We start from the raw sequence: 72,089 nt of genomic DNA, 5'->3' as shown, positions 1-72,089 counted from the left end.
TGAAGTAGGTTTTCAAATAAAGCACTCTCAGGGATGTCAGTGGCAACTAAGACATTTCTGATGCTCTGATGTTCTTTTGGCAATTGCTGGAGTGTGATATAGTCAGGAGGGCTCTTCTTGGTGCATCTTTTGCTAGAACTGGTTCTGTTTATGTAAGTTACTGTCTCAGTCTCTGGCCTGACCCTTGTTAAAGGAGGCCCTCTAAAGGCAGGTACTACTCTCCTCTGCTTCTTAATACATCGAATTGAATTGTACATATGTGTTGAATTGTTTGATAATAGAACAAAGTGCATTTGATGGCACTCTGGTCAAATTATAGATTTCAGATTTCCCTAAAATAGATCGTATCAGGCTTTTTTTCTAAAAAACTAATTTCAATTTTAATTTTAGATTCAGTGGGTACATCTTCAGGTTTGCTACATGGGTGTATTGCATGATGCTGAGGTTTGGGGCACAGGTAATCCTGTGTCCCAGGTAGTGAGCATAGTATCCAAAAGGTAGTTTTGCAGCCCATGACCCACTCCCTCCGTCTTTCCCTGGTAGTCCTTAGTGTCTATTGTTCCCTCTTCACATCTATATGTACTCAATGTTTAGCTTCCACTTATAACGGAGAACATGTGGTATTTGGTTTGTTTTCTGTTCCTGTATTAATTCACTGAGGATAATGGTCTCCGGCTGCATCCATGTTGCTGCAAAGAATATGATTTCATTTTGTTTTCATGTTTGCATAGTATTCCATGGTGTACATGTACCACATTTTTCTTTATCTAATCCACTGTTGATGGGCACCTAGATTGATTCTATGTCATTGCTATCAGATGTCAGTGAAGACTCTCCATAGATCTCTTTTCAAATATAGACTATATAAGTGACCTGTGAGTCTAGTGTATCAGATCACTAACAGGATTGCTTAGGGATGTAACTGGCAGCTTAGTTTTATGTGTAAGTGATGTTTGTGCTTTGCTGCAGCTAAACTATTTTTCTACATGAAGCCACACAATTATTGCAATCTGGGGAGCAACAATTTTGGTATATAAAAGTAGTACTAACAGAATCCAAAAATGCTGTGTTAACAGTTCACTGATCATTTAATGGGAGCCACATCTATTAAATGTCTTCATGCTGTTATGAGGAATATTTTATCACTGGAAATAAAGCTAAACTCATCAGGAAGTCAGGGAAAGAACCCTACAAAAACAGAATAACAAAGACTTTGTAGTCAGCTGATCTTCAATCTGATAATTTACCATTATATTAGTCAAAATTCACTTATCACTTTTTACTATATTCCAGGCTATGTTCTATGTGCTTAAAATGTGTTTTCATTGACAATTCACAACAACTATATTAAGTAAGAAAGTGCTGTTACTCCTCTTGAATATGAAGCACTCTGAATGGACATGGAATTTGACCAAGGTCACACAGATGGTAAATGATAGCAAAAGGATAAGAACCCAGACAATCTGGGTTGAAACCAGCAGCCTCAGTGTGGTTTCTATTACTCGTCATTAAAAAGTAATATTTGTGGCCAGGCGTGGTGGATCACACCTGTAATCCCAGCACTTTGGGAGGCCAAGGCGGGCAGATCACAAGGTCAGGAGATCCAGACCATCCTGGCTAACACAGTGAAATCCAGTCTCTACTAAAAATACAAAAAATTAGCTGGGTGTGGTGGCGGTTGCCTGTAGTCCCAGCTACTCGGGAGGCTGAGGCACGAGAATGGCATCAACCCGGGAAGTGGAGCTTGCAGTGAGCTGAGATCACACCAGTGCACTCCAGCCTGGGCGGCAGAGTGAGACTCCATCTCAAAAGATAAAATAAAATAAAATAAAATAAAATAAAATAAAATAAAATAAAATAAAATAAAATAAATAAATAAAATTTCTTTCTCTTGTACCAAAACAAATACTGCTAGTAACATTAGCTAAAAAAATTCCTTGAAAACAAAATTATTTGATGTATTCGATGATCTGTTTCTTCACATCTAATGAAATTCTTTTGGAAAAATGCTAAAACTATGAAACCCAGGTAAAAGCCTTTATTTTTTGACATATCTTTTACAGTCATATCCAGTTTCACATGACCTGGCCCATCATGCAGTTTTTATGCCCTACCTAACTTGCACTGAATCTACAAGTTCACAGATTATTTGAAAATCAATCTACAAAATACTATATAATGTTTTAAAATATTCTTAAACCAGAAATTTTTCAGCTTTTGGGAGATTTCATGTCACTGGTCCTCTGCAAAGACCATAGTCAAATAATCAAAGCCCTTTCCTATACATCTTTAATTTTCCCTTCTCTGTCATCTTTGGTAGAACACATGCAAACTCATATACCCAAAAGATTTTCTATTTTAATGTGAAACTTAGAGAATAAATTTTGCATGGTGTCCTTATTTTGTACATAGGTTCTGGTGAAACAGTTGTTATAAAGCTTATAATAAGACTACCTTTCCTCATGGAAATAATTTCATAAATGAGAGTAATGTTCTTGAACTAGGCCATACAAGACTCCTTAACCTCTATTATCTTCTGAGGTTTCTTACTAATAGCAAACTCTATTCACAAAATTGACTTTTGTAGTATCCCATGGAAAATGCGTTTTTTTTTTTTTTTTTGCATGCAGAAGACATATCTTCCTTCATTGGTGATGTCAGAAGTACTTTCAAAGTTAAGCATTCAAATTTCCTCTAGCTACAGAAAAGGAGTCCATAGATCTGACACTTTTAGATTTGAATAGTTCTCAGAATCACCCAGATGTTCATCTTATAACCCACATTTTTTTTCTCAGAATTTCTGTAAATATAATCCCCTTTTTCTATTTGTGCACTGAGAAGTTTCAAGAGATCTGAAAACCTCTGAGGGCACATACACGTCCCTAAGAAAATGATCACTAGCTTTAAACTGAACATTTTTAAAAACCAGGGTGGTTTCAAGACCTTATCATCTGAAGATTTCATGACCAATGTGTTTTGATAAACGGTGATTAACGTTTGTAGTCACCATAACTGAAGATAAGGAGGAAAGTAGAGTATTTGTAAGTAATTCCATTTAGCGGTGTGTTGTCAGTAAGCAGCAGGTATCCATAAACCCTCTAGACTATTTTCCCAAATTATGTTCTATGGAGCACTTGTATTCCTTAAGATATTTTACATATTCTACATTCTGTCTCTCTCTCTCTCTCACACACACACAGAGACAGACACACAAACCCATACAGACATATAGTTCTGTAATAAAATCAACAGAGGAGGAATTGCCTACTATATTATCTCTTCAGAGATCCACAACTAAAGCTCTGAAAAACTTTTTGCAGTAGAAAGCAATTTAACTATTTGATTTAGCATTCCCCCAAAGTATTTAATCTATAGAGTACTTTTTAAAAATAATTTGAAAAATTATCTTTTCAGGAAGGATTACATGAGGATGTGACATATATATTTTTGCCATATATATTTTATTTTAAAATTATTAGCATATTTCAAATATTGTTCACTTTATTTTTGTCATGGTGGCAAAATTTGAACCAAGAAAGAGGAACATAGATCTCTACAGTTATGGAATTTGAAAGATATCTCCGAATATATAATCAGTAGGAAGAAGGTGGCATTTTCTTTTACCTATATTTAATTGCTGATCTGGCAGTAGTGGGCACTTTTCAAAATTCTGCTCTATGCAACAGCTGTGCAGTTTTTCATCATAATTAAATCACTCCTAAAAGGCATCCTTAGAAAAATCATATAACGCCCACTTCAATATTTTCTGTAGCTCAAATCTATTGTGATGAAAGATGTGCTCATATATTCACTTGCTCCTTATCTAGTTGAACAGGATAACAAAATTCAACTATCATCACAAAAATTATGTAGGAGAGCAAACTGGGCTGAAAAAATGAAACTTTTATCATCTTTACATTATTTCTAGAAGTTGGATGTTGGTTATTTTTCCCCCAGCATATTTTTACCGTTACACTTTTTGCATCTATCTATACTCAGAAGGATTTTAAGAAAGCCAAGCAGTATCATAAAACCTTGTTGCCTATTTCTCTCCTGGCTTGCAGACTCTGTGGGGAAAAAGCCTCCCTTCACACCTCCCTACAATCTGTTCCATTTGAATGGATAATCATTCAGCAGTAGTCAGCAGCTGCTGCCTAATGCCTAAGCCTAATGCAGAATCTGGAGACTCACAAAGTCATTAAAAATCTGTCTTGGTGAAGCATGTGAAAGTTGCTCAGGAGGCTAGGGTGTTTACTAAGGCAGCACTGCCTCTTCCTTACTCATTCATGGTGATACCCTGGAAACACTGCATGTATTTTTGTATTCAGAGGAAGCTGCTTTATGTTGGCTTTCAGCATCAGTTAATGGAGGGTAGAAGCAGGCCACAATTTTGCTTCTATTTTTCCTCTTGTGCATCAAAGAGTATCTAGCACAGTAATATTCAGTTGACCTATGTTTTAGATAGATTCATTATTTTTCTCAAATAAAGTCATTAGTGGAGTATAAACCTGATTATAAGCAGAAAAGTTCTGATTGAAAGAAGGCTTGGACATTGGAACCAACCTGTTCGCCTTCCCTTATTTACCCATGACTAAGGTATTTCCATGGAATTCCAAAAATCTGAGAAAGAAAAGAGTTTAGAAAGTAGACATCTAGATAATTTCACTGACTGAAAACAAAATTCCATTATATTCTTTTATAAATAAAATTTTATTCTTGCAGAGTATGACAGAATGGACATTTATATGAAAGATATTAACCAAATTGTTTTTATTTAATCAACTTTATGACGCTCCTTTTTTTTCAATTATTGATTTTGGACATTTTATTTTTTTAAGAGAGGGGGTCTTGCTATATTGCTCAGGCTGGTCTTAAACTCTCAGCCTCAAGAGATCTTCCCAGCTCGTCCTCCCAGTATTGGGATTACAATTGAGAGCTTCCACATCTGCCTGATTTTGAAGATTTTTTTTGGTTTATACTTTAAGTTCTAGGGTACATGTGCACAACGTTCAGGTTTGATACATTGGTACACGTGTGCCATGTTGGTTTGCTGCACACATCAACTCATCATTTATATGAGATATTTCTCCTAATGCTCTCTCTCCCCCAGCCCCCTATCCCCTGACACGCCCCAGTGTGTGATGTTCCCTGCCCTGTGTCCAAGTTATCTCATTGTTCAATTACTACCTGTGAGTGAGAACATGCGGTGTTTGGTTTTCTGTCCTTGTGATAGTTTGCTGAGAATGATGGTTTCCAGCTTCATCCATGTCCCTACAAAGGACATGAATTCATCCTTTTTTATGGCACATAGTATTCCATGGTGTATATGTGCCACATTTTCTTAATTCAGTCTATCATTAATGGACATTTGGGTTGGTTCCAAGTCTTTGCTATTGTGCATAGAGCCGAAATAAACATACGTGTGCATGTGTCTTTATAGTAGCATGATTTATAATCCTTTGGGTATATACCCAGTAATGGGATTACTGTGTCAAATGGTAATCCTAGTTCTAGATCCTTGAGGAATCGCCACACTGTCTTCCACAATGGTTGAATCCATTTACACTCTCACCAACAGTGTAAAAGCGTTCCTATTTCTCCACATACTCTCCAGCATCTGTTGTTTCCTGACTTTTTAATTATTGCCCCATTCTAGCTGGCATGAGATGCTATCTCATTGTGGTTTTGATTTGCATTTCTCTGATGACCAGTGATGATGACCATTTTTTCACGTGTCTGTTGGCTGCATAGATGTCTTCTTTTAGGAAGTGTCTGTTCATATCCTTTGCCCACTTTTTGATGGGGTTGTTTGATTTTTTTCTTGTAAATCTGTTTGAGTTATTTGTAGATTCTGGATATTAGCCCTGTGTCAGATGGGTAGATTGCAAAAATTTTCTCCCATTCTGTAGGCTGCCTGTTCACTCTGGTGGTAGTTTCTTTTGCCATGCAGAAGATCTTTAGCTTAATTAGATCCCATTTGTCTGTTTTGGCTTTTGTTGCCATTGTTTTTGGTGTTTTAGTCATGAAGTCTTTGCCCATACCTATGTCCAGAATGGTATTGCCTAGGTTTTCTTCTAGGGTTTTTATGGTTTTAGGTCCAACATTTAAGACTTTAATCCATCTTGGATTAATTTTTGTATAAGTTGTAAGGAAGGGATCCAGTTTCAGCTTTCTACATATGGCTAGCCAATTTTCCCAGCACCATTTATTAAATAGGGAATCCTTTCCCCATTTCTTGTTTTTGTCTGGTTTGTCAAAGATTAGATGGTTGTAGATGTGTGGCATTATTTCTGAGGGCTCTGTTCTGTTCCATTTGTCTATATATCTGTTTTGGTACCAGTACCATGCTGTTTTTTTTTACTCTAGCCTTGTAGTATAGTTTGAAGTCAGGTAGCGTGATGCCTCCAGCTTTGTTCTTTTGGCTTAGGATTGTCTTGGCAACAAGGGCTCTTTTTTTCATTCCATATGAACTTAAAAGTAGTTTTTCCAATTCTATGACAAAAGTCATTGGTAGCTTGATGGGGATGGCATTGAATCTATAAATTACTTTGGGCAGTATGAGTATTTTCACGATATTGATTCTTCCTATCCATAAGCATGGAATGTTCTTCCATTTGTTTTTGTCCTCTTTTATTTCTTTGAGCAGTGGTTTGTAGTTCTCCTTGAAGAGGTCCTTCACATCCCTTGTAAGTTGGATTCCTAGGTATTTTATTCTCTTTGTAGCAATTGTGAATGGGAGTTCACTCATGATTTGGCTCTCTGTCTATTATTTGTGTAGAAATGCTTGTGGTTTTGGCACATTGATTTTGTATCCTGAGACTTTGCTGAAGTTGCTTATCAGCTTAAGGAGACTTTGGGCTGAGACGACAGGGTTTCTAAATATACAGTCATGTCATCTGCAAACAGGGACAATTTGACTTCCTCACTGAATACCCTTTATTTCTTTCTTTTGCCTGATTGCCCTGGCCAGAACTTCCAACACTGTGTTGAATAGGAATGGTGAGAGAGGGCATCCTTGTCTTGTGCTGATTTTCAAAGCGAGGGTTTCCAGTTTCTGCCCATTCAGTATGATATTGGCTGTGGGTGTGTCATAAATAGCTCTTATTATTTTGAGATATGTTCCATCAATACCTAGTTTATTGAGAGTTTTTAGCATGAAGTGCTGTTGAATTTTGTCAAAGGCCTTTTCTGCACTATTGAGATAATCATGTGATTTTTGTCGTTGGTTGTGTTTATGTGATTGGTTACATTTATTGATTTGCGTATGTTGAACCACGCTTGCATCCCAGGGATGAAGCCGACTTGATCATGTTGGATAAATTTTTTGATGTGCTGCTGGATTTGGTTTGCCAGTATTTTATTGAGGATTTTCGCATCGATATTTCTCAGGGATATTGGTCTAAAATTCTCTTTTTTTGTTGTGTCTCTGCCAGGCTTTGGTATCAGGATGATGTTGGTCTCATAAAATGAGTTAGGGAGGATTCCTTCTTTTTCTTTTCTTTTGTTTTTTTTTTTTTTAGGGTTAATTGATGTTTTACTAATTGGCAAGGTAATTTAATGAGGAAAGGATAATTCTTTCAATAAACAGTGTTACAATGACTGGATACTTGTATAGGGGAAAAAAGAACCCCGATCCATAATTCACAACACACATATCAATTCAAGATAGATCACAAATATAAAAGTTTATGTAATAAAGCAGAATATCTGAAATCTTGGGGTTAAATTGAATAAGACAGAAAAAATATCAAACACAAAAGAAAAAAATAAATTTGACCTTGTCAAAATTTAAAATTTCTATTCATCAAAAGACATAAATAGTCAAGCCACAGACTAGGTGTAATATTCTCAATACACATATCTGACGAGAGACTTGCATCTAGAATGTATAAAGAATTTCTATGACCCAATTATAGCTATCAGGGATATACAAATTAAAACCAAAATGAAACATCACTACACACCCATTGGAATGGTAAAAAAGGAAAAATACTGACAACACCAATATTTGTAAAGATCGGAGGTACCAGAACTCTCATTCATTATATTCATAAATTGACAAATATAATTCCTTCTTTTTCTATTGATTGGAATAGTTTCAGAAAGAATGGTATCAGCTCCTCTTTATACCTCTGGTAAAATTCGGCTGTGAATGCATCTGGTCCTGGACTCTTTTTTTGGTTGGTAGGCTATTAATTATTGCCTCAACTTCAGAGCCTGTTATTGTTCTATTCAGATTCAACTTATTCTTGGTTTGATCTTGGGAGAGTGTACGTGTCCAGGAATGTATCAGTTTCTTCTAGATTTTCTAGTTTATTTGCGTAGAGGTGTTTATAGTATTCTCTGATAGTAGGCTGTATTTCTGTGAGATCGGTGGTGATATCCCCTTTATCATTTTTTATTGCGTCTATTTGATTCTTCTCTCTTTTTTTCTTTATTAGTCTTGCTAGCGGTCTATCAGTTTTGTTCATCTTTTCAAAAAACCAGCTCCTGGATTCATTGATTTTTTGAAGGGTTTTTTGCCTCTATATCTTTCAGTTCTGCTCTGATCTTAGTTATTTCTTGCCTTCTGCTAGCTTTTGAATTTGTTTGCTCTTCCTTCTCTAGTTCTTTTACTTGTGATGTTAGGGTGTCGGTTTTAGATCTTTCCTGCTCTCTCTTGTGGGCATTTAGTGCTATAAATTTCCCTCTACACACTGCTTTAAATGTATGACACTTCTTTTATAAGAGTAGGTTGAAATTGCCAAGTAACTGGAAGCTAGAAATCATCTGAATATGTTTAAATGTTTTCCCTCAGTTCTTCCAGTGACTCTAAACTGTAAAATATTGCTGGTGCACATCAGTTAATTTCAAGACCTTGTTTAGTTTTTATGTTACGTGTTTACCCTTTGATTGAAATGTCTTCGATTTCTGCATTTGGTAAACAATGACTTTTCCTTAAGACCTAACATAAGTTTCATCTGGATAAAGTGGATAAAGAGGCCTTTTTATCCACGAGGCAGCTCAGTCATTGTACTCATTAGTATTATTATTATTACCGTCTCTTTAAAAAAAATGATGATGATGGGATGAGATTATTAAAAATTATAAACAGAAATTTATTAATATTACATATTCTATTATACCTTGAAATTCCTATTTTGATATCTTAAACACGTGCTTTCAATATTTTTTAATTTAAAGTATTTTTGTTTTATAAAAACAACTAAGTTTACTAACCCACATTTGTTCCTCCTCTGGTATCTGGTGTCTGGAGAGCTTGTGGGCCACGGGATCTGGTCTGGTATTTCTTTCTTTCTTTTTTTTTTTTTTTTTCTGATATGGTGTCTCTCTCTGCTGCCCAGGCTGGAGTGCAGTGGCACGATCTCGGCTCACTGCAACCTCTGCCTCCCGGGTTCAAATGATTCTCCTGCCTCAGACTCCTGACAGCTGGGACTTCAGGTGCCCGCCACCACACCCGGCTAATTTCTGTATTTTTGTAGAGACGCGGTTTCACCATGTTGGCCAGGCTGGTCTCTAACTCCTGATCTCAGTTGATCTGCCTACCTCGGCCTCTCAAAGTGCTGGGATTACAGGCATGAGCCACCTCACGTGGCCCTGCCCTGGTATTTCTACAGAGACATAAGCTTGTATGTTTTTAAACATCAAAGGAATACATTACTTGATAACTTTGTTGAATTTTATTATTTAACTGAGGATATTTGACCCAATTCACCACATAGTTGATACATGACAAAGGTGGAAGGCATTTGAGTTTTTAGACTCTCTACAAAAAGACACACTGCCATCATCGACTATACAGTTTAGTCTTCTTTATAAATATTGATAACTTGTAAATTTCTTTTTACTGTGACTAACTGACCTTGCATATTTGATAGTAATCTTCATAATAGATTGTGATTCATATGTAGTAATAAATTTCAATTGCTATAATGAACAGATAGCCTGTTTTCATAAGAGAAAAGAAGGAATATAGCTGGCTAAAGAAAAACATACTTGTGTATACCTGTTTTCTAAGTGAAAACATACATATGAAAATTGTCTGCGGATGTTCACATCCTCGGTACAGTTTCCTGCTCCATGATGTTGAGCTTAGCCATATGACTTGCATTGGCCAAATGAATGTATACCAACTGACAGATTTCCAAGCAAAGACAAGCTAAAGACATTGCAAGCTTCTGTAAATTCTCTCCTTTCATCACAAGGAGGCCACACTCGAAAGAATCACATTGTAGATTTCCATAGTAAGATGATGTTTGGAGAAGGCTGAGAGCTAACATACTAAAGCGAAGCCTCAGCACACAACTACACAGATAAGGGCTCCAAAAATGACAGAAATGGTTGTTGCTTTATTATTATTATTATTATTATGCTTTAAGTTCTGGGGTACATGTGCAGAACATGCAGTTTTGGTACATAGCTATACACTTGCCATGGTGGTTTGCTGCACCCATCGACCCATCACCTACATTAGGTATTTCTCCTAATGCTATCCCTCCCCTAGCCCCCCAACCCCCAACAGGCCCTGGTGTGTGATGTTCCCCTCTCTGTGTCCATGCATTCTCATTTTTCAACTCCCACTTATGAGTGAGAACATGCGGTGTTTGGTTTTCTGTTCTTGTTTTAGTTTGCTGAGAATGATGGTTTCCAGTTTCATCCATGTCCCTGCAAAGGACATGAACTCATCCTTTTTATGGCTGCATAGTATTCCATGGTGTATATGTGCCACATTTCCTTTATCTAGTCTGTTATTGATGGACGTTTGGGTTGGTTCCAAGTCTTTGCTATTGTGAATAGTGCCGCAAAAAAACGTACGTGTCCATGTGTCTTTGTAGTAGCATGATTTATAATCCTTTGGGTATATGCCCAGTAATGGGATTTCTGGGTCAAATGGTAAGAAATAGTTGTTGCTTTAAAGCCACTTACATTTGGGGATATTTGTTACAATGCATTATCACAATAAAAGCTAAACTATGAGTGAGAATAGCAAAACAAAACAAAACAAAACAACTGAGATTTAGATATCCAAAGATTGCATTGCTACAAATACTAGAATTGTTAGAGACAGAATATATACTAGCTATGTACAGAAAGTATAAGTAAATAAGGATACAGTCGTTGAAATGTAAAAAGAAGGGGCTGTAAGGTATAAGTAGGGAAAATTGACAAAAATTAAAAGCTAGAAAAAATAATAAAGTTGTTATAAAAGAAGCAGTGGAAGTGACAGTGAGTTAGACGCAGCTGAGTAGAAAATTAGTGAACAGAGTTTTATCTGAACATTCTACAAGGAAAGAAACACGAGTTTGAATCTACAAAAGAGAAATTAAGAGATGAACAGGTTTGCATGAGATGTTTGGCATATATCTGATCAGTCCTGGAAAGAGAAAATAGATTACTGAAAGAACATATGTAAAGAGATAATGGCTGCTAGTTTTCTGAGCTGGTGAAAAGGATGGATCCACAGATGAGGAAGCATGGTATATCCCAAGCAATGTAAATAAAATGTTTAGAAATCCCTAGATGTATAATAAACCAATATAGCAGCCAGAAAAAAAAAATCTTAAGAAGAAGCCAACCACTAATAAAGGAATAAATAGAATGATAGCAGGATTCTTACAGATAATAGAAGCCAGAAGATTATGGCATAATATCTGTAAGGATTTAATAGAAAATAGTTGTTGACTGAAAATTGGGATCTACTCTGTGTCCAAGATCGTAAAGACATTAATAGGTACATAAAATTAAACAACTTACACAAGGAGATATAAATTACTGGAACTTTTACTCATTTGTGTACTTCAGAAGTTGGAAAAATGATCCAAGAATCATCTAAAATGTGAGAAAATGAATATGGACACAAAAGGGCAAATAAGCATTTTAATACAAATACATAACAAATTATGCTGCTTTGTGGGGTTAATTTGGGCTTTGATGAAGAGTTAAGATATTGCATATTGCATATTTATATTTACAATAAAGAAAATAGCAAAGCTAATATTATTAGAAATAATGCCTGTATTCTTAGTGAGTAAATAATAAGAAAGAATAGAAAAAAATATAAGGTAAATTTTAAAAATGAAGAATTTTTTTAAAAAGCAAGAAGGAGGACACCCTGAGTTCACTAGTATAATATAAAAATCCTAAAAATATGAATTATAATAATAATACTCAAAAATTGACTGAACTTTTCAGTCAAAGATAGAGACTGTCAGATTGGATGTTTTAAAAAATCTAGCAATATGTTGATTTCAAGGCCTAAACTTAAAACAAGATAGCAAGGATTTATTGTAAGTAAAAATATAAAAAGATAAATTGGGCTAATATTTACCATGAAAACGAACTTGGTTAACTATGTCAATAGCATACAAAATTTAACTTATAAGACAATACTACCAAGAGTAGGTCATTAGATAATAATGAAGGTTTAATCCCTTGAGGAAAAAAGTCACTCTAATGTATATAACCAGTAAAGTTAGATTTGTATGCTTAGCTGAATTACTAACATATACTAAGAGCTCAAGAAACTTCAACTACTATTATCACTATTTAAATGAAAAATAATCTAAAAATAGAAGATCCATAATATAGACAATTATGGTCTGTATAGATCAATGAGACAATAGAAAACACAGAATTAGACCTTATTACAAAGAAGACTTTAGTATTTGATGAATGAAATACTTTTTCCACAGATTAGTGGAAAAAGTAGGAGGAATATACATAAATACAATAAAAGAAAACTTTTTTTTTTACTAAAAAGCCAGCAAAATGTAGAAATGAAAGCAAAATATATATCTCTCATGAATACATATTAAAATAATACTTTTATGTATATACAAGGTGGGTAGAAAATGGGTATAAATTTCTAGACAGCAGTTTATCAATATGAATCAGTAGTCTAGTCATTCAATAACACATACAGTGGGAATAACATTCATGTGACTAAAAAGGGGAAATAATTGCTTTTACTAGCACCTTAGCAAAAAAAAGTGTCTACATAAGGCAGTGATTCAGTAAATTTCTCTTTAACAGCAATTACTATAAAACTAGTAAAATATATTTTCTAAGAATATACGAGAAAAGAAAATCACTCCTAATGACAAAAAAATCCAGAATATAAAGTTGTGTATAATGTATGATGTAAATTTTATAAAACCCTAGACAGATATAGCCATGGATATAATATAGACAGACCAAACAACTGGCTCCAAATATTGAGTGAGATCAAAAACTTCTGAGTGAATAAATTCATATATGGCTTTCTTTTCTTCTTCTTCCTCTTGTTTGTTTTTTTTTTGTTTTTTTTTTTTTTGAGATGGAGTTTCATGCTGTCACCCAGGCTGGAGTGCAGTGGTGCGATCTTGACTCACTGCAACCTCCGCCTCTCAAGTTCAAGTGATTCTCCTGCCTCAGCCTCCCAAGTAGCTGGGATTACAGGCATCTGCCACCTATCCGGCTAATTTTTATATTGTTTAGTAGAGACAGGGTTTTACCATGTTGGTCAGGCTGGTTTTGAACTCCTGACCTCGAGTGTTCCCCCGCCTTGGCCCCCTAAAGTGCTGGGATTACAGGCGTGAGCCACCACACCCAGCCTTCTTTTTTGCTTTACATTTCAAATTATCTCCACTTATTTATATAATAAGAAAAAAGCTTTAAATTCAAAAACATAATGCATTTTTCTCAGTATTATACATATTTTTCCAACGAAAGAGTAATCTTGAAGATATTACTGAGTAAAGCTTTAATTACTTTTACCGAATACTTTTCTTCAAATTACAATTTTAATTTTACATATATCTATTTGAATGTTATAACATTGAACTCTGCCTGTCTCTGATCTTTTATTCAGTAACTGCTTGATATTCAAAATTTATACTTTTGCAAAACTTAGATTTTTATACATTGCTAGGAAAGAAAATGCACTTGAAATCAGAATACTTAAATTGTACTCTCTTATTTGTTAGCCTTAATCATGGATACTTTCTATGCTAAGTCATTCTTGAAGGAAAAACATCTTGCAGCTCATTTTTTTCGATAAATAAGAAATTATTTCTTAAAAATTTCAAGATGGTTAAAGATTGCTCAATGTTTCCCAGATCTTCAGAACATCATCTGAAAATCATCACAGCCATCTGTTCTCAAACACAAGAGATATGAGAGAACAGTTAGTAAAGATACATTGAACACCCCAGGCTGTAACAAGAAAACATGTCTACATCATTAGAAGACACTCCTTTGACCTGAAAACCATTCTATTTTTATCATTGCCATATCCCACATACTCCATATATCAATAAATTTTGGCTAGGTTGGGCTGTGTTAACATACAGTCCCCAAATATCAGCACTTTACAGTAACAAAGCTTATTTCTCTTTCTTGTAATATCTCTAAAATGAATCTCTTCAGTCAGGTTTTCCCTCTAGGACCCAAGACGGTGAAGTAATTCCTGTTCTGGACACTGCAGGTATAATGGTAAAGGGAAGAGAATGTATTAGTGAACGAAGAAGTGACTCCCAAAGTTTCTGCTAAAAAATCTGCATTTAGTAGTTTTACCCACTTTTCATTTGCCACCTCAAGACAAATGGCCTTTCTGAGTTCAACAGCAGTAGCATTGGGGAAAAAGATATTTACTGTAGTAGCCCATTATCACACTGCTATAAGGACATACTTGAGATTGGGTAATCCATAAAGGAAAGAGGTTTAATTGACTCAGTTCCACAGGGCTGGGGAGGCCTCAGGAACCTTATAATCATGGCAGAAGGGGAAGTAAACATGTCCTTCTTCACAAGGTGGCAGGAGAGAGAAGAATGAGTGCTCAGCGAAGGGAGATCCCCTTATAAAACCTTCAGATCTCACTAGAACTAACTCAATATCAAGAGACCAGGACGGGGGGAAATTGCTCCCATGATTCAATTATCTCCACTTGGTCCCTCCCACAGCACGTGGGGATTATGGGAACTACAACTCAACATGAGATTTTCGTGGAGACACAGCCAAACCGTATCAGATCTAATCCTTCCCCAGAGGGCACAACACAAGTCATATGGCCAGGCATGGTTTTGCTGAAGTACAAAACTGCCTTCACCTAGAAAGAAGCAGCCAGTATTTTGAATAATGTTGCAACCAACCTTAGTCGTCTGAAAATCTAAATCTTTTCTAATATTGTAGATTCAAGATTCAAAAGATACTGATTTAAAATCTGCTATGTTTCTGGAAATGTGCCCTACACTGGGGATTAAGACTCAAATAAGACAGAAAATTCTCTGCTCTGATAAAACTCACAGTGAACAAGCACATATGAATATAACATACTGTCAGATTGTGTTCAGAGTTGTGGCATAAAGCACCGGTTGGCAAATGTTTTCTTAAAGCGCCCAGTAGCAAATATTTTAGTCTTTGTGGTCCATATGATCTCTGTCAAAATTATTTCACTCCGATGTAGAACTAAAGCAGCCACACACCGATTGCAAAGTTGCATTCTAATGAAACTATATTTACTAAAACAAGCAGCTGAACCGGGCGTCATGGTTTGCCAGTCCCTGGACTACAGAATAAATGAGGATGTGGGCTTCTTGAGATAGAATTGTCAGGAGAGACCTCTCAGAGATTGTGAGTGTGCTGAGCTCTGAATGCTAAAGTGACCAGGCATGTGAATACATGGGAGTGGAGTTGGTGAGCTACGGGTACAACCTGTGTAAGAGCCCTCTGATGGGAAAGAACTTGGTGTTGTTGAAGAACAGACAAAAGGCCACTGTTGCTAGAGCACAGTGTGCTAGAGTTTGCAGTTATGAGCGAAGTATAGATTATATAAAGTTTTATCGACCATGTAAAGAGTTGGATTTTATTCTAGGTGGGATTGAAAGTCACTGAACTCTTTGAAGTAGAGGGATGGCATAATTGTATTGACTCTGAAAAACATGATCCTTCAAGCTGCTGTTTGGAGAAGAGGTGGGGTGGGCAAGAGCAGAAGCAGGGTGGTTATTGCAGTTATCTTGGAAAAATATTGGTGGTTTGGACTAGCAGTGGAGATGAAAAGAATTGAGCATGATCAACATATTTTCAAGGTGAAATTGGTTGAACTAATTGAGGGCATCGGAAGGAAAGCAGACATGTAGAACTTCACATTTGGGGGTTTAAGCACATGAGTTGGGGATGAACTCTTTCAGCTTTACCTACATATACAAAATCAATTTGAAAGTTGAGCCAATTATCTGAAGAATTTAAGCAAAAAGAGCACTTTTATGCAAAACATAATTATAATATATCCTATAATTGTTTCATTACTCCATTTGTGTTTTACATTTTTAAATTACAGATTAAATTTATCCAGCCAATGGTAAAATGCACTCAATTAAGAGAACTGGCAATTGCATCAGTTTTAGCTGAGTGAGGCTTTTCCAGTTAGCAAGTTTAGCTTTCTGATTTCAGAATCAAATAGGTTCCCAAGACAAATAAGACTATTTTTTAACATACATACCCATCAATATATATGGAGATGTAACCCCAAATTCAAAAAGTTAGTCTTTTTATTTTTTTCTAAAAGTAGGCATGTGTATATTTATTAAACAGATTTTTTATTGAATACATTGGATATGCTGAGAATACAGGGACACAACAAAATCAAAGCCCATATATGGACTTTATATTGGGAGCATTAGATAATGTTTAAGTAAATGAATAAAGCAATATGTATAAATTGTGATTAATATTTACTGAGTAAATATTTTTTATTTTACTCTTTCATATCTACCTCCTCTTTCAAATTCATTACAGATTTTCTAAATGCATTTACTTTTTATTTCATTCTTTATAATCTATATACTGTCTAAGATTCTAGTAAAAATAGTAAGGGTAAAATCAGTAAAACATTTCAGCATGATCACATCGCCTCAAATTGAGAAAAATCTTTGGCCCTGGTTGACAAGACTATATTCATTAAAAAACCTCATGATTCAAGAAGAATTCGCAGCATACAAAGTATATATGTTTAAGTCAATTCATTATACTGTCATGGTTAGTGAATTTGTTTTTCCATTTTAATAACATTTTTGTGTGGAGAATAGGTAATGGAACAATTTTTCCATTGAAGTGACCACTTTATCAGTTTAATAATTTCTCTCCAAAGTAATTTGTTGTCACCAATTACTGAACAAAGGTGTAATAAGCAAACAGATACTCAAATTATTTTCATTACAACTGTCATATGATAGTGATAAAAAATAAAAGAGAACCATATGAAAATTGATTTTCAGGACTAAATGTATAGTGATTAATAGAAAGCCTTTCAGAGAGGAGAGATTTTTTTTCCTATTATAGGTAAAAAGAGTCGAATAGAGAATATTGAGGAGGTTGAAATTTGAACTGGTACAAATGAGATTGAGCAGAATAAAAATGGAAACTTCAGGCCATTTCTTGAATTGACGTGCAAACAATCAGTAAATATGAAATTCAGATGAGTAACATCTAAAAACTTTTCTTTATTTCTCCATTTATTTCTTATTGCCTCTTTCTCAACCTTTCTATCAACACACACTTATTGCACCTTTTTTAAATCTCATTTACTTTTTTGGGGGGGGAGCTGGTATTGCATCTGAAAAATAAAGTATAGGCTTTCCTTTTATCTAAAACAAAATCAGTGTTCCATGGATAAGTATGCCACCCACCACTTCAACCTGTTGGCATGAGAAAATTCCTTTTCTGACAGTCATACTACCTACCAGTTGATTCTAACAACCCTAGAAAGAAGTGAGATAGAAATTAATATAATGGAAGAGTGTTGATATGTTAAAATAAGTATTAACACTCTCAGTCATCTAAAAACATTTTCATGGGAGGAAATTGAGCTGAACAAGAGTGTCCAAGTAATTTGAGCGTTTTGGAAATCAGAATATTTTTAATTATTGTTTTTACGTTATATTTAACATTTTTCTATCTTTGAGGCTTGAAAAATAAATGCAGTTTCCCCAATGCAACATACTGCAATTTTTCTTTAAAGAATTTTATTATTATTGCTTTAATCAGAAATCGTTGTGGAGAAATATATCCCCTACACACTCATACTGTTATTACTGCTATTTGGTGCTAAATCAAATTAGCATTTGATTCTCACTTTACTTTGACTTCAGTTCAAGTATCTTTTTAAAGACAATATAGCTTTTCACTCTAATTTCCTAGCATCCTTGATTTGTTCTTCCCCCTCCACTAATCCTTTTCTTGCTTTTCTCACTCTCTATGCAAAGTTCAGGTTCTCACCACTTTTTGGTATTCAGATATTCATTAATTAAACAATTCTCTTGAATCTACAATTTTTTCTCAAAATATGACTGAAAAAAGTATTGAACTCTGAATTGTCTAGTATATAAATAGAAGACAGTACTAACAGATATTGTCATTTGTAATGTTTCTTTAATATCACCTCCTTATTTCTTCATATACTCATTAATAAGCTCTCAGTCAGAAACAATTTAAGACAGAAAGATGCCAGGATTTTTTTTTCCTTTGGAAAGTATAATTTTTATTTTATTTCATCAGATTCTACTAAACAAGTAGTCTAATTCTTCTCCATAAAGAAATGAGTTTCTTTCTAGGTTTTTATTGTTGTTTGTGTTGTTTTCTTTTACTGTGGAATAAAATATCAGAAATTAAAGGGGGAATGTGCCAAATTTGGTTAAGTAATTTTTTTTTTTTGAGTTGGAGTCTCACTCTGTCACCAAGATTGGAGTACAGTGGCGTGATCTTGGCTCCCTACAACCTCCACCTCCCAGATTCAAGCAATTCTCCTGCCTCAGCCTCCCGAGTAGCTGGGATTACAGTCACACACCACCATGCCTGGCTAATTTTTTGTATTTTTAGTAGGGACGGGGTTTCACCATGTTGGCCAGGGTGGTTTTGAACTCCTGACCTCAAGTAATCCATCTGCCTCGGCCTCCCAAAGTGCTGGGATTACAGGCACGAGCCACCACACCTGGCCTGGTTAAGTAATTCTGATACAGTAGAGAATGAACAGTTACTGAATATCTATTATCAGTCTGGTTCTTTTCATATATAACTTCACTTAGTCATCAGAACATTTTTACTAAGCAGTCATTCTCTGCCTTTTGTTAATGAAGAAACTGATAAGAAATTAAGAAACTAAAATATGAACCTTGGAAATAACATTAACCTTCTCTAAGCTATTGGAACACAGTAATTTTGTATACTAACCATTAATGTGAAGAAAGATTATATATTTTTTTACCCTGAACCTCTCATGTTGTCTAAAAATAAATTCTATTTCTAGGAGGTGTTCAGTAAATGAGAAATTAATTTCTAGCTTTTATGTTCCCAAGTTCATATCTATAATATACTTCCATAGAACTATCCTCTTTATAAAGACATCATCCATTCATTGGATAAACAATTATTTCTGGAGCATGTACTATGTGAATCTACTCAAGATGATGAAGTGAACAAGGCAGACATTGTCCCTGCATACAGTGAGCTGCATTCTGTTGGGGATGATATGTTAAATAACACACAAGTAATTCGTCCTTAGATATGAAGTAATGTAGAGTGCTATTACAACATATACCTGTGGGATCTGAACTAATTGGGATACACAAAGAAGGCTGAGGATGCAGGTGAGAATACCTCTGCATGGACAAGTAGACTGAGTTCAGATCTTCCAAGGCCTTCTATGATTTTGAAGACATAACGATAACTTGAACTAAGATAATATCTCTACAGATGAATGTAGATTAATAGGATTGATAGATATAGAAAAGTAAAATTAATTGAACTTGTAATTGATGGAAAATGAAGGAAGAAGTAGATATTGGGGAATGTTAAAAAATACTTCTAGGTAAGATTATGGTACCACAATAATGGTGTTTCTCTCAGTAGCTGGAATCAATGGTTTCAGGTGTATATGTGAAGTTCTAAGCCATACCTTGGCAACATAAGTTCTATTGTGTTGCCATCATTGCTTCGGGCAGGGTAATGACAATTACTAAAACCAGTAGTGATAGCATCTCACTGTGTAGAAAATCCATTTGATTTTGCAGGTAAAAAGAACAATTCTAAATTTCACTCATAGTCTAAGAACGCTTTGCATTTCCATCAGTGTCTTTTCACATTTTCATGCTACGTTGTTTGGAATACCTGCTATTAAGCTACCTATTTGATTCAGTGCAATTGTTGACTCTTTTTCTCTCCTCTTACACAGTCCCACAAGTGACCATAGTATTATCTCTTCTGAAACTTGTAGACAACTGCTGTTAGTAAGGCCACCTAACTGCTAGTTACCAAACAGTATTAGGATAACTAGCCAGAATTAAACATATTTATATTATATCACCCAGAAGATAAATGCTTCTCAAAGTAATGCCAACACACTCATTAAAATATTTGAAAATTATATCTTTCTTGGATTCTGTCTTTCTGAAGGACAAAAAATTGGCTAAACCTTATACTTTATAACATTTCATTCCTATGATAACTCTTACTGTGTATAACACACACACACACAGAGAGAGAGAGAGAGAGAGAGAGAGAAATTATGATCTCTAAACATATTTTTCTATTTTCTCACCCAAACACATTTTTAATTTCAGGGAAAGAGCTACAGCTTTCTCTCTAAATTAAAACATGCAAAATGTAAAAAGCAGAAGTACATAGTGATGAAGAGATAATGATTACATTCCCAGCATGCTCTGTGTCACTTTCTGACATCCTTTGGATGACAACAAATTTGTACAGAAGTAATTGAGATTATATTGGAATATTTGGGTATTCTTGATAAACTGTTTCTCAATGACACTACCCACTTATAATTGAACACATAAATATACAATTTATTTTTTTCCAGAATTGTTTAATATAAATGAAAATAAACTGAGACCCAAACTGATAATAAACTGATAGACTGACGTTTGTCTCTTCAGGACCCTCACATATTTCTAAAGAAAAATATGATGTAATAGGATTTTATAATTTTAGTAATCAAAGACATCTTTTGGATAAGACTACAACACCACCAAGAACATTTTTATGAAATAATGAAAACTCTTGTATTAAGAAGTTTATACAATTTATCTGATCAATTTGAATATTTTAACCTATCAATCAATCCATCCATTTATCCATGCACATTATCTTTTCAAAGTTTGTATGTTTATGCCCTTCATGGAACATATAGTTCTGCTCTTTTTTCTGTTGGAATAATAAATCTGTAATATACAGAATGTTTTCTCAGTGATTTACAAAGATATAATCAATTGTGGATTTTTTATTGATACTTAAACTCTTGTATTCTTTTCAAAGGACTTTCTAATGTCAGCTCAAACATTACAAGTTAGTAAGAAATTGCCTTCTCTTTTCTGTTAGAAATATCTAGCACATTATGTTTATGAAAGTCATATTTTCATATACGAATAATTTTATTTATATTTATGCTAAGATCATTAGGTTATTGAAAGGCAGTTCTTAAATTTATTTTTAATCATAAATTAAACATTAAACATATAAATAGGTTTGTTCTTCTTTTTTGTTCTAATTTTCTTTCCAGTGCCTGTTTCAGTATCAAAATTTTCTGTGCTTATGTTTCAAATGTTAATACTACAAGAAAATAAGTATGGTAAACTTTTGTAAAATTGAAGAATCCATATATATTATGCAAGATCTTAATACAAATGATCAATAAAAGAAGAGCTGCTCTAGCTGACAAGCAGAGAGGGCACTCAGAATCTTGTCATTTCAGCCACCTTCTGGCAGCTTTTCGGTCTCCATTCTCTGGCCCTGGGATACCTCAGAAATTACTAGGATTTCTCTAAGAACAGGCTGAAAACCATTGATAGTATAGAGAAGTATCAAAACCATTTATATCAGAGGCAAAAAGATTGAAGTTCTTGATCAAACTCGACCACTGATTTGCTATGTGACTCTTAGCGTCTTTCAACTTCTGTTGGTCTCAGGTACTGAACGGCAGCATTATCTCTTAATTCATGGGGCAAATAATGATTTATAAATCTTCACTTAAAGAAATGTATGCCTATAGATTGTATGTAAGTCAACTGAAAGGTAGAGCTACCCAACTACTGGATTACAATCAGAATTTTTGTTTTGAAAAAGTTAAGATTATAGTGTCATTTTAACCCAGTACAAGTCAACTGAAACTTTATTACATATTCACAATAATAATAATTGTTATTATTCCTATTATTATAACTAAATGCAGACATATAGATGTGTTATTTCGTTTAATTTTTACCACAGGCCTGGATGAAGTCATATTTCCATTTTATAAGTGAGATAACTAAAGCTCAGAGAGGTTAAATAATTTGTCCATAGTTAGTTACAATCATGGTTAGGATTTGAACGTAGGCTTGCTTGTCTCATTTGTTATTCTAGCCAATTATTTTGCTCTCAGGAATGGTCAAGAATGATAAATTTTCTTAAGAAAATATTAAGAAAAATGTGTGCCTTAAATTTTACACAGTGATATGCAGTGAGTTCACTAGAAATTATACATATAAAATATAAAATATGAATGGAATTAAACATAAGGTGTTACCAAAAAAAAAAAAAAGAGAGAGAGAAAACTTATACAGAAGGCATTTGTACTTAGGAGATTTGAGTTCTGGCCCTATTTAGCCATTGATTTTTTTGGTATCCTTTTAGATGTCACTTAACCTCACTGGGTCTTAATTTCTTCATTTATATAATAAATATTTTTTTCTGAGGTATCTCCAAAGACCTTTCTAGTTATCAAATTATGAGATATCTAGAAATGCTGATTGGTTAATTTATATTAAAAAGTAAGAGAAAAATCCATGTAATGGCATTACTTATTATCTAATGAAACATTTTAAAATAATTTTGATAAAGACCATTTTTAGAAGAATATTATGATTCACCTATAACTAAAATAGAAAATAAAAACACACTCATATAAAATCTTATTATCAATAATAATTGAATTATTTAATATATGTCATCTTGAAATTATTATTCATAATACTTTTCACCTTGTAGCTATAAATACATTCCCATTTTAGCAGGTTAATGAAATTATCTTTATAATACTATAGAAGCATTTATTTTAAGAATACCAGAAAGAACATCCTGAAAACCAAGAACTCAAAATGGCTTTTTATCCCAAAGACATGTTTTTAAAATGTATACCTATTCATCCATTTGTTTTCACAATTGGAGCTACAGAGAACTTTGAACATAATGATGTACAGCAGAGGCTTGTTCCTAACATATTTAAAATTTTAGCTCAACCAAACATTGCTGTGGAAACTGAACTGAAATGAAAAATCTTACAATCCTAATTTCTAGCCACTTTCATTTTAGCTTAATTTTAAGATGTTTTGCAAAATGTTCCCATATCAACTTAATAGTTACTATACCACCAAATATGGATCGTGATGATTTTATTTTCTAGATTGGCTGAGTCAGGCTGTATAATCTTCTGCAGGGTAATAAGTGTCAACTGCATCAAGCACATGGAGGTGGACTCGCTACAGAAGGAAGGTTTTCCAAATAAAATTCCAAGTATTTTTTAATTTAGCCTGCTAAGACCTCCAGCCATTCATCGGGTCATAGAGTGTCTCCTTTAGGTTGTTGTTGTTTTTAGCCAGGTTTTGTGTAGTCAGCTTTTCAAGAAATGTAACTGCAGTTTAATCCCAGTTCTTGCAGTAAAAGTCACTTTCTTCTGCCTCCCAATTAACACCTGCAGCTCAAAAACAGAGAATTTCTACTGACTCTAATATTGGAAAAGATTATATAGTGGGTTTAGGGGACATTCCCAAATACCTTATTTCTGACACAGCAAGAAGTATTTGGGGATAATATGACATTAAATTCCAATAGAGAGTAAACATAGATGCTGCGGGTTTGAAGTTATGTCCGATACTCACTAGTTGGCATTGGATCAGACGACATGACCTGGATCTTTGAATTTCCATCTGCAAAAAAGAAGAATCCAGACATACTTTAAGCACATAATAAACCCTGGGTATCTGAAACCAAATGTTGAAATTGGTTCTCTTGTCCTGGCTAAAGTGCTGAATGAACATTGTGCAAATACAAAGAAATTGATAGAGTGAATAGAACTGTAGACCGAAAACTCGTCTCAGATGGCATAATGACAGCTGGGGAAGTTTAGATAAGGAAAAATGAAATGTCAGGATTCTTGTCTTTGAGGTTTGTAGTCGGCTGGCATATGCTTCTGTTGAAGCTTTGGGAAACCCAGCCGTAATCCAATTGTTGAAAAGAGCTGGTTGAAAAAAATACATAATGTGCTTCTTATTATGATGTAGAAAAGATTCCTATTTAAAACTAAGACAACAAAGAACCGTGAGGTTATATATATATATTCAGTTTTTCTAGCTTAAAAAATTGGAGGAAATAACTATCTACATAGTACTCAAAGCAAAAGGGAATTTATGAAAATGTATGCAAGGCTATTTTAATACTGGGGGAGAGTAACACTTAAAAAAATTCAAAACCCAAACACTTCTACCTATGCTATGTGAAAATCTCATTGTAATGCCACTTTATTGAAGCTTTTCAAAGACAGATATGGATGAGTGCTACTACACTGCCACCTGGTGATTAGGCAGGTAGGAGGAATTTCAGCAAAAATTCCTGACAAAAGATCAGGATTTGTTAATGAGTATTTAATAATATTGAATTTCTCTAATATATCCAAATTTGTTAATAACATGAAGGTGCTTTGTATCAGGTCATATATTATTGAAAAGCATGTTCCTGGTAAATTTTAAATTGATTTCTATCAAAATGTATGTGATCTCCATTTCATATCTATTTGCAGCTGTATCCTTCCTTGATTTATTTTAGTTTGGGTAAAGTAAATGAGCAAACTCTTTGCAGAGGTTCAGGAGCTAGTGACCTATCCTTGGAAATGGGAGAGGAAAAGAATGACATGACCTAAATTTATTCTACTTCAAATGGTGCATTTGATGTTTGCAATCTTGACTTGTGCTCTCAAACTACTCATTCAATTTGGAGTTACTGATTTTATAGTCTTATCTTTTTCTTTTAAAAATGATTTTGCCTAGGAAAGAATGGCTTTAGCAATTTAAAGTTGGATATCAAGGCAACAAATACAAATAAAAAAAGGCATCAAAAAGTGTGAGCATTCCATGAAGTTGCATGTTTCCTTTCTGTTGTATTTTTACCCTGGTGAGGTTTGCTAACAGTTTTAATGAGCAAATACAGGTGTTGAGATAACAAAGTTCTTAATTAACTCATTGTTTGGATAGATTTATCTATCTAGTCACAGATAGGAGGTTAAATTTAATATTTACTTTTATTTCCCAGTCTGTTTCTATGCTCATACCTCTAAAGGGTAAGAGAATGTAAAGGGATAGAACAAACCCCTGGGAGAATCTATGTGGCAGAGCCATGCTACAGAGATCCGGCTCTTCCTCAACTGAGCTAAAATAACTTCAGGAACTGCAAAACGGGAAGTGTTCTTGCCAGTGCTTTCATATACATAGCATATTCTTAGTGCTTGTGGTAAATTATGAGACAGTAGTTCACCGCTAATGTGGATTTCCAATTGAGTTAGATCATCTTCTTTTCAAACCACTATTCAAAATGTGAGATCATCTAAGCTTTTCAGTAGAAGATAAAATAATCATTTACGTATAACAGTCTTCAAGTATGCATGATCATAAAGTCTGCATTGCTGGTGAGGCTCTATACAGTTATAAATGCAGACATGTGGAATAGATGTCTGATCCATACACCATTTTTAGTTTCACTATATTCGTAAGAGGACAGACAGATCCTTTTGGTCACTACAGAGGATGATATCTTGGCAGCACGTCTATGTAGACAAAAAGGCAATAAAATGCTAGGAGGTAAATAGTGAAAACAGTTTCTCTTGGAATGGATGTGAGGTGTGGGGAGTTATAGTGCTGTGCTCATATTCTGAAAAAAAAATTCTATCCACTCAATTTTTATTTACTGATATTTTTATTTCCCATGCTTTCCTATTAGTATGTTAGTTTATTAACTTGTCTAGGCTAACAGGTAAAAGTGGAAAGCTAATTAATTTGAGCTGAATTTTGTTCATTGTATTTCTGGAAGCAAAAAAAGAAAGATACAATAATATGGAAAAGCCCGAAGGAAGACTATTGGACAAAATATTTAGAAAAAAAAAGCCCTTTTCTTAAAATGGACAATCACATTTAAAATAATGTGGGCAGTTCTATTCATTGCTCTTTTGAAGGATGATGAGAGATGGACTATTTATGCTCTCCTCAAACTGGGCTATGCCTGCTCCCAGTGTTTCTCCCTCACGCTCACATTCACAATCTTCACCCAAGAGAGGAATATTGGTTGACCAATTTTAGAAGCACTGAATAAGTGACAAAAATTGGTTAGAAAGGAAGTAAAGAAGAAATCCTGTTATCTTCCTCTCTGTATTATAAACTGCCAGTGAAGTGCACAACAGATAGTGAGCACTAATAAATCTTGGTTTGACTGAAATTTCTGAAAGGGAAATCTAAAAAAGCAGAGCTTCTCAATTAGGAAATATGAAGGCTGAAAGCATGTGATTCATTTCTATAAAATCACAAAGAACAACTTGTGCATCAAATTTCAGAATCTCCCTTAAGCATGATGTCCACGGGCACAGTGCATTATAGCATACAAAGCACTTTAATATTCTTTATCTTACTTTCCTTTCTGACCAATTCTGGAAGACAGATAATATTCTTACTATACATTGGGTGAAACAGGATCTTGAGAGATCTCAGAACTCAAATTGAAATCAGCCATTTTTCAAATGTTCATTTTGCAACTGCCTGAGTAGAGATTTTTTGAGACAAATAATAGCAGCCCTACTTTACACACCATAATTTGAACTTCTTACTCTGAGAAATCATTCAGGTACAAAAAAGAATTAATTCAACAGGGCTTTAGAGATTATAGAGCTTTAGAATATTTGGGATTATTAGGGTTGTTCAGTTAAAAATTCCTACTTTGAGATTTAAAACATGGGTAGCAATTCCCACATTAAATCATATCTTTTGATAGCACTGACAGTGCACAATGTTGTACGTCTACTCTCTCTATTGTATGTCCCATAAATACAATGATAACTATTTCAAGTCATGAAAAATTTACATTACCTGCATTTTGAAAAACGAATCTGATTTTAACTAGTAGAAACCATAACTATAATACAAAAACATTTTAGAACATAATTATTCAATAAACATTTACAATATTTTGAAAATGTTAAAGAATAATATTGATTCTTCTGTAGTGAAAAAGCTGTAGATAGTTGAATAAAGAATATCAAATAAACATTTGATAAGTTTTATGATTAATCTTTTAGATATTGAGTTCTGGGGATTACTTTTTTCTAAATACATTGTCATCATATTTGTCAAACTTGTCCTGGACTCTTAGAATAGTAATTTAATTTCTAATTTTGCTCAGAATATATGTACTTTAGATTATTTAAACAAGACTATGTAAACAAGATTTTGAATAGAGAACAAATAAAGGTAAATTATTATAGGGAAGAGCCCACATTGTTCTTCCATTTCTTTTTCAGCTGCTTTTAATTGGTCGACTCTGTTGAGTGTGTCGCCAACAACCACACACAAAAATGGAAACATGTATGAACGACCCTTAAAGAATTAATAGATTCAAGCCTGCTGATTCCTTGTCAACAGGTAAGCTATTTTCTTGCCTTAAGTTTTGCACCCTTGTAGCATATATAATACAAAGGAGGAAAGAAACTCAATCAGAATAAGAACTGGGGTACTTTGTAAACTCCTCTTATAGAAGTTCATTCTTTAAATCTTACGGAAGAAACCAGAAGATTTCACATGATTGAAACAACATTGTGGTAAGTCGTGTAAGCATTTGTATTATATGGGCTTTTCCTTCTGTATATATAAATAAAGTAAAAAAGGAATATTAATTTCTTCTTTAAATGGGCACATTTTCATTAACATTTCAGAAACACTTTAAAGTCTTTAAAGTATGATTGCTAAATATCAAAGTTTAAGATAATAAAGTAGAATGATAGAACAAAAAATAAACCAGGATGAATTCTTCCTTATATTTCTTTTCATATGTCTGTCACCTATAAAAATGTAGCCTAGAACATTAATGATTTTGTGTGTCTTATTTCTCTCTGTCTCTCTCTCTTTGTCAAACTAGGTAAAGTTTTGTCAATATTATTGATCTTTTTAAAGAAACAGCTTTTGGTTTCATTGATTCTATTGTTTTTCTATTCTTTTTCATTTATCTTCACTCTATTCTCTACTATTTCCTTCCTTCTGGTAGGTTTAAATTGCTTATCTTTTACTAATTCCTTAAGATGTAAAGCTAGGCTATTTGGTAGAGATATTTTGTCTTTTTTAATGCGTGCATTTACTGCTATACATTTCCTTCTGAGCACTATGTTCACTGGATCCTCTAAGTTTTGGTATGTTATTATTTTTATTCTCTAAATATTTTCAAATTTCATTTGTGATTTCCTTTTTGACCCTTTAGTTTTTTTAAATCCCCTTTTATTAATTAATTGTAAGTAACACAAATATTCCAAAAATATAACAGACACTTAATGGCATCCTGCATTTCAAGTTTTTGAGTACAACAGATTTATCAAACCATGAATCTGTAAGCAAGGTAGTCAGAATCCCATAGCCCAGTCACAGTGGGAAGCAGATCCCCTACCCTCCAAGCGGCATCTTGAAGGGGGAAAGCGGCTCGAAATGGAACATGATAAGCAAAAAAGCTCACAAGGCCCAAAGAGGAGGGTCCGCTCCAGGGGCAGGCCCTACAACGTTAAAAGAACGGGGCAGCTGGCCCGACCTCTGGCCTCCTCTTCCCTGGCTGAATGTAAATATTTACCAGCATTTAGAAAAAAGGACAAAAAGATAGAACTAAACCCCTGTTTAGGAAAAAGGGACCGAGGGACAGCAGTGGTTAAGCAATCCACTGAGGACCTGAAGGGGAAAATGGACTTACCTTTCTCATATACTTGGCCTGGCTAGGACACCGGGTGCCAGAGAGCCTTCTGAGGGGATTTTCTTTCTAAATGAGGCCTCAGGAACAGGTAGGGGCAGCAGAATAGAATAGCATCCATTTCCCAGGGAAAGACTGCCTTGACATTTCCCATGCTTTTGTCACAAAGCAGCATCTGGGTCACTGTAACCAGAGGTGAGTTTATACATTTACAAAATGCTTAAAATCTTTGAGAGGCAGGAGGAAGCTAAACAGAAGGTCCCAGGCTAACTGAAGGCAAATTCACTCAACCTCTCTAGTAAAGGACCCATGGGCCTACAGAGTGTCCCCTCTACAATGTGCAAAGTGGAAACCCTTACCTGACCCTTTTCCAAACCGGTCCTGGTCCAGAGCTCCTCCTATGAGAGGGACACAAACATCAGGCTTTTGATCTAGAAGCCCAATCAGAGAGACACACTGTGTCCCTGAAGAGGCATCTTAAAGGAACTGAACCTGGCAGGTAGGCAGATTCCTGGCATGGCTTGAATTGGTGCTGACCAGGCATGGTGGCCTATTGCCTCCCAAAGACCAGTCTCAAGTGGGAAGGGCTGATGGTGGGAAGCCCTAGAACAGAGTCTGGGATGAAGTGGCCACCTCTCTGTCTTGCCCTCCAAAATTGAGTCTGGTCTGATTCCTTTGAGGAGCAAATTTACTATCATCCCTCACCCTAACACACGGTGAAACTGGAAACCCGACAGCAAGTAATGGCTAGGCTGGCTCTGGTTCACATGAATGGACCCTGGCTTGGTTTGGCTGAGTAGCTTCTCTGGGGCAAGTGGGAATGGCATTGCTGTGGGGGAGTTGCAGGTGGGCAGGCAGGGTTCTGATGGGAGTGAGGCCTAGAAAGCAGGGGCTTCATGCAGGTGCAGCAGGGACACTCCCAACAAGCCATCCTGGGCTTTGGTCATGGGTTCCACACCAAGCACTTGGACAAGCCTGTTAGGAAAGGGGGTGGCATATGCTCTTTCTCCACCTGGAAAAACATGGAGATCCAAGGGAGAGCAGGAAGGGTCCTTGCAACTCAGTCAGCTTAGAGCCTCTTATTGCTTATTTAGTCAGAAAAGCCTGGCTGGGCCCAGACGGCAAAAGATTTGGCCAAGGACTAACCCTTAGGGTGGGGCTTGGAAGAGAGGCCCCTCCTACAATATTAGGATAGCAGCCTAGGTCAGGCCTTGGGTCCGAAGCCACAGCTGGCTCTAAGAGTCTGAGCTCTTACTTTCCTTCAAGAGACCCTTTAGTTTTTTACAAGTGTGGTTCTTAGTTTTCACATATAGGTGAATTTTACAGTTTTCCTTGTCTTTGTAAACATTTCTAGGTTCATTTGTTTTAGTTTCATGATCACAAAAGATACTTGGTATAATTTCAGTCTTTTCAATTTTATTGAGACTGGCTTTATGGTCTAACAAGGGGTCTACTATGGAGAAAATTCTGTGTGCAGTTTATGCGTACATAAAGTTGGCACATTTTACTTTTATTGAGTAAATAATTCTATTTATTTCTATTAGATATAGTTGGTTCATAGTATTCATCAAGTCCTATATTTTCTTATTAACTTTTATCTACATATTTAATCCATTATTGAAAGTGGGGTATTGAAGTCTTCATTACTGTAGAGCTAGTTCCCTACTGAGGTTTGTTAATGTCTGCTACATTGGGGACTCTGTTGTTTGGTGTGTATATGTTTATAATTATTATATCTTCTTGATGGTTGTTAACATTTTTATCACATTGTATGTCCTTCTTTGCCTCTAATAATTTTTTTGGCTTAAAGTATATTTTGTCTGTATTAGTATAGCCATCAATATCTCTTTTAGTTACTATCTACATGATTATCTTTTTCCCTTCTTTCATTTTTAACTTACTTGTGTATTTGGATCTAAGATGAGTAGGATATGGTTATATCATGTGTTTTTATCCATTCTGCCCATCTCTCCCTTTTGCTTGCAGTGTTCAATTCTTTTATACTTAATAACAGTACTTAGTGCTAAGAAATAACTTACTTATGCCATTTTACCATTTTCTTAATGTCCTGCATCATTTTTTGGTCTTCCATTTCCTCCATTACTATTATCTCTTGTGTTTAGTTGTTGTTGTTTTGTAGTGCACTGTTTTGAGTCTCTTTTCATATCTTTTTATGAATTTTTAAAAGATATTTTCTTGGTTACCATAGAGATTACAATTAACATCCTAAATTTATAACGATCTAGTTTGGATTGATACCAACTTAGCTTCAATAACATAAAAAACTCTCCTCCTGTTCAGTTCTGTCCCTTCTATCTTTATGTTGTTGTTGTTGTAAACTACATCTTTATACATTGTGTGACCAATAACATATATTTATAACTTTTTATGCATCTGTCTTTTAAATCACATAGGAAATAAAAAGTAGAGTTACAACTTTAAAACACATACTAATTTTTATATTTACCTCTGAAATTATCTTTACCAATGACCATTATTCCTTTACACTTTACAAGTCTTCAAGTTACCATCAGTGGCACTTAATTTAGGCTGAAGGGCTCTATGTAGCATTTCACCTAGGGTAGGTCTACTAGCAATACAAATAAAGTGGCAAGATTACTACCAACTTACAGAAACAAAAACAGATTTTAAAATAATTATATGAGCAAATATTAGCCAACAAATCAGATAACATAGATGAAATGCACAAATTTCTAGGAAAACAAAATTACCTAAACTGACTCAAGAAAAATATAAAATTTCAACAGTCCTATAACATGTAAAGAGATTAAATCAGCAATCAATAGCCCCCAATGAAGAAACATCCAGGACTAGATGGCTTTACTGATGAATCATACCAAATATTTTTTAAATTAGCCCCAGTTTTTCTCAAACTCTTTTTAAAAATCAAACATGAGGGAACACTGCCTAACTATTTCCTTCAGGCTGACATTCCCTTGATGCTATAAGACCATTCAATAGGGAGAAAAATAGTTTCTTGAACAAATCGTGCTGGGACCAAATATCTGCATGCAAAAGAATGTAGATGGATTCCCATCTGTCTCCATATTTAAAAATTAACTCACAATAGATCAGTAACTTGAATGTAAGAGCTAAAATCATGCAACTCTTAGAAGAAGACATAGGGGTAAATCTTCATGAGCTTGGATTTAGTAATGCATTCCTAGATATGACACCTAAAAGCATGAATATTAAAGAACAAAAACAGCTAAATTTGGCTTCATTAAAAGAAAAAAAAATTTGTGCTTAAATGACATTTTCAATAAACTAAAAAGATAACTACAGAATGAAATAACACATTTGGAAATCATACAACTGATAAAGGCCTACTATTCAGAATGTATTAAAGAACTGTTACTAGTCAATAACAACAAAACAAAAAAAAATTTTAAATGGGCGAAGTTCTTAAATAGACATTCCTTCAAAAAAGATATAAGCAAGCACATAAAAGGGGCTTGACATTAGTCACTAGAGAAATGCATATCAAAATCACAAGGAATTACTTCAAATCCACTAGAATTATTATAATACAAAAAAGGAAGTGTGTTAGCAAGAATGTGGAATACTGGAACCCTTGTACACTGCTGATGGAAATACCCAAAGTTTCCGTCAGTGCTATTCATAATAGCTGAAAAGTACAAAAGGCCCGAATGTCCAGCAGTGGATGAATGAATTAACAAATCATAAATACAAATATACAGTCAGCCTTCCATATCCATGGGTTCCACATGCATGGATTTAACCAACAGCAAATTATAAATATTTGGGGAAAAAAGTTCTACAAAGTTTCCAAAAAGCAGATCTTGAATTTGCTGCGCAACAAGTAACATACTGAATCTATGCAAGTGAAATGCTGCTGTAGGCATTACATTAGATATTATAAGTAATCTAGAGATGATTCAAAGTGTAAGAGAGGATATACATAGGTTATATGCAAATGCTATGTCATTTTATATAAGGGACTTGTTCATCTGTAGGTTTTGGTATTCTCAGGAAACGAATCTCCTGCAGATACCAAGAGATACCCAGGGACAATTGAATGTGTGTGTGTGTGTGTGTGTGTGTGTGTGTGTGTGTGTATGTGTGTATTACTTAGCCAAAAAAAGAAGTAGTGATACATATAACAAAGTGACTAAACCTCTAAAACATTATACTAAGTGAAAGAAGCCAGACACAAAAGCTCATGTATTGTATCACTCTTTTTAAAAGAATATCTTTTTAAAAGAATTCTTTTTAAAAGAATGTAGATAAATCCATAGGGACAACATATAGATTGGCAGTTGTCAGGAAATGGGGATGGGAGAGGGAGAACTGGGAAGAACAGTGTTATGGATAAGGGGTTTTACTTTGTAATAATGGAAATATTTAATTTTCTAAAAAGGAAAAAAATATTTTCTGCATCTACACAGAGAAAGGATGACTTAAACAAGTGTAAGAGTTAAGCCACAACTCCCTTCTTATTTCAAACCTAATGAATTCTTGAGGTTTTGGTCGACATCTGGAATTTGCCACTATCAGAAGAGAAAGAACAAACTGGTTAAGAATTATGCCATGTGATTGGGTGTTCTGAACCATTAGTCTTTTCAGTAGAGCAATAAAGCTTGACATCTGTATACTAATTCTCCACTTTCCAGTCATTTTCCCACTTTGTAATGGGCAGACTGAATTTTATCACAATACACATTTTAAATTCTTTGCCATGTTCATACAGATTAAGTCTAAATTTTGCATAGGTACTTAAAACCTAAGCTTTTACAAATTGAGAGATCCCAGCAAAGATGAAAAATAAAATCAAAAAAGAATTTAAAAAGATTGTTGAATAAGTCCAGATAGAAATTGAAGAGAATATAATACAGCTACATTCATTTCAATCACTCCTCACTTTGGTATTCTCATTCTGTATCTTTAAAAGCATGATATTCAAGGTTTTACCTCAGTAGGCAGTATCTACCATTTAAGAGGCTCATTTTATTGTGTGAAACCCCAGGTGTCCTCTGTCTTCATTCTATTAAGTGACAATCATGTGGCAGATAGCTTAGTGGGAACTGTAATAACACATATATTATAGAGTAAATTGTCACATTCTAAAGATCATTAAAATAATGATGATTCCTGCAGAGTCATATTAATAAGTAAAAGCTACACCTGTACTGTAAGAAGTATCCAAAACGAGGACTTTTATGACAGAATTTGACATCTCACTCACTATTGAGTGTACTTAGGTTCATAAATTAACCAAGAAATTAAAAAAATTACATTCAACCAGAAGATGAGTTAATAATAGGGTGATGTATGTGTAGGGAGCAAAAGGCATGCTTCCTACCTTAGCACTACTTCCTAGCAAAATATGTTATTTCCTAACTTAGCCTACACTGCTTATAAGCTAACTAAAAATGTCAAAAATTTCAGCCAAATGTTGTATTTTTCTACAATGTATCCTTTTTGCTTCATAGTTTTATATATAATTATATGCTTCAAAATGTAAAACAGACATTTGTATGTATATTGTCTATTTGAAGTTTTGAAGATTGCATATAAATGAAAGCTCTAAACCATTCTCTCAAAGAGTTTTATACGACTTTTACAATTAGAAAAAACATGATCCATGGACCATAGTTTGGTTAACAAGGCTTTAAATTATCTCTTGTTTTGTAATGCCACTTGGGTCAGAGTCAGTGAATAAATGATGTGAACAGGGACGGGAAATGGTGAGTAAATTTAGGAATATTTTTTAACTCTAAGTGCCATTACCAGACAAATATTTTCAGGGGAATCAGTTTTCAGGAATTTGCAAAGCAAAAGAATAAAAGTAAAAGAAAAATAAATAATTAAAATATATCATTTAAAGAATAGTTACTATACATTAAAAATTTTGTCTTTTTCATAACCAAAATCTATTAATAGAAGTTCTGGTAACTTTTAGCATACTAAAAGGACCATAATAGGTAATAGTGGTGAAGAAATGTCAACAAGACTAGCCCTTTCCAAATACATAAATTATGCTCCTAGACAAACCATTAATAAAATTGAGGAGATTCAACACTTGAAAGAAGAATATCTTGGAAAGAAAATAAGATTATGAAGTTTTTACTTAAAGGAAGCTGGAACTTAAACTGAAATTCATCATTTTACTGGGTTGAGAGGTTGAAGATCTGAAATAAAGGCTTCTAGATGCTTAGAAAGTGATGTGGTAAACAGTAGGCCGATAAGGCCTAAAGAACTGAAAGCCCCAAAATCTATGTATAGATTCCTTCTAAATCTTTAGTTGATCACTTAACTGCCAAAGAATTCAGGGTGTCCCATGAAAATAACAGGTACATGAAATGGTTGAAATAAGAGGAGAGTTTCAACTGTTGACAACCACAGTAGAGTTTGGAGTCAAGCCAAGGTAATTGCCTGGTAAAACAAAAATCAATTCTCTTCAGAGGAAAGCATTATGCCGCAGAATTCATTTTCTGCACAATATTGTAAACACAATTTTCAATTAACAGACAAAAATTGCCAAACATGCAAAGGAAAATGAACACAAATTTTAGCCCTACAACTATTCTGCTAGATGTTTAATAAATGTATTCTGAAATTGTACCCAGGTATGTATGCATGCAATATTATTCTAATTTTTTCTTTTTTTTTAGACGGAGTCTCACTCTGTCACCCAGGCTGGAGTGCAGTGGCGCGACCTCAGCTCACTCCACTTCCCAGGTTCAGTCAATTCTTTGCCTCAGTCTCACGAATAGCTGGGATTACAGGCACCTGCCACCATGCCCGGCTAATTTTTGTGTTTTTAGTAGAGATGGGGTTTCACCATCTTGGCCAGGCTGGTCTTGAACTCCTGACCTCGTGATCCACCCACCTTGGCCCCTCCCAAAGTGCTGAGATTACAGGCGTGAGCCACCACGCCCAACATATTGTAATGTTTTAAAACTATACTGTATAAACATGTGGAATATACAGCCACAAAACAAAGAAAGATGCATGTATGTAGACACATATTAATACATACAATTAGGTGAAAAACAAGATATAAATCAGTACATACAAAATGTAATATAATAAAATATAGTGTCTTTACATAATATTTTATATATGTAAGATTTTTCTAGGAGAATACACAAAAAACAGTTTTTGGGTTAATAGCTTTAGGAAAAGAGGATGGGATTTTGTTTTTAATTTTGTTTTTTGTCATTTGCATTGAAAATATGTGTAATTTACTACTTTTTTAAAAAATATATTGAAATAACTATCTGAATGGTAGCAGTGAGAGTAATTTTTGTTATCTTTCCTACACATTGCTAAATTTAAAAGAAAACATACATATTCTAAAAATAGAGAAGGTAAATATAAACTCACTTGCTAACTTCTAATTTAGTCACTAAAATATTACATATATATATACACGTATATGTATATATGCATATATATGACAGCATAATAATTATATATTTATGTTGTATGCTATATATTTATATAATTTTTTTGATGAGACAGAGTCTCACTCTGTCGCCCAGGCTGGAGTGCAGTAGTGCTATTTTTACTCACTGCAACCTCTGCCTCCCGGTTCAAGTGATTCTCATGCCTCACCTCCTAAGCAGCCAGGACTATGGCTGCATGCCACCACACTCAGCTAATTTTTTGTGTTTTTAGCAGAGACAGGTTCCACCAGGTTGACCAAGGTGGTCTTGAACTCCTGGTCTCAAGTGATCCACTCACCTTGGCCTCTCTAAGTGCTGGGATTACAGATGTGAGCCCTTGCTATACATTTATATAAATTTTATTTGTCAAAAATTTTTCTAGAAACAGAGATAATGTATATAAAATAGTTGTTGTCACAGTGCCTGGACCATGGTAAGTCATAATAGGAGATAATCAATAAAGTGTATATATTTAATAGTTTTATTAATATATATTAATTTATTCAGCTAATATTAACGTGTACTAGGTTCAAAGAACTATTTTGAGTATAATAAACTTAATCTATTCAACAAACTTATAAGGTAAATATTAGCATATCCCATTTTCACTTGAGAAAATTGAAGCCCAGAGAAGTTTCATTAACTTGTCCAAGGCCATGCAGTTAGAAAGTGTGGGGTAAGAATTACATGTACCACACAACAGTATATCCCTTCAGACCCCAAGCTCTTAAAACCTGTTTATGAAGTAGTAACACCAGTATAGCCTCTATCTTTCTAAGTTAAAGTTAAAATGACAATAATTGAAGTAAACACTAAAGCTCAAATTGTTTTAGTGTGAGAAATAACAATTATTTAAAATAATCTGTTTCTCTATGTGTAAATGAAAATGAATCCAATAAATATGCAATATATTCTGAGTTAAGACCATTTTATGTTTAAATATGTTAGATACTTTCTGATCACTCCAAATATTCCTAAGAGGGAAAACTAGATTAGTGGATTTAGTAAATCTTTAGGATTACACTTTTTAATTTAAGTAGATTTCATCAATTTTGCCTTTACAAAAATGACCCATTACACTATTTAAAATGTAGAAGGATGACAACATATTAAATTTTTCTAGTTCTATTTTTGATTAAAGTTTTGAGATAAAGCTCGTTTGTATAGTATTGCACATTTTTAAAAATTCCACTAAGAAACACAGCTAATACTTGTAATCTGACTCTAAACAACTTTAATTAATTGTACACGCAAGCTTAAGTTGTAAACTTTTCTTATTAAACTTTTTCCAAATTTGAGTGATTCTTGTGAATGTTTAAGAATAAAGAAAGAAAACTAGGTCAACAAATATTTATTCAATATCTACTTTGGGGAAAGATAAGGGGAATGTACTTTTAAGTTTGTTTAGAGAATATTATCAGAGCATGAGGTATTGTAATATAGAGATCACACCCCAATCCGATAAAGTTGATATCATTATGCAGTGAGTTTGCAGTAAAGCATTTGTTCTTTTAAAATATAGGAGAGTAATGAATCCGTATCTTCTACAAAAGAGATAGGTCAAGATGGAAATCTGGTTGTGTGCGTGTGTGTGTGTGTGTGCGTGCGTGTGTGTGTGTTGTGAATGTGTGTGCGTTTGTTTAACTTTAAAGCTTACAATAATTTTTCCAAAGCAAGAGGGTTCCAAAAAAAAGTATACATATGATGTTAGATTTTTGGAAAGAAAAACAATAAACTACTAAAATGTATTTAAAACAATAAAAATTGTTAGAGTGATGGAGAACTAAGTAAAATATTTCTTTTCTTTCTGTTGATTTATTAGTTACAGAAACTTGGTGATAAAAGTATTTTGACATTTTTGCTATGAATGCTCTATCTTTATTTTTCTTCTGTAAGTCTTTTAGTATCTACATTTACGCATGGTAAGCCTACAGTTGGTTTTGTTTTCAGAAAGAACAGTGGATAATTGAAGATGACTGTATTACAAGATCCCAGAAGTAATGAGATCTAAGTATATCCTAATAGGAGAATAAATGAAGAACAGTTACTTGGCTAGTCAATAGTATTTACTGAGTGCCTGGAGGTGTCCTTAAAACACAGTAGTGTCAGTAACAAAATCCAATAAGCATACATAATGACACCAATCCATACATCCAATATCAATAATTTGCAAAGTTAGTGTCTACAGAAGTCACTTAAGTCCAAAGAAAGTATTGTTTATTTCAAGGTGCTTTTTGTCCTCTTTGATCTGCTTAGGTCAATATATTATCTTTAATCAATAATACTAATAACTATAAAAATAATAAATAAAAGAGCCACTACACTACTTTTATAAAATACTTAAGGGAGTGACAAATCCGTGCATTTGGACACAGATGACACTCTCAATATGTTTATTGGCAGGCTATTCCGTTTCCTAGTATGTAAATAAATATAAATCTTTTGTCTGATGACTAGGTGATTTATTTTATTTTATTTTTGCCACATTAGGTCAAGCCACTCTTCACTTCTATTAAAAGACTGAATTGCATTTTTTTTAAGTTTTTATCTAAATTATAGGATATCCAGTGTTAATAATTGGAGATTCTCAATCTCCAATAGTGTCTTACTCAAAATAATTTCTTGATTTAATGAAGTTGTTTGGTAGTAATGGCCTATTTTATAATTTGCAAATATCTAGAACATGCATTATTACATGCATGCCTAACAGAGTAAAATACCTGACGATTGAGGAGCAGTCCTTTGTTCAAATTTCACAAAAGCATCTAAGCAGGCACTCATGTACTTAGGTCCTTATGTCTGGATCTTGACTAATTTTATCTCAGGATGGTGAAAACATGCTATAGGTTTTTTTAAATACACATGAGCAAGTTTAAAACTTATATATTTTATATTTTTAAATACTCCTATTTAATAATATCTCCAAATAAGTATTTACCACATTGCCGAGAGGAGATCATTGAAATCTGAAACTATAAGCATAGATATATCAATTGCTTCCTTTATGTCCTACAGTTTTTAATGCATGTATTCTGAGACTCTGTCGTTTGGTATGTACACACCTAGAATCATTAGATCTTCTTTGTGGGCTGATTTTTTTTTTTTTTCATTATGTAGCAACCTTCCTTGGTAATTTTCTTTGCTCTGAAGTTTAGTTTTTCAGATTAATGTAATTACCTCTTTAAAATCATTTGTATTGATATTTGCATAGTATGACTCTTTTTTCATATTTTATTTTCAACTTTGTTATATTGTTGAATTTGATATGAGTCATGCAGTCATTTCTCCCAAGAATTATTTTTTGTTGTTGTTGGAAAATGGCTTTAGCAGCCAAGACTTTGATTCTAACTTTTCTGGTGTATCGATGTTTCTGGGATCTCTTCTATCAGAGCGAGGAAATACTGTGTACATACTAATCCATGCATATATACAAGTCTGTAAGTATTTCTATATATAATATCTGTATCTGTATTCAGAAAACATGCATTCCTACTGTTGTTTCCAATTCTATATCACATGGATCATTCTAGCCTCTTCGCTTTGCCTATCTGTAACCTCCTACTTCAGTGATGAGAAACCTGTCTCCCACCATCATTTACTTAATTATTCATTCCAAGTATACAGGTATTAGTGGTTGTATTCATTTGCTAGGGCTGCCATAATAAAATACTACAGACAGGATGACTTAAACAACAGAAATGTATTTTCTCACATTTCTGGAGCCTGGATGTTCAAGATCAAGAGGTCAGCAAGTATGGTTTCTCCTGAGTCCTCTGTCCTTGGCTTGCAGCTGGTGGCTTTTTTGCTGTGTTCCTTGGGTGATTTTTCTTTTATGCATGGGTGCCCTGCTATCTCTAAATATATCCATGTTTCTTGTTCTTATAATCACGCCAGTCAGATTGAATTAGGGCCTACCCTAGAAGCTTCATTTAAACTTACTTATCTCTTTAAAAGCCCTATCTTCAGATTTATTCACATTCTGAGATACTGTGGGTTAGGCCTTCAATATATAAATTTGTGAGTGTGATACAAAATTTTTCTTGTGTACCCTTGTGGGAAACAATTTTATCAACACCAGTGCAATGGCATTTATATGTAATTCCTTTTGCCTTTAGTCTTAGAGACTCCACTAATTTCACATTTACTCAGGTCATCAACTTTTACCCCTCCCTCTTTACTGAGATTGTTTCATTGAATACAGTTAAATTTCTTTGTCACGTTCTCCATTCCATCTTGGGATTCCTCTTGACCTCTTAAATGCTTTAAAACAAATTACATGCTTTGGGGTTCACTCTTTGTGCTATAAAAAGTTCTATGGGTTTTGAAAAATGCATAGTATCATATAAGTACTATTGTGATATACAGAATAGTTTCACTGCCCTAAAAATTCTCTGTGTTTCATCTATTTATTTATTTTATTTTATTTATTTATTATTTTTGAGATGGAGTCTCGTTCTGTCTCCCAGGCTGGAGTGTAGTGGCGCGATCTGGGCTCACTGCAAGCTCCGCCTCCAGGGTTCACAGCATTCTCCTGCCTTAGCCTCCCAAGTAGCTGGGACTATAGGCGCCCACCACCACGCCCGGCTAATTTTTTTTTAAATTATTTTTAGTAGCGAAGGGGTTTCACCGTGTTTGCCAGGATGGTCTCTATCTCCTGACCTCGTGATCCGCCCACCTCGGCCTCCCAAAATGCTGGGATTACAGGCATGAGCCACCGCGCCCAGCCCGTTTCATGTATTTAACCCTCTCTCCTTCCCTTGAGCTCCTGGAAACTAACAGTCATTTTATGTAAAATTCTGTAGTTTTACTTTTCTAAACTAAACTCTATAGAATAAAACTCTATGGTTTTACTTTTCCCAGAATGTCATGTAATTGGAATCACAGATTATATAGCCTTTACAGACTGGTTTCTTTTACTTGGAAATATTCACTTAAGATCCACCCATGTCTTTTCATGGCTTTGATAGCTCATTTCTTTTTGTTGTTCAATAATATTCCATTGTATAAAAATAGCACAATTTATCCATTCAACTATTGAAGAGTATCTTGGTTGCTTCTATTATTTTGGAGATTATAAATTAAGCTTCTATAAACATCAATGTGCACATTTTTGTGTGGACATAAGATTTGTGATCAATTGGGTAAATACCTACCAGTATAGTTACTGGGTTACATGGTCAGTGTGGTAGTTAATACTGAATGTCAACTTGATTGGATTGAAGGATGGAAAGTATTGATGCTGGGTGTGCCTGTGACAGTGCTGCCAAAAGAGATTAACCTTTGAGTCAGTGGACTGGGAAAGGCAGGCCCACCCTTAATCTGGGTGGGCACAATCTAATCAGCTGCCAGGGAATATAAAGCAGGCAGAAAAACGTGAAAAGGTTAGACTGGCCTAGCCTCACAGCCCACATCTTTCTCCCCCAATGGATGACTTCTGCCCTCGAACATAAGACTCCAAGTTCTTCAGCTTTGGAATTCGAACTGGCTTCCTTGCTCCTCAGCTTGCAGACGGTCTATTATGGGACCTTGTGATTGTGGAAGTTAATACTCCTTAATAAACTCCCCTTTATATATATATATTTATATATGTGTGTGTGTATACACACTTGTGTTTTTTTGTGTGTGTATATATGTGTGTGTGTGTATATATATATATACATCCTATTAGTTCTATTCTCCAGAGAACCCTGACTAATACAATAAGAATATGTTTGGCTTTGTAAGAAACTACCGACCGTCTTCCAAAATGGCCGTGCTGTTTCTCATTCCCATCAGCAATGTTTGAGAGTTGCTTTTGCTCTGCATCGTTGCTGGAAGTCGGTGCACCTTTACTTAGTGAAAGTGTAATTAATATGTGTCTTGTCATTTGTGATTACCCTGTTCCAACTTTAATCAGCTTCTTGAACCTATAGGCTTGTGTCTTTTGTCAAATTTGGGAAGATTTGCGGCATTATTTTTCAAAATACTCTTAAGTTCATGCTTTCTTTCTCTTCCTTTTGAGGATTCCAATGATAATAATGTTGGATCTTTTCATATGTTCCACAAATTCCAGGGGCTCTGTTTATTCATTTATTTTTATTCCATTTGTCCCTGTTATTCATATAGATGAATTTTGTTGTTCTGTCAAATCTGCTGCTTGTAGCCTGTCATCTGCACTCTTCTATTAAGTCCACCCAACAAGTTTTTTAAAATTTGTTATTGTATTTTTCAGTTTAAAAAATTCAACTTGGCTTTTTCTTATAATCTCTATTCTTTAGCTGGGATTCTCTATTTTATATGGTTCAAGAGAATTTGAAATTGATTGTTAAAGCAGTTTTATGATGGCTGCTGTAAAATCTTTGTCAGGTAATTCCAACATGTGATTTCTGTCAGTGTTTTTATAAGTTGACTATCTTTTCTCATTCAAGCTGTGAATTTTCTTAATTCTTGTTATGAAGGGTAATTCTTGAATATATGCTGGACCTTTTGTCTATTGTGTTAGGAGACTCTGGTTTCTGTTTATATCTTTTATTTGAGTAGACAGTCACCTTGTTTTGGTTTATCATGTGAATTAGCCTTCTCTTACAGGCTATAGTTCCAGCAGCAATTCAATTTACAGAGCCTTTATGGTATTATTTAGATCTGTTTTATTTCTCTTGTGCTACTGCAGTTCTCACTGGTCCCTGCTAATGTTGACTAAAGTGTGTGTGTGGGAAGGGAGGATGAATTTCCCCAGCCCTGGCTTCCAGGTGTCTCTCTGAGAGGAAGTGGTATTGTGGGATCTCTCTTACCAGTGTACCCTGATTGCCCAAGTATCTCTGGGGAGTATAGGAGAGTTGCAAGCCACAAAAAACAAGGAGGCTTCCCAGGCCAAATCACTAGATATGACTGATTCTCCTTTACTGTTTCCACCACCCCAACTAGACATCTTTGGATGGGGGAGGAGGGTTGTATTAGTCTGTTTTCATGCTGCCGATAAAGATATACCCGAGACTGGCCAATTTACAAAAGAAAGGTTTATTAGACTTACAGTTCTACATGGCTGGGGAGGCCTCACAATCATGGTGGAAGGTGAAAGGCAAGGAGGAGCAAGTCACGTCTTACATACATGGTAGCCCGCAAAGAGAGAGAGAGCTTTTGCAGGAAAACTCCCGTTTTTTAAAACCATCAGATCTTATGAGACTTATTCACTGTCATGAGAACAGTATGGGAGAAACTGCCTCCATGATTCAATTATCACCCACCAGCTCCCTCCCACAATACATGGGAATCATGGGAATACAGTTCAAGATGAGATTTGGGAGGGGACACAACCAAACCATATCAAGGATCTTGGGCCCATGGGGAAAAAGAGGCTTCCCTGGACCAGGCTGCTTGTTATGGCTGTTTCATTTTTGGCAGTTCTGTTTTCCTGCCCCCACCCCACTGTCTGTGGCAGGGTATGAGGGTCTCAGGGACAGAGAGGCACCTGGGATGGGATACTTGTTATGACTGAGTCCCCCTTGCCAGTGCTACTTGCCTGCCTGAGTATCCCTAAGTAGAAAAGAACTTTCTCAGGCCTAGTGAGGACAGGAAATGCTTCTCTTGACTGCTTATTTCTGTAGGTGCATTTAGTTGATTTCTCTTGATAGTGTTGATAGGCTCTCCTGATGTCATTAGAGATACTCCCATTTGGTCCATGGGAGGAATGAGACTATTTGACTTGCCTCTTGTTGATCAAATAGAAATCAAGAACGGTCAGGTCTGGGTGGTCTTCCTCTGTTGGGTGGTGGTATGCAAGATATCCTATTGTTGTTTCTCCAGTCCTGGGATCCCAAACCAGATTCTCTTCTTCTTACCACATTTCAGAGCTCTCCTTTGGTTATCTCTTCATCATTTCTAAGATTTATAGTTGTGCTTAGCAGACAGAAAAAGAGCAACATGGGTCTATGTCATCTTTTCTACACTGGAAGTCTCAAATACATTTCTGAAAGGTAATTTTGTAGAGAAAATACAAACTATTCTTTTGTTTCTAGAATGTGTTGGCCTGATTTAATTATATTTCTTTAAATGGCTAGCACTTTAACATTTCTTTAAACGGCTAGCAATATGTTAAAGTCTAACCACAATTCTTTATTTTCAGTCTGATCACTTTCCCTGTACTATAGGTCTTAGACACAATACTCAATGCCATTTACCCAGCAAAGATAGGTGGGCTTTACTTTGGTTCTTTCTATCATTTGTTTTTGCTTCCTGCTCTTCACTGTTGGATGATTATTTTTGAGGTTTAGTAAATAGTAGCTGTGAATATCAACTTTCAAGAGAGAACTCCAGGAGGACACTGCTGTTAACTGGATTTCTTAGTCATGTTCGCATGAAGCTGCTAAGGCTTGCTTCAGAACATGAAGAACAATGGTATATAAGAAAACTCGTTACAGCAAAATTTAATCTGTTTACTTACTGGGCATGAAACTTATCCCTGCTTGAAAATATATCTAAAGAAGCCTAGTCTATTTTTGCCTTGTTATGGAGACTATAAAGATTATATATTTCATCTACATATGTATATGTGATTATATATATATATATATATATTTCTTTAGGATATAATATTACATGATACTATATTATAATATTATTACAATATAATACCACATTACAGTAATATTATAGTAAGTGATCATCCAAAAGTGAAGAAGAAGGAAGGAAAAACAAAATAAGAAACCAAAGTAAAACCTACCTGTAATGCTATATTATAATGTTATTATAATACCACATTATAATGTTATTATAATACCATATTATAATGTTGTTTTCATATAAGATTTAAAGTGTTAAGATAATACTAAATCATATTATAATACTAAATTCTAATGTTATAATAGTGCATTATAATGTTATAATAGTATTTTAATATAATACTATATTATACTATTTTGCTGATACAATACTATATTGTAAAGTTTTAATAACACTATATTATACTGTTTTTTATTATATAATGCTACATTATCATGTTTTTATAATATAATATTATCTTATACAATTATAACAGTGGTTAAAACTCAGGTTCAATGTCAGGCAGCATGGGTTTATTCCAAAATTTACTGTCAGCCTTAGACAATTTGATTAATTTTCAATTTGAAATAAATAACAATGTATTTCATAGCCTTGTTTCTGTATTCTAGTAGATAATGCCTAGAAAATGTTTAACACAATGCCCTGAACATAGTAAATATTTAATAAACAGTAGTTTCATTATTTAAATGTCATCATTCTTTCCCTAAGGCTCTTCATTTTAAAAATGACAACAGTAAAAGCAGAGAGTGAAAGCATTTGGTATAAGTTTCTTGAACATATTTGTAATCAAAAATGTCCACTTCTGGTTTGTTTAGAAATTTTTATCTTTCTCCTAACATGATTAAATAAGGACCTACAATATTTCATTTATTAAAAGTTTATTTCTGTTTGTTTTTAATTAATAGAGGTTTTCCCAGAAACAATCTGCATTAATCAACATTATAGCCAAAATCTAATTATATCACCCTGTCGAATCAAAATGATTCATAACTTATTTCTAAGGTTCTGTTGATTAACTTACATATCAAGCAAAAATTATGACTATTTGTATCTAGGTTTTTCTTCAATTAGGTGTGTATTACATAAATGTTAAGATAATTTCCATTAAATGAGAAAGTGAGATGTTTGAAAAAAAGGACAATAATTTTATTTTGAGAGATGACATTGACTTCATTGTTCCCTTTGGCCAAATCTACATTGTACAGTGTAATATCAATTAAACAAATATATATTTATCAATCATCAATGATAGTCTTCATTGATTTGGCATTTGAGGAGGGCCCATGCAGTAACATGGTTGTGGTTCCTACCTCAAATGGTCTAGTTGTTAATATGAATTTTGAACAGTTGACAATTTAAAATTCTCTGAAATTTCATTATGTGGTTTGTTTCTAGAAAATAAATGAACTAGTAAAAGATAAGTGATTTCTGCAACTGCACTGCAAAGTGAAGATAAACACGGTTATTAGTTTATTTGTTTGCAGTGGGGGGTCTTAAGTACTATCAGATTGGGGGTTGGGGCATGTGGTCTGGGATTTGGCTAAGTAATGATAAGACTAAATGACAACAGGGAGGCCTATTGCAGCACATTGCCATGTTGATCTGTGAAGAAAATATATAGTAACTTCTCTGTAGTCTACTTTAGAAAGTGAGTTGTTTATACACTTTTGATACTGTAAACTGGAAAGTGCCCAAATGACTTATGAAGTTTTCTATGCTCTTTGACCAATAATTTATTTATTACACTCTTAGTCTAACTGCATTACATGAAAAACTATTTAAAGTTAAAATAATGCATCTAAATAAGTCATACAAGATGTTGTAGAATCTATTTTTGGGGAGTATTATTTGAATATTACCTATAGAATTTAAACTTACTGAGTATGACCTCATAGGATATAGGTGGCACTATGAATATTTCCCCAGTAATTGTATTTTACTTTTATAGATGATCCATCAGGTTATTCAGTGATAAAAAGGAAACAAAATTAGCTAACAGATATTGCATATCAATACTGTAGGCACACATGCATAGTTTTGATTTAAATTATATGGACAATTCACATAATTTGCCAATATGTTTGTTCATAGCTCCAGTGATACAGGTTCATTAGGGACTTAAAGTTTGTATGTTAAAAAGTTGCCTCTCTTTTCAATCAGATCAAATATAATTGTATGTTCAGGTATATAGATTCATAGACATGTCATTTTCCTTAATCTTTTTATTCCTGATAAATAATCTCCACAACTCTTTCTATATTTACTTCGATCAAAGCAGACTATATCCTCTCATGCTTATACTACTAAAATTTATAATCTGAACAGAACCTTTTCCTCTGAATTTATCTTTATTAACTGTAAAAATGATCACTGTGTCTTTAGGTCAGTAAGTGCATTTTCTTTTGGTTGTGCCAAGTTTTAGATTACTAATTCAATTTCATCAATTCGTCCCATGAGCCTAGGGCCCATCTGAGAATGCTAAACAAAGCCAGAATTGGTATTAGAGTTCTAGCATGCAAATGGATAAATTGTAATCCTTCCTTAGGAAACCAACAGGTTAGTTTCAATGGAGGAGAACAACTGTGCCCAAATGGTTAGGACAATTACCCAAATTTATCTGAAGCCAGTAGAGGTAGGAAATTGGTGGAAAATAATGTCTAAAAAAGATATCAAAAAATAGTAAAAAGAAAAGAAGCTATATCTCTCATTAGCCCAAAGGGTGAGAGTGGGGCCCAAAATAGAAGTGAAAATTACAGATTAGAAATCAAGAACACATGGAAATAGAACAAAGCATGAATGACGGAATAATATTCAAGGATTTTTTTCTATAAAGGCTGAGTCATTCCAAACCTCCTATTAATGGAGGCTGGTATTAGAGTGTTTGTGTAGATCAGAGATCTATACAGATCAAGAGAATTATTGTTAAGGCTATTTAAACATTATGCACAAATATATCAATATATATTGTAAGAAAGTTTAAGACCAAGCTGGGTTCCAACACTAATATAAGAAAGTGCTAAAAATGCGAGTTGGGCTGCCTCGGTTTTGGTCCAGTTCTGAAGAGCATAGCTCCAATTATATATGCTATCAAAAGGCAGAATCATCAAAACAGAACATGGTCAAAAACCGGTTTTGCAATGCTTAGCTGTCAACCCCAAAGAGGGTACAGAGTGAGAGAGAGAAGATAACTATTTGAAGATAATTCTGGAAAACTATTGGGTTTCTGGGACTGTTATTGTCTCCCATGTCTAAATGGGAAAAAATTAAATACCTTATTCTATATTCAAGTCTAGAAAAAGAAGCCTCAAGAATGCCACTGGGATAGTGTATTTGGGTTTCTTGGAGCATGGTGTATGGGATGAACTTGTTCCGAATCATGCCTGAAAAATCTTAAGTATGTGTGACCGTGACTTCTTGGCTCCTCTGAAGATGAGATCTTGTTATGGACGGGTTTTAGATCCTGCCCAAGAGTACTGCCTGGAGGGGAAAAGACCAGAAAAGAAATAATATAAAAATATAGCTTAGGATGCAGAAGGATCAGAAAAAAGAGATGATTTGCACACACTAAAGAAAGTTCAAGTGAGAGATCACCAATGATTAGGTGGAGAGCTGCGTTTGAAGTACACCCAAGAAAAAGGGTCCATTTGAGAAAACGTAAGTTTAAACATCTGCCAAACCAGGTGAGTACAATTTGCCAGATCACTGTTAGAGTAGCAGTTAACTTCTGCTCTGAAGAAGCCCAAGAGAATATAAACAGGTGAGAAGGAGTAGAAACTGTAGGTAGAAACAGGAAGAGACTGGCATCATACATTCCTTTTCCATTCATCTGAATAAAGATGAATTTTGGTGGTGATACCTGTAGGTATGGCATTACATATTTTAACTAATCACGATGTACTTCAGGTTAATTCTGTTGAAAATAGAAACTTTGCTCCAATATAATTCCCTTTCTCCCTGTTTTTAGTACTGTTACTCTTAAACACACATATACGTGTGTTTGTGTGTATGTTGATAAGACTCTCTTAATTGATACTTGTTTGTTTCTTTCTCTGTTATTCAACCAGATAATTCTCATTGATTAATCTTTGAGTTTACTGATTGTTGTTTTTCTACCATCTTAAATATGCTTTTAAATTCTTTAGAGAATTTTCTATTTTGTTTATTATATTTTTCAATTTTAAATTTCTCATTTTATTTTTTAGTTTTTATGCATTTACTGAGATTCTCATTTTTGAGCCATTGTCTTGATACTGTCGTATAATCTTTAAATATATTCAGAATAGCTACTTTGAAATATTTCTGCTAAACTAACATCTGGGCCCACTTGGAATCAGTTTCTGTTGCCTGCTTTTTATTTCTTCTAAGTATAGGTCTCAATTTACTGTTTCTTTCCATGTTGCATCATGTTTTGTTGAAAAGTAAAAATTTATATAATGTATTTTAGTAACTCTTGATTCTAATATATTTCTCTGAAGGATTTTTGTAATTTGTCTTAAACAATGAATCTATTTTCCTCATGGTGTGTAGCCATGTTTGTATTTAATTATGTTTTATTATTTTTTATTTTACTTTGCTTGACTTCTTACTGGCTGCTCTTATGACTGCATAAATAAGTGATCAGCTAATTATTTGAACAGATAGAGTCAAACATCTCAAGTCTATATGGCTTTTCATCCTCTATCATTGAATTTGTATGTGGATTTGTGAGCACTTTCCAAGTTTAACCATTTTATACACCACCTTTGATTTTTCACTTTCTTTGGACCTGTTATGGATCTCTTTTTTGACTAATTTCTTAGTCAGCTATGGATGTAGGAAGAACTTATTTATCTCTTGTATGGCTCTCTCATATATGTCTACCGCATAAAATCTGACTGGTATTCCACTCCCATAACCAGTTCCGTAAACTTAGGCTAGCAAAGCTCTGAATTTTTCTCATTTGTTTTCTACTGAGGTTTCTACTTTCACCAACAAACCACCTTCATGTATTTCCACAATCTGCCTTGAATCAAATCCATTTATCCTGGCAGCATGACTATTATTTCTAATAGCCAGCATTGCCCTGGGAACACTGCAGACCTAGAGGGAATGGGAGAAATTCTAACAAAAAAGACTACAATGTCCTGCTATTCATAGCAGCTTTTCATGATAAATGGTTTTAAATTTGATGTTTGTTTTTGGGTAATTTTCATAGCACTGACATGGTTATTTCTAACAATTTTGCCAAGATTTCTACTTTTTGGGAGGAAGAGCATTTGCTAATTTCTTCAGATAGCCATAGCAGTTAGTCTAGCAGTTCTGTAAGGTTTATTTAACATTGGAAAATCAGTTATTTTTTCCACATTAAAAATTTGCAATAAAAATGTGATAATATGACCATCTATATAGATGTAACTTTAATGTAGATAAATTTTAAAACATGTTCACTAATTTAAGGTCTTAAACTAGAATGAGCAAGAAGCTTCCTTAAACTAAAACAATAAATGGCATGGGGGAAATAACAATAGCAATAATTACACTTATTTTGGAACATTGAACACACTCATTTTAAATACAATAAAAATGGTGCCAACTATCACTATTTCTATTAAACATTAATTTTTTACCTTTTTGCTTCACATTGCCATGTGTTCATTAGATACCAAATATATTCATATTAGAACACTCACTCTTATTCAGTATATTCATACCATCAAGTTTGAGTGCTTAATTTTTAGATATTTTATTGAAGTTAGGTATTAAATTTATAAGGTTTATGATATCTCTGTAGTATTTGGAGAGAGTAGGAATCTTGATTTAATCTTCTTACATTATTGCTACTGTGACGCATAAATACTCCTACAGTTTATAATGCAATAAATATAAAAATCACTCAAAGGCATACTCACCACATACCAAATGGTTAGTGTGAGTTTATTATACTCCTTATAAAAATTATGAAACACTGTATTTTTACCAGTAACCACTCATCTCCAAAACACTAAGCTCATTATTGTGGTAGAAGCACCTAATTATTGTCAAGATTGATGAGAAATGTTTGGTAATGTTTTTGTTTCCCCATTCTTTATCACATGTGCTAAAGACAGACATCAAGCTATCATTTTCTGGTTCCATCATAGGATGCTGTTTGTCATATCACATTTTTGCCATACGTTTTTTGTTCAGGCTGACAGTTTACATAATTTTCTCAATCTTATCATGATGGGTATAGACCAAACTGAAAAAATACATGTGTTCCAGAGACATTAATAAAACATATTTATGTCAAAGCTCATACTTTTCTTACTGAACTATATTATAAACAAATATTCTAATAAAGAAAATAATTTTATTTGAAGCTAAAATGTTTCCTTTGCAGTTTCAACTATTTTGTGTCAGGAGAATTTGACCACTACTGAAAGACATTTGTCTTTCTTCATTTCAAAATAAAGCATCCTTTACAAGAATATGATTATCTTATTTTAATATGTAGTTATTCTTGCATGAATATCCCCTATTCTCTTCTGCAGTCATCTGGACTTTATGACCAATTCACAAATAACTCATTCCTATTTCATTATCAGAAAGTATATCTTTTAAATTTCTCTCAAATCCATTCTCTTCCCATTTCTTCTCATATTAAAACATATATTTTTGTTATATTTCTTTATTCAGGAACATATAATCACCTTTTTTGGACTGGTGCAATAGCCTGTTAACTGATTTCAAGCCTCTAGTCATGTTAAGTTCTCAATTTAATATGAGTATTATAAGGAATTTTTAAAGCATGCAAAGCACATTGACGTTTCTCTGCACTTCCAATGTACGAAACAAGACAAAAAAAATAGTAGGTTAGATAAGGAATAAAACTGTCATTATTTAAAGATGGATCAATATTATGTGGAGGAAATCCCAAGAATTTACAGATAAGCTACATAAGAACTGCAAACTAAATTCAGAAACTTCAAAAACTGTTAAAAACATGGGAAAATATAAATATAAATAGTAATTTCATGAAATTTACATAGAAAACTGCAATTTTTTCCCCAAAAATAGGGAAGGAATAGCTTATAGTATGTTTTATACCTTCAAAATACAAAGACATTTCAAATATGCTGCAGACCTCTATAGACCTATTTTGAGTCTATGGGAATACAACTACAAGTTCTTTAACAAAATATTAACAGAATGATTTCAGAGACACATATAAAAGAATGCAGCATGACAGAGTGAGGTTTACTTCGAATATACAATGATGGTTTTCATTTAGAAAATAATCAATGTGTTTCGCAAGGCTAACAGAATAACGCGGACTGTCAGGTGGTAATTTCAAAAATTGTAGAAAACCACTTGATAAAATTCAACTATCACTCAAGATAAAAACTAACCAAGGTAACCTATAGAAATCTTACAGCTAAAAAAAATTAGCCGGGCATGGTGGCGGGTGCCTGTAGTCCCAGCTACTTGGGAGCCGGAGGCAGGAGAATGGCGTGAACCCGGGAGGCAGAGCTTGCAGTGAGCCGAGATCGCGCCACTGCACTCTGGCCTGGGTGACATAGCGAGACTCTGTCTCAAACAAACCTTCACGTTGTGCACACGTACCCTGGAACTTAAAGTTTTATATATATGTAAAAAAAAAAAATATATATATATAAAATATATATAAAAAGTATATAAATATATATATATAATATATATAAAATATATATAATATATATTATATATAATATAAAATATATATAATATATATATTATATAATATAAAATATATATAATATATATATTATATATAATATAAAATATATAATATATATATTATATATAAAATATATTATATAAAATATATAATATATATTATATATAATATAAAATATATAATATATATTATATATAATATAAAATATATATAATATATATTATATATAAAATATATAATATAAAATATATATATAAAAGAACAAGAAAAAGCAAAAAAAAAATAATTAATTAAAAAAATGTTACAGCTAGCCTCACTTTTAATGGCAACATATCGAAGTTTGATCATGATGTGAAGGTGCTTGATTTTACCACCCTCATTCACTGTTATATGGCAGGGGGCAGCTATTATAATGTAGCAAAAAAGAAAAGTTTAGCAGGATGAAAAGATACAAGTTTAATTTACAAAAAGTTTTGGTTTTGTATATACTAGAAACAAACAACTTTAAAATAAAACATTCATAAAATAGTCATAAAACCGCACAAAATACTTAGGAATCAATTTAACTAAAGACAAACAAGAGTTTCTGATTAGCCTTTCCAAAGGGGACAATCAGATATGTATCTATCTTAGTAACTTTGAACAGAACTAGAGGAAGGTTTTCCCTAAGCAATTTCCAGCTTAAGTTTTCCTTAGTGACTTTGGGGTCCCAAGATATTTTCCGTTCACACAACATTTCACTGACTGTCCAACCAATACTACTTGGCAAAACAAAGATAAAAACTAGTTATCTCAGCAAATGTTTTTCATTTGTATATCTATGAATTGATATACAAAGTCTGTATACACATACAGACACACACACAAATAAATATATATGAGAGAGAGGGCAACAAGAACATATTAATAGAACTTTCACTACTAGATATTAAGGCTTATTAAGTAATTAAAACAAATTGGTATTGGCAAAGGAATAGATGACCAACAGACTGTTGGGACTGAATAAAATCCATACATACATGGTAACATTATTTATGACAAGGGCAAAAGACATGAATTTATAGATTTAAGAAGCTAAGCAAATTACAAAAGGGATAAATGCCTAAATCATGATTTATATTAATAAATCAGAAGCAAACTAGAAGGCTATTAATATCAGATAAAGTAAACTTCAGAAAAAGGAATATTACTGGGGATAAAAAGACACTAGATAATGATAAAAAGGTAAATTTTAAAGATGATATAAAAATTTAATGTCTATGCACCTAAAAATAAAACTTCAAAATACATGGTGCAAAAACTGGCAGAACTAAAAGAAGAAATAGAAAAACCTACAATTGTTTTTGGATATTTCAACTATTCTTTCACAGCAATAAATAAAACAATTATGCAGAAAATCAGCAATAATATTGAAGGTCTGAAGAACACTATTAGTCAATTTGCCCTAATTAACATTTATGAAACATTTTACTCCACAATTGTAGAAAAAGATTTTTTCCAAGACCACATGGAATATTCATTAGGATAAACCATTTTCTAGGCAATATAACTAAACATAAAACATATTTTAAAAATAAAATTATAGAAAATATTTTCTGTGAACATATTGCAATTCAACTAGAATTCATTAACAAAAAACCTGGAAATTTTGCAATATATGAAATCAAACAACAGACTTAGAAATAACCCAAGGGTCAAAGAAGATATCACAGGGAAAGAAAAAATATGGAATGAAGGAAAACCTCAACATTTCAAAATTGTTTGATTCAGCTAAATTAGTATTTAGAAAGAAATTATAGCATTAAGTTCCGATTTTAGAAAAGAAGAAACATCACAGGTCAAGTCAGTAATCTAAGTTTCTACTCAGAAAATTTAGACAAAGAAGGACAAATTATATACTGAGCACACAGAAGGAAAGAAAAAACACAGATATTAATGAAATTAAACTAATAACACAAACACTTCCAGAAACAGAAGAGAGTGGAATATTTCTCAATACGTTTTTTTTTTTGCAGCTAGTATTATGACACCAAAACCACAGTCACTATAATTAGAACTGCAATCCAATATTGATAGTAAATAAAGAAACAAACTTTCTTATTGAAATAGTAGTAAATTTATCTAGCAATATATAAAAGATAGCCTATAATGACCAAATAGGTCTTATTCTTGGAATAAAAAGCATTTGACACTAGAAATGCAATCAATCTAATTCCCCATAAGAGCAGAATAAAGAAGAAAATCCATATGACAACCTCCAAAGGGAATTAGAGAAATTATTTGAAAAAATCCAAGATCAGTTTATGATTAAAACTCTCAGCAGCTTGTCTAGAAGGGAATGTTCCTAACCTAATAATGGGAAACCCATTAAAAACAAACAATAATTCCTCTAGCTAACATCACAGCTGATGGTGAAAAATTAAATGCCTTTCCCTTAATCTTGGGAAAGACACAAGGGTGTCTACTCTCACAAATCCTATTGAACATTATACTGGAGGTCTTAATCAATATAATGAAGCAAAAAAAAAAACATAAAATAAAAGCTTAAACACTTAAAAAATGAAATCATCATTATTCACTCAGAAGATATGATTGTATATGTAAAAAAACCCCAAGAAATCTATAAGCACTAGAACATAAAAATGACTTTAGCAAGAATACAGGATATAAGGTCAGTAAAGAAAAGTTAATTACATTTCTGTGTATTATCAGTGAAGTAGAACTTGAAAAGCGTTACCATTTAGTAATACTAAACCTCACAAAATATTTAGGCATAAATCTAGCAAAATAGGAACAGGATCTCTAAAACTAAACTGTAAATCACGTGAAAGAAAAAAGAACACTAAAAAATTGGGAAATGCAGTCTTTTTATGAATTGGAATACTGAATATTGATGTTAGTTTAAATTCAGTGCAATTGTGTTGAGATTCAGTGCATCTCCAATCAAAATCCCAGCATGTTTTTGTGCATGTCAAAAATCTAATTCTAAAATTTTCAGGGGGATAAAAATAAACTAGAAACTAGACTAGCTATACAATTTTGAAAAAGAACAAAATTTGTTCTGATAAAATATTAAAGCCATCCTATAAAGCTTCAACAATAAAACAGTGTTGTTTTGCTGAAAAGATAACTACATGTTTCAATATAACATAATAGTTAATCCAGAAATACACCCATTCTTTCATGATCAATTGCTTTTAGACAAAATAACAATGTTAATTGATTCAAGAAGAAATGATCTTTTGGAAAACATGTTAGAATTATTGAATACATACATGCAAAAAGAATAAAAACAAAACCCAAAATCTCAGCTATTTGTTTTACTTTATGCAAAAAACAACTCAAAATAGACCATAAAACTAATTGTAGATATAAAACCTCTGGAGGAAAACATAAAAGGAAATTTTTTAATCTCATCTTAGACAAAGTTTTTTTAGCTACTACCTGTAGAGTATGATCCATAAAAGAAAAAAAAGGTGATAAATTGGTCTTCATCAAAATAAAGATCTCTGCCTTTTGAAAAAGATTGCTAAGAGGATTGAAAGACAGAGTATAGATTGGAATAAACTATTTACAAATAACCTAGCTTGGAAAGGACAAATAAGGCAATTCTAAAATATGGACAAAATATTTGTATAGACACTTCACAAGAAAACAGTGTATGAATGACAAATAATTGCATAAGATTCTCAGCATCATTAGTCATTAGAAAAACGAACATTAAAAACACAATTACATGCCACCACTAACTTACTAGAATGTCCAAACATACACACACACAAACCACAACAAAATGGATAATTCCAAGTGCAAGAAAGTATAAGTAGCAACCAGAATGCTCATACTCTGCTGGTAGGAAGATAAACTAGTGCACTCCTGTGGAAAACTGGCAGTTTCTTATAAAATTATGCACATTCTTAACAAATGATTTAGCAATCCCACTGCTGTTTATCCAACAGAAATGAAAAGTTATGTTCATGCAAAAGCCTGTCCACAAATATTTATTTATTTATTTTTATTTTTGTTGATATAGTTGTTCATATTTTGTGGGTATGTGTGATACTTTGATATATGTATACAATGTGTAATGATCAAATCAGGGTAATTGGGATGTTCATCACCTCAAACATTTTTCTTTGTGTTGGGAACACTACAAATACCTAGCTTCTTTGAAAAATACTATATGTTATTGTTAATTATAATTTTCTTACTATACCACTGAATATTAGAATATTTATAATATTCAATAATATATTATCACATATTAGATTATTTATAATGGAATACTTACAGGGTTATATTTATAATATAAAATACTTTATTTCCCAGTTTAGTAGGTTTCTCTTTTCTTTCATGAGATTTACAGTTTGAGTTTATAGATCCTGTTTCTATTTTGCTAGATTTATGCCTAAATATTTTGTGGTTTAGTATTATCAAATGGTAATGCTTTTCAAGTTCTACTTCATTAATAATATTTATAATATTTATAAGTGTTGGCATTTATAATTGCTGACAACTGCACACAATCCAAATATCCTTCACTTGATAAACAGGTAAATAAACTGGTACATCCATATAACAGAACACTACACAGCAATTAAGAGGTACAAACTACAGATGTACACAACAGCTTGATACAATGATAAGGATCACTAAAAAGGGATAAAAATGAATAGTTTTGGAGGGGATGAGATATTTCTATATATTGGCTGTGGTGGCGGTTACAGAGCTGTTGCAAAACAGTGAATTTTATTGTGTGGAAACAAAAACTTTACTTAAAATATTAACCATTAACAAAGATTAGAAAAAATGTTTATTACAGCAGAAAATGTTAATACTTACAAATTCATCGGGGGACTTCTGGTTTCTGATTTCGCATGTAAGGAGTTGAAAGTTGCCACTCCATCCTAACAAGTGAAAAACCTGAACAAATGAAAATCAACAATCCTTAGATTTCTCAGATAAACGAAGTCACAGGGAAAAATCATTGACCTTCAAATTTGGAGAGACAGGCAAATGTACAAAATCTCAATCTACCAAAGCAGAAATCCACAGACAGAAACCTCTATGGGAACCAGTGCTTGGGTAAGAAAATCTAAACTGTAATTGAAGAATTTCTCAAGGCTTAGTGTGGACAAGTCTGATAATTTAAAACCCCAGAGGAATCCCGACTGAGGGAGGTCCCAGAGTTTTCGTATTCTACATTCAGAGCTCAACCAGGATTTTCCAGTGAAGGTTAGAGAAAAAAAATCCCTTCTGCTTCCAGTAGAGGAGAGGAAAAGGAATCATACTGAAATATACCAGAGCATTCTGTACTTTTCACAAAGCCTTACCTCAGGACAAAATATTTTAGGAGACCTGCTGGAGTCTTGTCAGAACCTACCTGATCTGGGGGCTGGGAAATACACAACTCCAGCCCATTCTAGCCATCCTGTTTCACCGAAGGCCAGAAACAGAAGCGGGTGTGAAGATCACAGGCTAGAGTCCCAGGCTCACTAACAGACAGACTTCAGCAAGGATTTTCTCCCCACATCTTACCACCATGCCACTGAAGGCCTCTTGACCATAGTTCCTTTTACCTAATACATCATATCCAGCTATCCAAAAAAAGAAAGAAAGAAAAAGCATATAAGACATAATAAAAGGAAAGAATCCCCCCCGCCAAACCAAACAAAACAAAGTTTGAAGAGACAGAACAACATTATAACCATTCTCAGACATATGGCAGGGATTTTGAAATTATTAGATTTGGAATTTAAAACAACTATGATTAATACGCTGAAGGCTTTAATGGATAAAATAGATAGCATACAAGAATAGATGGGCAATGTAAGCAGAAAGATGAAAGAGTGGAAAGAGGAAAGAATCTAAAAGAAATGCTGAAGAACAACCACACTATAAAATAAAGAATGTCTTTGATGAGCATTAATAGACTGGACATGACTGAGGAAAGAATTGCTGAGTTTTCCTCATGCTAATGATCTCATGATAGAAACTTCCAAAGTTTAAAGGCAAAGAAAAAAAGATGGAAAAAATATGTCCAATAACTATGAGACAACTACAAAAGCCGTCAAGTGTGTGTAATGTGAATATTAGAAGGAGAAGAAAGAGAGAAATAAACAGAAGAAATCTTTTAAACAAGAATGACTGTTTCCCGCAAATTAATGTTAAAGACCAAACTATTGTTCCAGGAAGCTCAGAAAAAACAACAAAGATAAATGCCAAAACACCTAGGCATATTATATGCAAAATGCAGAAAATCAATGAAGAAAAATACTTGAAAGAAGCCAGAGGAAATAATTTAAAAAAAAAAAAAAACAACTTTACCTACAGAAGAATAGATTAGAATAACATCTGACTTCTCAGAAAACACACAAGTGAGAAAAGAGTGGAGTAAAATATTTGAAATGTTGGGAAAATAAAAAAAAGAAACCCACACCAGCCTAGAATTTTACACCCTGTAAAATTATCCTTCAAAAGTGAGAGAGAAATACGGACTTTCTTAGACAAACAAAAATTGAGAAAATTTGTTGCCAGTACACCTGCCTTGCAAGAAATGTTAAAAGGTTCTTCAGAGAGAAGAAAAATAGTATAGGTCAGAAAATTGGACTTACATAAAGAAAGAGCAATCAAGTAAGGAAGTGTCAAGGTAAAATATAAACTTTTATATTTCTTAATCAACCTAACCAATAAAAGTCTGTTTAAAATAGCGACCACAATATATTTGATTATTTTATATATTTATATATATACATATTACATATGTATGCTTATGTGTGCTTATGCATAAATGAAAAAAAAGACAACAATAATACAAGAAAAGGGAGGAAGAAATTAGGGTCTTATTTTTTTTATTATAAGGCACTTGACCGACCCATGAAGGTTTATAGTATTATTTCAAAATGAATATAGATTTGTTGTGAATGTAAATTGCAAACTATAGGGCAACACTAGAAAAAGGAAAAAAGGAAGTATAATTAGTTATGCTAAAAAAAGAGAGAAAATGGAATCATAAAATGGTCAATTAAAACCACACAAAAAAAAAACAAACAGAAAAACAGTAAAGACAAAGACAAATAGGAACAAAGAACGAGGACAATGAATCAAATAGAATCTAAGTTGAGAAGAGCTGAACTTCATATATGAACTTTTAAAATGTGATCGATATAGCATGACAGCTTAGTAGAGAAATTATAGAATTTCAAGAAAAAAGCTGGGGCTTGGGATATGGATGTGAAAAATGTGACATTGCATACCCACTCCATATAAACAAAAATTACTCCTAGTAATATTAAATGAAAAGTTCAAAACTTGGTCAATGTCAATATAGTAAAATATATGTACATGTATTGGTCAGCTTGGGCTCCACAACAAAATAGCATAGACTTAGTGGCTTAAAGCCTTAAACAAGAGAAATGCATTTCTCATAGTTTTGGAGGCCAGAAATCCAAGATCAAGGTATAGGCTAGTTTGGTTTCTGGTGAGGGCATTCTTTCTGGCTTGGAGCTAGTCATCTTTTTGCTGTGTCCTCACATGGTGGAGAGAGAGAGAAATCTCTCTAGTTTCTTTCTATAAAGGCATGAACCCCGTCATGAGGGCCCTACCCTCATAATCTCATCTAAGCCTAATTACCTGCTTACAAAAAGCCCCACCTCTAAATACCATCATTGGTGGTTAGAGCTTCAACATATGAAATTTGGAAGGACTTAACCTTCAGTTCATTATGTATGTCATTGGATTAATAAAAATGTTTTCTTAAGATACGAAACAGACACAGGTCTTCCTTAAGGAAAAGATGATAACTGAAAAGTCAGATATTACCAACTTTTGGCAGAAAGCTGACACAAGAACAACATTCCCTCTCTGCTGGTGCAATTCTTTATTGAAAAAAACATTTTAGAAATTATTTTGACAATTCCTAGCAAAGTGGAACATGTACTTGTTCTATGAGCCAGGAATTTCATTATTGGGTATGTATGTTAAACTCTTGCACATGTGCATAATGTGACATAGATGAGAATTTTTGTGAAGCAACAAAATTTACCTAATAGTAAAACAAACACACAAATAAACAGAAAAATGAACAACTCAATAATCTATTTACAATATAATTGATAAATAAATTATGGTTTATTCTGTATTAATCTGTTTTCACATTGCTGATAAAGACATACCCAAGACTGGGCAATTCCCAAAAGAAAGAGGTTTAATTGAACTTACAGTTCCATGTGGCTGGGGAAGCCTCACAGTCATGGCAGAAAGCAAGGAGGAGCAAGTCATGTAGTACATGGATGGCAGCAAGCAAAGAGAGCTTGTGCAAGAAAACTTGTGCAAGAAATCATCAGATCTTGTGAGACTTACTCACTGTCATGAGAACAGCATGGGAAAGATCTGTGATCTGTGCCCATGATTCAATTACCTCCCACCAGGTCCCTCCCACAACATGTGGGAATTCAAGAGAGATCTGGGTGGAGACACAGCCAAACCATATCGTTCCTCCCCTGTCCCCTCCCTAATCTCATGTTCTCACATTTCAAAACAAATCATGCCTTCCCAACAGTCCCCCAAAGTCTCAACTCATTTCGACATTAACTCAAAAGTTCACAGTACAGAGTCTCATCTGAGACAAGGCAAGACCCTTCTGCCTATGAACATGTAAAATCAAAAGCAAGTTAGTTACATCCTAGATACAATGGGGGTATAGGCATTGGATAACTACAGCCATTCCAAATGGGAGAAATTGGCCAAAACAAAGGGGCTACAGGCCTCATGCAAGTCTGAAATCCAGTGGGGCAGTCAAATATTAAAACTACAAAGTGATCTCCTTTGACTCCATGTCTCACATCCAGGTCACGTTCATGCAAGAGGTGGGTTCCCATGGTCTTGGGTAGCTCTGCCCCCGTGGCTTTGCAGGGTATAGCCCCTTTCCTGGCTGCTTTTCCAAGCTGGCTTTGAGTGTCTGCAGCCTTTCCAGGTGCATGGTGCAAGTTATCAGTGGATCTACCATTCTGGGATCTGGAGGATGATGGCCCTCTTTTCACAGCTCCACTAGGTGGTGCCCCAGTATGGACTCAGTGTGAGGGCTCAGACCCTACATTTTCCTTCTGCATTGCCCTAGCAGAGATTATCCATGAGGGCTCTACCAGTGCAGCAAATTTTTGCTTGGGCATCCCGGCATTTCCATACAGCCTCTGAAATCTAGGCAGTGGTTCCCAAACCTCAATTTTTTACTTCTGTGCACCCACAGGGTCAGCACCACATGGAAGCTGCCCAGGCTTGGGGCTTCCACCCTCTGAAGCAACAGCCGAAGCTGTACCTTGACCCCTGTTAGTCACAGCTGGAATGGCTGGCACGCAGGGCACCAAGTCCCTAGACTGCACACAGCATGAGCTGTGAGTTCATAATTTTCTTGAAAATTATGAACTCCCAGCTTTAAAAGCAGATATTGAGCCTCAAGTCTTCTAAGATTGCCTTGAGTGAGAGTCTTATCTCCTGTAGAGAAAGAGCTCAAATTGTGGAAAAACAGACAGAAGCTCTTATCGTGCAAGTGGCTAACTTGCAACCGAAAATGCACGCACAGCCTCACCAGGTGTCTACTGTTAAAGTGAGGGCATTGACTGGAAAAGAATGGGATCTTGCAACTTGGAATGGGGGTATGTGGGAGAACCCTGATGTAGCTGGGGACACTGAGTTTGTAAACTCCAATGAATCTTTTTTGCTAGAGGAAACAGCTTCCCATTTCCAAGTAGTGCCAACATCCCCTCCCCAACCCCTGCTGCCATTAGCCTTTCCACCTTTGTCTGAGGATATAAACCCTGTGTTTACTAAGGCAACAGTGATGGCTTCCCCTCAGGCAGTTGCCAGACAAGAAAATGTTGATTATCCTCAGGAGCCACACCCAACACCCTCATTAGCTTCTAGACCTATAACTAGACTAAACTCCTGGTGGGCCCCTAGAGATGAGGTTGAGAGCATGACCCATGAGGAGGTGCGCTACGCTCATAAAGAATTGCTTGAGTTTTCTAATTTATATAAACAGAAATCTAGAGAACAGGCTGGAAATAGATATTATGGGTGTGGGATAATAGCGGAAGGAACATAGTGTTGGATCAGGCTGAATTTATTGACTTGGGTCAACTAATTAGGGAATCTGCATTTAATGTTGCAGCTTAGGGAGTTAAAACAGGTTCTTAATAATTTATGTGCTTGGTTAGCTGAAATATGGCTTAAAAGATGGCCCATTGTAAGTGAGCAGGAAATGCTTGATCTCTCTTGGATTAATGTAGAGGAAGGGATCCAAAGCCTTAGAGAGACTGGGATGGTGGAGTGGACTAGTCACTTTGACCTACCACCTATGAGTGAGAACATGTGGTGTTTGGTTTTTTGTCTTTGCAATAGTTTTCTGAGAATGATGGTTTCCAGCTTCATCCAACTCCCTACAAAGGACATAAACTCATCATTTTTTATAACTGCATAGTATTCCATGGTGTATATGTGCCACATTTTTTTAATGCAGTCTATCCTTGTTGGAGATTTGGGTTGGTTCCAAGTCTTTGCTATTGTGAATAGTGCCGCAATAAACATACATACGCATGTGTCTTTATAGCAGCATGATTTATAATCCTTTGGGTATATACCCAGTAATGGGATGGCTGGGTCAAATGGTATTTCTAGTTCTAGATCCCTGAGGAATCGCCACACTGACTTCCACAACGGTTGAACTAGTTTACAGTCCCATCAACAGTGTAAAAGTGTTCCTATTTCTCCACATCCTCTCCAGCACCTGTTGTTTCCTGACTTTTTAATGATCGCCATTCTCACTGGTGTGAGATGGTATCTCATTGTGGTTTTGATTTGCATTTCTCTGATGGCCAGTGATGATGAGCATTTTTTCATGTGTTTTTTGGCTGCATAAATGTCTTCTTTTAAGAAGCATCTGTTCATATCTTTTGCCCACTTTTTGATGGGTTGTTTGTTTTTTTCTTGTAAATTTGTTAGAGTTCATTGTAGATTCTGGATATTAGCCCTTTGTCAGATGAGTAGGTTGTGAAAATTTTCTCCCATTCTCTAGGTTGCCTGTTCACTCTGATGGTGGTTTCTTTTGCTGTGCAGAAGCTCTTTAGTTTCATTAGATCCCATTTGTCAATTTTGGCTTTTGTTACCATTGCTTTTGTCGTTTTAGACATGAAGTCCTTGCCCACGCCTATGTCCTGAATGGTGTTGCCTAGGTTTTCTTCTAGGGTTTTTATGGTTTTAGGTCTAACATGTAAGTCTTTAATCCATCTTGAATTAATTTTTGTATAAGGTGTAAGGAAGGGATCCAGTTTCAGCTTTCTACATATGGCTAGCCAGTTTTCCCAGCACCATTTATTAAATAGGGAATCCTTTCCCCATTTCTTGTTTTTGTCAGGTTTGTCAAAGATCAGGTGCTTGTAGATATGCAGCATTATTTCTGAGGGCTCTGTTCTGTTTCATTGGTCTATATCTCTGTTTTGGTACAAGTACCATGCTCTTTTGGTTACTGTAGCCTTGTAGTATAGCTTGAAGTCAGGTAGCTTGATGCCTCCAGCTTTGTTCTTTTGGCTTAGGATTGACTTGGCAATGTGGGCTCTTTTTTGGTTCCATATGAAATTTAAAGTAGTTTTTTCCAATTCTGTGAAGAAAGTCATTGGTAGCTTGATGGGGATGGCATTGAATCTATAAATTACCTTGGGCAGTATGGCCATTTTCACGATACTGATTCTTCCTACCCATGAGCATGGAATGTTCTTCCATTTGTTTGTATCCTCTTTTATTTCATTGAGCAGTGGTTTGTAGTTCTCCTTGAAGAGGTCCTTCACGTCCCTTGTAAATTGGATTCCTAGATATTTTATTCTCTTGGAAGCAATTGTGAATGGGAGTTCACTCATGATTTGGCTCTCTGTTCATCTGTTATTGGTGTATAAGAATGCCTGTGGTTTTTGCACATTGATTTTGTATCCTGAGACTTTGCTGAAGCTTATCGGCTTAAGGACATTTTGGGCTGAGACAATGGGGTTTTCTAGATATAAAATCATGTCATCTGCAAACAGGGACAATTTGACTTCCTCTTTTCCTAATCAAATGCCCTTTATTCCCTTCTCCTGCCTGATTGCCCTGGCCAGAACTTCCAACACTACGTTGAATAGGAGTGGTGAGGGAGGGCATCCCTGGCTTGTGCCAGTTTTCAAAGGGAATGCTTCCAGTTTTTGCCCATTCAGTATGATATTGGCTGTGGGTTTGTCATAGATAGCTCTTATGATTTCGAGATACATCCCATCAATACCTAATTTATTGAGAGTTTTTAGCATGAAGCGTTGTTGAATTTTGTCAAAGGCCTTTTCTGCATCTATTGAGATAATCATATGGTTTTTGTCTTTGATTCTGTTTATATGCTGGATTATGTTTATTGATTTACGTATGTTGAACCAGTCTCGCATCCCAGGGATGAAGCCCAATTGATCATGGTGGATATGCTTTTTGATGTGTTGCTGGATTTGGTTTGCCAGTATTTTATTGAGGATTTTTGCATCAATGTTCATCAAGGATATTGGTCTAAAATTCTCTTTTTTTGTTGTGTCTCTGCCAGGCTTTGGTATCAGGATGATGCTGGCCTCATAAAATGAGTTAGGGAGCATTGCTTTTTTCTATGGATTGAAATAATTTCAGAAGGAATGGTACCATCTCCTTCTTGTACCTCTGGTAGAATTCGGCTGTGAATCCACCTGGTCCTGGACTTTTTTTGGTTGGTCAGCTATTAATTATTGCCTCAATTTCAGAGCCTGTTATTGGTCTATTCAGAGATTCAACTTCTTCCTGGTTTAGTTGTGGGAGAGGGTATGTGTCAAGGAATTTATCCATTTCTTCTAGATTTTCTAGTTTATTTGTGTAGAGGTGTTTATACTATTCACCGATGGTAGTTCTATTTCTTTGGGATCGGTGGTGATATCCCCTGTATCATTTTTTATTGCGTCGATTTGATTCTTCTCTCTTTTCTTCTTTATTAGTCTTGCTAGCGGTCTATCAGTTTTGTTGATCTTTTCAAAAAACCAGCTCCTGGATTCATTGATTTTTTGAAGGGTTTTTTGTGTCTCTATTTCCTTCAGTTCTGCTCTGATCTTAGTTATTTCTTGCCTTCTGCTAGCTTATAAATGTGTTTGCCCTTGCTTCTCCAGTTCTATTAGTTGTGATGTTAGGGTGTCAATTTTAGATCTTTTCTGCTTTCTCTTGTGGGCATTTAGTGCTATAAATTTCCCTCTACACACTGCTTTGAATGTGTCCCAGAGATTCTGGTATGTTGTGTCTTTGTTCTCATTGGTTTCAAAGAACATCTTTATTTCTGCCTTCATTTCGTTATGTACCCAGTAGTCATTCAGGAGCAGGTTGTTCAGTTTCCATGTAGTTGAGTGGTTTTGAGTGAGTTTCTTAATCCTGAGTTCTAGTTTGATTGCACTGTGGTCTGAGAGACAGTTTGTTATAATTTCTGTTCTTTTACATTTGCTGAGGAGAGCTTTACTTCCAACTATGTGGTCAATTTTGGAATAGGTGTGGTGTGGTGCTGAAAAGAATGTATATTCTGTTGATTTGGGGTGGAGAGTTCTGTAGCCATCTATTAGGTCTGCTTGGTGCAGAGCTGAGTTCAATTCCTGGATATTCTTTTTAACTTTCTGTCTCGTTGATCTGTCTAATGTTGACAGTGTGGTGTTCAAGTCTCCCATTATTATTGTGTGGGAGTCTAAGTCTCTTTGTAGGTCACTCAGGACTTGCTTTATGAATCTGGGTGCTCCTGTATTGGGTGCATATATATTTAGGATAGTTAGCTCTTCTTGTTGAATTGATCCCGTTACCATTATATAATGGCCTTCTTTGTCTCTTTTGATCTTTGTTGGTTTAAAGTCTGTTTTATCAGAGACTAGGATTGCAATCCCTGCCTTTTTTTGTTTTCCATTTGCTTTGTAGATTTTCCTCCATCCCTTTATTTTGAGTCTATATGTGTCTCTGCATGTGAGATGGGTTTCCTGAACACAGCACACTGATGGGTCTTGACTCTTTTTCCAATTTACCAGTCTGTGTCTTTTAATTGGAGCATTTAGCCCATTTACATTTAAGGTTAATATTGTTATGGGTGAATTTGATCCTGTCATTAAGATGTTAGCTGGTTATTTTGCTCATTAGTTGATGCAGTTTATTCCTAGCCTTGATGGTCTTTACAATTTGGCATGTTTTTGCAGTGGCTGGTACTAGCTTTTCCTTTCCATGTTTAGTGCTTCCTTCAGGAGCTCTTTTAGGGCAGGCCTAGTGGTGACAAAATCTCTCAGCGTTTGCTTGTCTGTAAAGTATTTTATTTCTCCTTCACTTATGAAGCTTAGTTTGGCTGGATATGAAATTCTGGGTTGAAAATTCTTTTCTTTAAGAATGTTGAATATTGGCCCCCACTCTCTTCTGGCTTGTAGAGTTTCTGCAGAGAGATCAGCTGTTAGTCTGATGGGCTTCCTTTTGTGGGTAACCTGATCTTTCTCTCTGGCTGCCCTTAACATTTTTTCCTGCATTTCAACTTTGGTGAATCTGACAATTATGTGTCTTGAAGTCGCTCTTCTCGAGGAGTATCTCTGTGGCATTCTCTGTATTTCCTGAATTAGAATGTTGGCCTGTCTTGCTAGATTGGGGAAGTTCTCCTGGATAAAATCCTGCAGTGTTTTCCAACTTGGTTCCATTCTGCCCGTCACTTTCAGGTACACCAATTAGAGGTAGATTTGGTCTTTTCACATAGTCCCAAATTTCTTGGAGGCTTTGTTTGTTTCTTTTTATTCTTTTTCCTCTAAACTTCTCTTCATGCTTCATTTCATTCATTTCATCTTCCATCGCTGATATCCTTTCTTCCAGTTGATCGCATCAGTTACTGAGGCTTGTGCATTCGTCATGTAGTTCTCGTGCCGTGGTTTTTCAGCTCCATCAGGTCCTTTAAGGACTTCTCTGCAAGTTATTCTAGTTATCCATTCGTCTAATTTTTTTTCAAAGTTTTTAACTTCTTTGCCATTGGTTCGAGCTTCCTCCTTTAGCTCGGAGTAGTTTTATCTTCTGAAGCCTTCTTCTCTCAACTCGTCAAAGTCATTCTCTGTCCAGCTTTGTTCCGTTGCTGGTGAGGAGCTGCATTCCTTTGGAGGAGATAGGCACTCTGATTTTTAGAATTTCCGGTTTTTCTGCTCTGTTTTTTCCCCATATTTGTGGTTTTATCTCCCTTTGGTCTTTGATGATGGTGACGTACAGATGGGTTTTTGGTGTGGATGTCCTTTCTGTTTGTTAGTTTTCCTTCTAACAGTCAGTACCCTCAGCTGCAGTTCTGTTGGAGTTTACTGGAGGTCCACTCCAGACCCTGTTTGCCTGGGTGTCAGCAGCGGTGGCTGCAGAACAGTGGGTATCGGTGAACCGCACATGCTGTTGCCTGATCGTTCCTCTGGAAGTTTTGTCTCAGACGAGTACCTGACCGTGTGCGGTGTCAGTCCGCCCCTACTGGGGGTTGCCTCCCAGTTAGGCTACTCAGGGGTCAGGGACCCACTTGAGGAGGCAGTCTGTCCGTTCTCAGATCTCAAGCTGCATGCTGGGAGAACCACTACTCTCTTCAGAGCTGTCAGACAGGGACATTTAAGTCTGCAGAGGTTATTGCTGTCTTTTGTTTGTCTGTGCCCTGCCCCCAGAGGTGGAGCCTACAGAGGCAGGCAGGCCTCTTTGAGCTGTGGTGGGCTCCACCCAGTTCAAGCTTCCTGGCTCCTTTGTTTACCTACTCAAGCCTGAGCAATGGCGGGCACCTCTCCCCCAGCCTCACTGCCACCTTGCAATTTGATCTCAGACTGCTCTGCTAGCAATGAGGGAGGCTCCGTGGGCATAGGACCCTCCAAGCCAGGTGTGGGATATAATCTCCTGGTGTGCCATTTGTGAAGCCCATTGGAAAAGCACGGTATTAGGGTGGGAGTGACCTGATTTTCCAGGTGCCGTCTGTCACCCGTTTGACTAGGAAAGGGAATTCCCTGACCCCTTGTGCTTCCTGGGTGAGGCAATGCCTCGCCCTGCTTCGGCTCATGCACGGTGCACTGCACCCACTGTCCGGCACTCCCTAGTGAGATGAACCTGGTACCTCAGTTGGAAATGCAGAAATCACCTGTCTTCTGCATCGCTCATGCTGGGAGCTGTAGACTGGAGCTGTTCCTATTTAGCCATCTTGGCTCCACCCCCTACACCTGTGTCTTTGAAGAGCTGTGTAATAGCTCTTCTCTGTATGTCAGATCTAACTGGGAACCACACTCAACTACAAAATGTAAATACAATGGGAATAATTGGATCATGAAGTGGCAGGGACCAAGTGGCAGCACTCAACCATCATAGGCCAGGTGGGAGTAGCTACTGTAATGGACAGCAAAGGCAAAGGGTGAATCAGAATAGTCTGACTCCTGTACAACTCTGGCATTGACTAATTATTAATAGTGTTCCTAGAAGTGAAATTGATATGAAGCCTACTGCATTCCTTCTTAATTTATATAGGCAGAAAACTTCTAGGTTGAATAGACAGAAGACTAATTTAAATTATAAAACAGAGAATCACGTCTCCTCAATCAATTTCCAGACTTGAGCCCATTTACAGACCCAGAACCCCTTCAATGAAAGGGAGTCTGGGTCTTCTTGAGGAAGGACTTCACTACATTACTGAAAATTTATGCTGTCAATCTTTTTCCCATCAATACCCAAGGAGACCTCAGGCCTTTTTCCAGGGTGACTGTGCATTGAGGAAAGGGAAATGATCAGACATTTTGGAGACTATGGATACTGGTTCTGAGCTGAAGTTGATTCCCAGAGACTCCAAATGTCATTGTGATCCTCCAGTTAAAGAAAGAGCTTATGGAGGTCAGGTAATTAATGGAGTTTTAGCTCAGGTCTGACTTACGTGGGTCCCTGAACTCATCCTGTGGTCCTTTCCCCAGTGCCAGAATGCATAATTGTCATAGACATACTTAGCAGCTGGCAGAGCCCCCCGTGCCTGGTAGGATGAAGGGTATTGTGGTGGGAAAGGCCAAATGGAAGCCATTAGAACTGCCTCTCCCTAGAAAAATAGCAAATCAAAAATAATATCACATCCTTAGAGGGATTGCAGAGATTAGTGCCACCATCAAGGAGTTGAAAAACACAGGGTTGGTGATTCCCATCATATCCCTGTTCAACTCTCCCATTTGGCTGACAAAGAAGACAGATGGATCTTTGAGAATGACAGTGGATTATCATAAGCTTAACCAAGTGGTGACTCTAATTACAGCTGCTATAGCAGATGTTGTTTCATTGCTTGAGCAAATTAACACATCTCCTGGTACCTGATATGCAGCCATTGACTTGGCAAATGACTTTTTCTCTATTCCTGCCCATGAGGCCCACCAGAAGCAATTTGCCTTCAGCTGGCAAGGCCAGCAAGATACCTTTACTATCCTATCTGAGGGGTATATCAACTCTTTGGCTTTGTGTTATAACTTTATTCGGAGAGATCTTGATCTCTTTTCACTTCCACAAGGTATCACACTGGTCCACTACTTTGATGACATTATGCTGATTGGATCCAGTGAGCAAGAAGTAGCAAACATCCTGGACTTATTGGTGAGACATTTGTGTGCCAGAGGATGGGAAATGAATCTGACTAAAATTCAGGGACCTTCTACCTCAGTAAAGTTTCTAGGGGTCCAGTGGTGTGGGGCCTGTCGAAATATTCCTTCTAAGGTGAAGAATAAGTTGCTGCATTTCACCCCTCCTACACCCAAGAAAGAGGCACAATGCCTAGTGGGCCTATTTGGATTTTGGAGGCAACACATTCCTCATTTGGGTGTGTTACTCCAGCTCATTTATTGAGTGATCCAAAAGGTTGCCAGTTTTGAGTGGTGTCCAGAACAGGAGAAGGCTCTGCAACAGGTCCAGGCTGCTGTGCAAGCTGCTCTTCCACTTGAGCCATGTGACCCAGTATATGATCACACATCTGACCATTTCTACTTCCATGCAAAGTGCACAATCAGCTGGACTGCTCAAAGTTCTGCCATATTATATGGCAGATCCAATGATGCAGGTCTGTTGGAGTTTACTGGAGGTCCACTCCAGACCCTGTTTGCCTGGGTGTCAGCAGTGGTGGCTGCAGAACAGTGGATATTGGTGAACTGCAAATGCTGCTGCCTGATCGTTCCTCTGGAAGTTTTGTCTCAGATGAGTACCTATGACCCAGCAGATCCAATGATGCTTGAGGTGTCATTGGAAGATAGGGATTCTGTTTAGATCCTCTGGCAGGCCCCCATAGGTGAATCACAGTGGAGGCCTCTAGGATTTTGAAGCAATACCTTGCCATCTTCTGCAGATAACTACTCGTCTTTTGAGTGACAGCTCTTGGCCTGTTACTGGGCTTTTGGTGGAAACTGAATGTTTGACTATGAGTCATCAAGTCACCATGCAACCTGAACTGACTATCATGAACTGGGTGCTTTCTGACCCATCTAGCCATAAAGTGGGTTGTGCCCAGCCACATTCCATCATCAAATGGAAGTGGTATATATGGGATTGGGCTTGAGCAGGTCCTGAACGCACAAGTAAGTTACATGAGGAAGTGGCTCAAATGCCTATGGTCTCCACTCCTACACCCTGCCTTCTCTTCCCCCAGCCTGCACCAATGGCCTCATGGGGGAATTCCTTATGATCAGATGACAGAGAAAGAGAAGACTAGGGCCTGGTTCACAGATGGTTCTGCATGATGTGCAGGCACCACCTGAAAGTGGATAGCTGCAGCATTACCGCCTCTTTCTAGGACATCCCTGAAGGACAGTGGTGAAGGGAAATCTTCCTGGAGGGCAGAACTTTGAGCAGTGCACCTGATTGTGCACTTTGCATGGAAGTAGAAATGGCCAGATGTGTGATTATATACTGATTCATGGCCTGTAGCCAATGGTTTGACTGGTTGGTCAGAGACTTGAAAGAAGCATGATTGGAAAATTGGCGATGAAGAAATTTGGGGAAGGGATATGTGAATGGACCTCTCTGAGTGGTCAAAAACTGTGAAGATATTTGTATCCCATGTGAGTGCTCACCAATGGGTGACCTCAGCAGAGGAGAATTTTAATAATCAAGTGGATAGGATGACCCACTTGTTCTGTGGACACCACTCAGCCTCTTTTCCCAGCCACCCCTGTCATTGCCCAATGGGCCCATGAACAAAGTGGCCATGGTGGCAGGGATGGAGGGTACACATGGGCTCAGCACCATGGGCTTCCACTCACCAAGGCTGACCTGGCTATGGCTACTGCTCAGTGCCCAATTTGCCAGCAGCAGAGACCAACACTGAGCCCTCGATATGGCACCATTCCTCGGGATGGTCAGCCAGCTACCTGGTGGCACATTGATTATATTGAACC

General features: G+C 35.2%; 1 long non-coding RNA gene across 1 annotated transcript; it reads right to left on the bottom strand.

The window, feature by feature from the left end:
- Positions 1-23,869: 23,869 nt before the first annotated feature.
- LOC134736955 (uncharacterized) lies at positions 23,870-58,249 on the bottom strand. The gene is made up of 3 exons (XR_010121459.1): positions 58,186-58,249; positions 57,490-57,570; positions 23,870-23,948 (listed from the first exon to the last, which is right to left on the bottom strand). It is a non-coding gene; the product is annotated as an uncharacterized lncRNA (long non-coding RNA).
- Positions 58,250-72,089: the final 13,840 nt, after the last annotated feature.

The sequence above is a fragment of the Symphalangus syndactylus genome, chromosome 6 (genome assembly GCF_028878055.3).
Source record: "Symphalangus syndactylus isolate Jambi chromosome 6, NHGRI_mSymSyn1-v2.1_pri, whole genome shotgun sequence".
Lineage (NCBI taxonomy): Eukaryota > Metazoa > Chordata > Mammalia > Primates > Hylobatidae > Symphalangus > Symphalangus syndactylus.
This window is presented reverse-complemented; position numbering and strand designations above follow the sequence as displayed.